At 44.5% G+C, this 50,998-nt stretch overlaps 3 protein-coding genes across 4 annotated transcripts; 1 reads left to right on the plus strand and 2 right to left on the minus strand.

The window, feature by feature from the left end:
• Positions 1 to 401: 401 nt before the first annotated feature.
• LSM11 (LSM11, U7 small nuclear RNA associated) lies at positions 402 to 18,080 on the minus strand. The gene is made up of 4 exons (XM_075900631.2): positions 17,611 to 18,080; positions 14,218 to 14,357; positions 12,225 to 12,308; positions 402 to 10,821 (listed from the first exon to the last, which is right to left on the minus strand). The coding sequence occupies exons 1-4, from the start codon at positions 17,957 to 17,959 to the stop codon at positions 10,417 to 10,419; spliced, it is 978 nt and encodes a 325-aa protein (XP_075756746.2). The 5' UTR covers positions 17,960 to 18,080; the 3' UTR covers positions 402 to 10,416.
• Positions 18,081 to 21,136: 3,056 nt separating this feature from the next.
• Positions 21,137 to 34,174, minus strand: THG1L (tRNA-histidine guanylyltransferase 1 like). 2 transcript variants are annotated; one of them, XM_075900629.2, is made up of 6 exons: positions 33,724 to 34,174; positions 31,558 to 31,734; positions 30,235 to 30,404; positions 28,747 to 28,835; positions 27,234 to 27,341; positions 21,137 to 22,825 (listed from the first exon to the last, which is right to left on the minus strand). In XM_075900629.2, the coding sequence occupies exons 1-6, from the start codon at positions 33,912 to 33,914 to the stop codon at positions 22,667 to 22,669; spliced, it is 894 nt and encodes a 297-aa protein (XP_075756744.1). In that variant the 5' UTR covers positions 33,915 to 34,174; the 3' UTR covers positions 21,137 to 22,666. The 2 variants fall into 2 exon arrangements, with proteins under 2 accessions (XP_075756744.1, XP_025034827.1); XM_025179042.3 differs by lacking the exon at positions 33,724 to 34,174 and having other exon boundaries at positions 30,235 to 30,400; positions 31,558 to 31,696.
• Positions 34,175 to 34,307: 133 nt separating this feature from the next.
• Positions 34,308 to 47,506, plus strand: SOX30 (SRY-box transcription factor 30). The gene is made up of 5 exons (XM_006138296.5): positions 34,308 to 35,333; positions 36,996 to 37,235; positions 39,161 to 39,340; positions 41,824 to 42,316; positions 46,095 to 47,506. Exons 1-5 carry the CDS (start codon positions 34,460 to 34,462, stop codon positions 46,468 to 46,470), a joined length of 2,163 nt encoding a protein of 720 aa, XP_006138358.3. The 5' UTR covers positions 34,308 to 34,459; the 3' UTR covers positions 46,471 to 47,506.
• Positions 47,507 to 50,998: the final 3,492 nt, after the last annotated feature.

The following is a 50,998-nucleotide window of genomic DNA, read 5'->3' on the forward strand; positions in this document are numbered from 1 at the left end:
TGCACGGATAGATAACAGGAACAGAGAGAGTAGACTTCTTGCCCAACAAGTCACCTACATTGCTGAGAATAGAATCGAGTGACCAGGGCATGGACTTTTTGATTTTGGGGGGCATGGGCTAGTATTAGATAATAAATAGCTGTTGAATATCATTGAGTACACCCTGTACAACTAAATTGGTCCACTTTTAATAAAGTGAAATAAACTGTTTCAAACCAGTTCCTTGATTTACTGATGCAATCCATGTTTTTATTACATTTCTCCCTTCCACTAAGCTGCCAGTTGTCTATGGGCGAGTGGTCTCCATTACCAGTCTTCGGCTCTAACCAGTAGGAGTAGGAGCCGCTTGGTACACAGATTAAGACAGCATTAAGAAAAAAAAGAAAAAACTTGAAACGATCAGCATTATACAGATATTTATTGCTTTGCAGTTTCAGCGCTCTTATACAAATATTTGTATATCTGGAGAGTAAATTCTTTGTTCAATTCATAGCAGCAATTCCTCCATAGAAAGTAAATGTTTAGGAAGACAATGATAATTATGAGCAAGTTTATCATACACACTTGTTTATACACGTTTTACCAGATCATAGTATTCCAGAAGTAAAATAAAAATGTGCAGTCACTCCAGGTGTAGCCTGGCAGACACAATTTCAGGACTGAGGTGCTACGGCTGATATGTGAACATCTGTAATGTGTCGTGACACAAAGCTAAAAGGGCAAGTGCTATAGAGGGCAGGCAACCTGAATCTCTGCTCCACCTGATGTATTATGGCTTTAAGAATACTTGGCATTTATACAGTGCATACCTGTGAGATAAGCAGATGTGGAAAGGGAGTCAGAGAGACAATAAACTTGCCATGCAGCAGGATTAAAACCCAGCAGCTCCTTACTCCCAGTCCTGAGCTCAATCCACTAGATCATGCGGTTCTCCTAGGATTCATGTAGCTTTCTACAGTGGTAACTGATTTGCAAGTTCCAACCCTTACAGCTACATTGGCTACAAGCAGCATCAGAACAACAGTCAGCCAGTCAACTCCCCTAATAATGCCCATTTTAGGTTTTAAATAAGTGAAACATTTCTCTCAGTTTCTCAGCTTCAAATGATATATCAAGTAGAAGACACAATGATCCAGCTTCACTTTGCTCTGAAGCGGTAAAAATCAGAAGCAATTGCTAAAGGAACAGGCACTATGTTCATTTCTTTCCTGAGGGACAGCCCGGATCTTTTGAGAGGAAAGGATGGATATGTTTTTATACAAATTGATCAAGCTACTTTTCATTCTCAACGAATACCAGGCTGACACAGTCTCAGGTGTACTAATTTTCGTCAGCTAAGTCACCCTACTGTATGCTATGAAGCTAGAAGCTAATAAAATAACTATCTGGGAACATCAGAAGCCGTTTCTCCCTTCCTTGACAAGCTTTCACTTTTGTCAGCAGAGAGCAAGAGCACTTATGATACATAAAGGGCTTGTAAACATGAGACAAGCCACCTCTTATATTCCCCCATTAAAGTACTCCCTTCTCCTCTCTTCCTAGGAAATGAACAAACATCACCAAGACTCCAGTCTATCTCCAGTGCAAAAAAGAAATTTGCTTGCCTGGTTTTTCTTTCCCCAATGGGTTTCTTCTGAAAATTTTGGAGGTAGGATAAAACACGTCAGTAAGCAGAGTAGGGTGGGGTGGGTGGGTCCTCTCCACTGCCAATGTGTGTGTTGTTTCATGTGCGGTAAAATTTGCAGAGAACTGATGTCATGGAAGTCTTGAAGCTGTGAACGCTTTCTCTTAACACTTTCCATGTTGTCTACAGAGCACAAGCCACCCAATGCTGGCCAATTTCTGAGGAGGTTAGAGAAGAAAAGCTGGTGCCAGATAAGGAAATACCTTTCTCCTCTGTGTTCATACCCAGCTTCACCATTTCTTAGCATGGGATTTTGATGGTGGTGAAATCCAAAGGATGGGCTGAGGCAGTGATGGGCAACATAGGTTCATGAGCAGGCTACATGAGCATCTCTATCCCAGTGGAGGTGGCAAGATGGTTGTAACCAAGATAGTAAAATTACCCTATCCCAAGAGACCAACTGCACTTGCATTCCTAGAATTGTTCAACATCCATACAGATGGAGAATAAGTTGCCTCCCTTGTCAATCTCTTTATGGTTGGCCTGAGATTTTCCTGCAAGAATGCCAATGTGGATCTGGTCTGATGGGCAATAATATAGTCTAGAAAGAACAGGAGCTTAGATTGGTAAACTTCACCATATAATTTTAACCATAAGACGCCTAAAGACAAAGGCCCCTTCTCTCCTTAATCATACATGGCACGGACAGCTGTGGACTGCGAACTTGCTGAAGGCACCTGTCCATTCCATGTAAAGCTCAAGTGCTTTCCTTACATCCAGGTGAAGCTACTCTCCTCTTGAGGTAGAGTTCGGACAGAAGGAAGGAAATTCAATCTCGTGACCTCTGAAGAAGTGTAGCATATCCTTGAAATAAAATCTTAGGACCACTTTGTAGGCATGCAACACACAGCACTGCCTTCATAGACAGAATGTGTCACTGATATTACTTTGATGGCAAGACAAAGATATTGGCAGAAGCGGTGTCATTACAGCATTGCCACAGTTCTGAACAGAGCGCACACATTCTCTCCGGACTTACCCCCTCAGTTTTGGTAACAGAAAGGAATGTGGACTTCATCTTAAATGCTGTCCTAGAGTTCGGCAGCTTGAAGATTTCCCTGAAGTGCCTGTCTGCCCCCCGCTTCCCTCTGCCTTCAAGGGAGGCACTCGACCACATGCTCCCACACTGGAGTTAATTGGACACACCTGATCATACCTCAGAGTGACTCCACAATAATTACATTGCCCTGCTCTGCAGCACCTGATACCAGGATGATGGCTGGATGGGTCTTAGAATCTGCCAAGCTTCTGCAGAAATTGAAACATGAAGATAAGCATCCACAGTGCTGCTGAATGGATCTCTGAAGATTAAGCAGCTGTGCTCCCCGCTCAGGAATCATCTTCTGATGCAAGGTGAGTCCCCCCTACAATGCTGGCAAGAGGCAGGTGTACACTGGGCTTTGTCTAGAACTCCTCTCTTGGACGTGAAGGTGTAGGTGTCCGCAAACTGAATGAGTCTATCCCCCTAGAGCTCTGGTTCATAGGCATGTGGCCAAAGGAGGGTTAGACATGATATTTGTTTACTTGTGAAACTAGCCCTCTCTCCAGTAGCTGCCATCAAGCCTAGAAAGAACTGAAGCCTTGAAAGGAGTATTTTCCCTTTGGTTGGATGGTCTGAAATCTCTTTTCTCCCAACTACGGAAGGGGAATCTTATTTGTTACAGTTCTCTGGTAGTTTCCCAAAGAATTTTCCACCTGCACATTTTGAAAATGTGATGACATGCGTGGATTAGACATGCCCTTCTCAGGAACAGAACCATAGCTGTCTCTCGGGATTTAGGCATGAATGGAAGTTCACTTTCAAAGACACTTTGTGCACCACTGACTTCAGGTCTTGCATGTATTTGGGTTTATTTCTGGACAGTCATTCCACAGTAGGCTCTCTCTTGGAAAGTAGGCTGAAGAGAGGATGCAGATCTCTTTTGTAACGAACTAGGAAACCTCTCTCCATGGGAGGAGGAAAGAACAAAAATAAAATTAAAAAACCCTGCAGTCACACCAGATTAAAGAAGAATCCCAATTAAGGACTCTGCTTGAAGATGGAGTCTAGAAGGTCTGCCCAGTTGCTCTGTACCAAGCAATAGCCCATGTCTCTGTCTAGAGACCTATGCCAGCTGACAGTCTACATCTATCTCCAAAATTTGCACAAAGGAAATCCATACCTGGAATAACAATCCTGGTCATGAGGGAGAATCACTAGATTAGACACTCAGTAAAAGTACCTGGCAGGAGATAATGAAAATCTTCTATCAGTTACCCAAAGACAGGTGAATCGGTTTAGAAGAGGAACAAACATTTTATACTTTGTTAAGGCTGGTTCCACTTCTTTGGGCTCATTTATGATGATGCAAGACTCACATTTAAGAGACAACTAATATCACGGCAGGAAAACTCTGCAAACCACTCTTGCCTTGCCCACAAAAAGAATCAAGACCACAGCATCTTCACCTGTATTTGAACACCCAAGCTGAACTATGCAGTAACTCTCCTTAGCAGCTTCCATGAAGACATACAACTGCAACTAACACAGTTCTGATCCAATGGGGATAGAGCTCTGGTTTAAAGATCTCTTTACAAAAAAGTAAAGCAATATTAGGTTTTTTCCCATTATATTGTGTCCATAGCACATTGTGACAGCTGTTTGATTCAAGAACCTTTCATCATTACAATAGCTGACAAGAAAATGATTCCACAGATTCTATATTTTCTTAGTACTTTAGAATCATTTCTAATATTTAACAGGTTTTCATGACCCTTCTTCAAAGGTAGTTTAGAGGACTTTGTTTCATGTGATAAAATTTGGCACATCTAAAACATACATCTTGTGAATCACTGTTGTCCTATCATCTTGAAAAGTGATAAAAAAAACCTAGACTGAAAGTAACTGGTATGTCCAATTCTTACCAGTGTACCAGTTATTCTGTCTAAAGTCTCAACAGTTTCACTTAGTTCTTTGTTTCCCCATCCATTTCTACTGTTTGTTCTTCACCTAAAGTTCTGTCATTTGTGATACCACATTTAGTTGCTGTGGTAAATGACGAATTGGAGCAAACAGTATATGTATGTAACAAAGACCCCAATTTTAGGTAAAAATAACCTAGGAGGAAAAGAATCAAGAACAAATATAAATTAGGAAATCTATTTAATTATTGTTTTGTAAAGTTTAACATGAAGATTTAGTCTCAGAGGGGTAGCAATGTCAGTCTAACTTTAAAAACAATGAGTAATCCTGTGGCACCTTAGAGACTAACCAAAATATACAATACCATGAGTTTTTGTGAGTCTCTAAGGTGCCACAGGAGTGACAGGCATATGAAGATTTAGACGATGTAGAAAAATTGATTCCACAAGATCAAATATTTTATTTAGGGCTTATTAACATATGGTTAATCTAGAATAAGGTTGAGTGTGAATTTTAAAGCATATTATCTGGTCTAGTTAGCACTCAATAACTGGCTACGTCTACACTGGCCCCTTTTTCGGACGGGGCATGCTAATTTTCAACTTCGGAATAGGGAAATCCGCGGGGGATTTAAATATCCCCCGCGGGATTTAAATAAAGATGTCTTTGAAGTAGGAATAAGAGATCCTCCGGAATAGGGCTTTATTCCGGAGGATCGGGCCAGTCTAGACGCTTTTTTCCGGCTTTTCCCCAAACCGGAAAAAAAGCGGCGGACATCTTTATTTAAATCCCGCAGGGGATATTTAAATCCCCTGCGGATTTCCCTATTCCGAAGTTGAAAATTAGCATGCCCCTTCCGAAAAAGGGGCCAGTGTAGACGTAGCCACTATGTCCACACATGGAGTTTATTAAGAATAGCTATTCCAGAATGACTGCTAATAGAAATAAGCCCTTGATAGTAACTTTTATCCAAAGAGCATGATATGCATAAAAGAAACACAAGACCATTACTGACTTGTTTGTGGCTGAGTGAGAATATATTACACTTACCAGAGATAATTTTGAAGAAGGGTTTAAAAAAAAAAAATCACATCAGAAGGAGGTGAGGGAGGGAAAGAAAGCACCAGATCTGTGGCTATTGAAAGAGGAGGACAATATTTAGAAACATAGAGATATGAACGGGAATGGAGAGGAGCAATAAAAGGAAGAAGGACCAGATCAAGTGCTGAAGTACAAGAAAAAAATTTAAAACTGGTAGCACAGAGAGACAGCAAGACAGTGAAATTACAGAAGAAGCAACATGAATGGAGAGAAGCAACAAGGTACATGTTGAATGGTTAATCAACCAAGGTAGCTGATGAGATGCTTTTGGAAAAGCATATCAACAGCAATGCAGACATCAAGGCACAAAACAAGCAGCTCAAGGATGAAGATTTTTACTGAAATGTGAAAAAGAAACTTACAGATATAGTATGTTGATAAGATGACCAGGGCTGTCCCTAGAAGGGTGCAGGGCCTGGGGCAACCCCCAGCCAGTGTCCTAGGCCCAGGACAACCTTCCAATTGCAGGCACTACCTTGCTCCATCCTTGCCGCACCCCTTCCTCCAAGTCCCACCCTTCTAGCCCCATTGCCAATGCCCACTCCCCCACAAGCAATGCAACTCAGGGAATTAAGGGGGACCTGGTGTGGGGCAGCAGGGGTCAGCATATCCTCCCACACTTACGACAGTAGCAGGAGCTGGAGCAACACAGAACCCCGCTCCTTCCATCCCACCACCCTATCCCAGCCTGTTGCGCCCCGCTTCACCAAGGCAGCATCAAGCAGACAACCTTGGGCACTCGGTTACCTGCTGCTGCCACGGTGAAGCAGGGTGCAGCAGTCTGGGAGAGAACAGCAGGATTAGGTAGAGCAGGCTGCTGGGCCGCTCCACATCCCACCACTGTGGTGAGTGAAGAGGTCAAGGAGTGACTCACAACCACCCTGCCCCAGGACCCATAGTAATCCTCTGGGCCTAGAACCCATCCACAGGATGGTAGAGGCATCTGCTGCGGGGGCCCCCAAAGCGCAGCATGTGTGTCAGCGGCCCTAAACCATCCTATGGATGGGACAGTTCTGAAGGCAATATCTACAAGGTTTAAAAAGAGAAGGGGGGGAGGGAGTTGTTGGTCCAAGTTAGCATCAAGACTAGATTGTTGTTGATACTCCCATCAAATAAAAAAAGCAAGCAGTGGAGATAACGAACATTCATCTTGGTCATATCTAATTTAAGGCCAGTGGCATTAGTCTAGGTGGAAATGGAATTAAGCAAAGTAGAAAGAATTATAGATACATGAAAAAAAAGAAAGGAAGAACACAAATGAATGTTACTGGATGACTGGGTCCGAGCAGAGTTAATCACACCTAGCAAATGAATTGGAAAACGTAGAATAGAGGACCCAGAACAGAGCCCTTTGGTCTGAGAATGGATGAGAGACAGAGAAATGATTGTCACAGGATACTCTAAGAAACAAAACTAGACAAAAAATATTGCAGTGCAGAGTCAAAAAAACAGCTGAGGAAATGAAAAAAAGAACTGTCACCCATAGTGACAGAAGATACTGAGAGGTCAAGAACAGAGGTAAAATCTTTGGCTGTGACCTCAAGCAAGGATTTAATAACTCTTACAAGAGCTCTCTCAATAAAGTGACCTAATAGAAAGCCAAACTGGAAAATCTGAGTGAATTAAGGGCAAAGATGAAAATAAGATTTTAGAAAGGAATGCAAGGAGAGGGAAGAATCAATAGGCATTTAAAAATGGTGCGAGGGAGAAGAGGGGGGGGGGCGCTTAAAAGGACGAACAGAGCCTGAAATCAGAGAAGCCTTTTCAGTGGCCAAAGTCTGAGCTCAGAGAGTATGTGGTGGTTCTGGTAACAAAGCTCTGTTCATTACAAGTAGTTACAGTAATTCGCTCATTTCCATAGCAAGTTTTCAGAATCTTATTGCATTTGTTTTATTCCCACTATAGTATTCAGTGTTTAGATCCCATTTGAATCTTTACTATCACAGCCTGGATTTTAACTGGAAACTCAGCATCTTCTCCCATCAGATATTCAAGCCCTAATAGGTGCTTTATTTGAAATGTCTAGATAAGTTTCAAACAGCCCACCGGACAAAAGGCTGCTTTGAACATCCAGAAACTCCTGTTAAATGATGTGTGTATCAGATGTATTCCTAATTATAAAAAAGCATACATAATTTACTGGTTTTGCATAACCAGTAAATTCTAGGACTGACTCTTCAGTGCATTACGCTCAAGTTATAAAGCATTAAGAAAGTTGTTCTCCCATCTCCTACTCCTCGTTTTAGCAGGGAGTTGCTGTGCACCATCAAATAAGTGAAATCAATACAAGAGTACATGAGTGAAATGTATAGGCCTGGAATATAGATTCCAACCAAAAGGGTGATAATCTAGTCTGGCCTCCTGTAAGAAATGGGCCAGAGACCAGTCCCAAAATAATTGCAAGAGCAGATTTTTAGAAAAACAGCTATTCTTGATTTAAAATAATTAACAATGGGGAATCCGCCACAAACCTTGGTAAATTTTTCTATTGGTTAATTATATTTACTGCTAAAAATGTGTACGATTTATTTCCAGTCTAGTTTCAAGTTCCAGCCATTGAATCATGTTTTACCTTTCTCTGATAAGCTGAAGAGCCCATTATTAAATATTTGTTACTCAGACTGTAATTAAGTCACTCAACTTTCTCTTTGTTAAAAATAAATAGATTAAGTTATTGGAGTCTACCACTAAGGTTCCCATTCATATCCTTAAAATGTAACTCGTTAACGGGTAAGCACCACCCTAATCGTGTATGGTGCAGGAGCCCCACGGGGGTTGGGAGCTATCCCCCCACGGGGGAGGGGGAAGGAGGAAAGAGGAGGCGGGAGCAGGAGCTGCACACTTGGGGAGCCGGGAGCAGAAGCTAAACTCCCTGCATATGTGGGGAGGGGGATCCTACTTAATCGGTTTACTGGTTAAACCCAAGTGATTTAAAGATTAGAAAACGTACTGGGGCTGTGAAATCATTTTGGAGCCTCCTCTCTGAACCCTCTCCAATTTATCACCATCTTTCTATGATTGTTGGCACCAGGAGTAGACATAATTCCAGCAGATGTCACACCGATGCCAAATAGAAAGGTAAAAATTACATCTCTACTCCCACTCAAGATACCCATTTATGCATCCCAGGACTGCATTAGCTCCTTTGGTCACTGCAACACTTTGGGAGCTCATGTTCTGGTGATTATCCATCATGACACCCAAACCTTTTTCAAAGTCACTGTTTCCATGGATAGTCGCCTCATCCTGCATGACTGACATTCTTAGTTCCTAGATGTATACCTTTACAATCCGCCATATTCAAATGCTTGTTTGCTTGGACCCAGCTTACCATGATCCAGATCACTCTGAATCAGTGACTGGTCCTTTTCACTATTTGCCCCTCCCCCAATTTTGGGGTCAGACACCAGGAGATCAGATTAGATGATATAATGGTCATCATGTCTACCGTTTGACTCAAGGAATTTGCCCATAGTTTCTGGTTAACAGTTTATATACTGCACAGGTTTGAGGCTATTCTTCAATGATTTAGATATGAGGAAAGGAACACAGTTTGCTGGGACTTAGCATTAATTTTATGTTTATAATAATGTTAAGTACATCTCTGAGATTCAATTCAACTGGAATTAGAGGGAGTACCATTCATATACTACCCAGAAAGAATCACTAAGATCTGTGGTCCCATCAGAACTGCCAGAGAGGGAGCATCTCAGGTTTCAAGAGAGAAAACTTCAAAGGCGCTTAGACACAGTACAACTGTGCTAGGTACAAATTATTTTTCAAATCTGACAAGAAAAGTACAGCCTCACATTTCACTGTTCTACTATGTGGCAAATGGGTGGAATGAAATATAAAAGACTGAAGTATTGTGTTTCATAAAGCAATGACAAGTCAGAAAGTTATTGGCTAGACTACATTAACTGCTGATTGGCAGGTTAGGGAGTTCAAACCCTGACTTAAAAAGGGTGTTTTTTTTTTCTTTTTTGAAAGGGAGAGAAGAGAGAGAGAGAGAGATCTTAAAGTGCTTATTTAGACATATCAGACCACCCCAACCTTTTAGTCTTTGTTCAAGAAACAGGTTTAGACAACATAGGTACTGCAGCTCGGGACTGGAGTGCATTTACAGAGCTGTGCCTGCCACAGCAGGGAACAAATGATTTAACGCCACTGCTGTTGTCCCTCTTTTGCATGGGCTCTTGATTCTCTTACACATTAAGATACAAGAGTTTTTATTCTTTGCCAGACTTTAAATTATTATAAACTAATTATGTAATTTGTTGGTTTTGCTAGAAACGGATTTCTCTTGCAATTGAGACATTTAGCATTGGTCATTCGATTTAGATTGCATGCTGAGTTGCATACTCTTTAAACGTGAGGTGACTGTTTTAATCCACAACCAAGCACACTGATTTTGCCCCTCAACCTAATTAATTTATCCTGTTACGAAGCCTCCTGTCCTGCTTTGGGATTCTTCTCATTTCCTTCATTTTTCAAAGGCAAACTCTTGCTGAATTTGCCTTCAGTGTCGCTAGCCCGTCTCCATTAAAGGGGTTGGTCTGGCAGCTGGCTCAAGATGCAACAACCTGACAAACTTGCATCTATTCCCTTCTCTTGTTATGGTCAAAGGAAGGGAAACTGCTACAAAACCACGGTACTTCACAACGATGCTAAGTAGCAAGAGCTGTAGCTGCAATTCATGCTGCGTTAAATATACTAAGGCTCAGCCAAGTCAATGTGCTAAATGAACAAGCAAGACATTCTCGCCTCGGATAAATATCTGATTTATATGACGCGTAAACACCTGCTGATAATCCACTTTGGGCCTCCGCTTTTTCCGTGGTTGGCCTTTTGCATTAGCACCCCCTGCACTAGTGCCCTGCATCTGAGCAGTCCCACTCAGTAGGTCAGCCTTACTCCTGACTGTCAGATGCAAGTCGTCATTCGTTGTCTTCGTTTCTCCAGCTCCACCCAAAAATGTCTGCACCCCACACTCGTCCTCTCCTTTGCCCCGTCCTGACCCAGCTTTCCGTCCAAGGGTCTTTGATTCATTTGTCAGGGCTGGCTCCTCTGTTGCAGTCCTAGAGTCAGCTCCCTTCTTTATCAAGGATTCCTGCAGTTTGAGTCTGTCAAACAGCTGCAAGGGAACATTCAGGCAAACTATGACATTCATAAACGTAGGCGTCTCATTCTCCTCTTAAATGAAGCACTGAGTACTTGGCTCAGAATCGGCAACCAGCGCACGTCATTGATGGAGAATTTTATCATCAACCAATATTAGTCTTTTTCCAGGGGCAAACGAAGAACTAAGGTGAACGGGGGTGTCAAACATGCAGATGTGCCAGAGGTAGTATACCAGAGTGCCTGTGGCATCTCATGATTAGTAGGGAGTTTAGTTTTTAGGGGCGATACTGTTGTGGAGGCAATATTCAACATTAGGGCAGGGAAGACAAGAGTCAGCATGTCTTTCAGTGACTTCCAATCCATCCTCTACCCCCAAAACAACCAGATTGTTCTAAAGTAATCCCAAAGCTCTCCTCCTTAGCAAGGAGACAAACAGCTGTGATGCAGAGCCTCAATATTCCAGGACTTCATGCAGGGAGAAAAATTGATCCTGGGTGCCCCATAGACTTATTATAGGCACACCAGAAGAGAGCTGTTTTGGGAGGTGAGTGGCCACAACCAATAGTAACTATTCATAAAAATGGTTAGGATAACTCTTTAAATATTAATTCTAACTAATCTGAAAATGAAAAGGTGCTGAAGTTGGAAGAGAAATGATTATGCTGGCATTATGTCAGCATTACACATAATTCACACGTGAAACAGACACTGGGTTGCTTGGCAGGTCCAATTTCTAGTCAAGGGGTTTCTTAATGGAAAACCCAGCCCTGTACGGATGGGCTTAAAAGGAACATGGGCAACTTAAAACATTTTTTTAACTGACAGATTTAAAAGAGAGAGAGAAAACAGTGTGTGTGTGTGGGGGGGGGGAAATCTATGCAAAAACCCAATTTAAATAATATGTCCTGAATTTAAAAACAAATAGCCTATAATAAGTTTGTTCAAGGATTTCTCTACTCCTCTGACAATGTTTAGAAAGGTCTTCTAAGCAGGCCCAAAGCAACATTAAACATTCATGGAGCTCTGCTGTCCCTCCCTTGCTATTCATATGTCTGTCTGCTGCCTCTTCAGTTGCAACTAAGCTACAACAAACGCCATCTGGTGGAGCTTGGGAAAATAGCAAGTAGCTGATCTGGGGAACAGGATATGAGGGGGCAGTTTCCATAGTATTGCAATTGACTGAAATTCAAATGACTACCAAATGACCAGTGAAACTGACTATAAACAGTGCTGTCAAATGCACGAAATAAACAAACTGAAAAAATAGTTTCTCCTCTGAACTCTTTCCGTTCTAATAATCTTTGAGGTTACCTGTAAAAATAACTACTGCAGTTTCAGATGGAAATGCTACCTTTTTAACTGCCACAAAAATAAGGCAAAGAAAGTCTGCTGTTAAGCTGTTAGAAAGCTATTTACCCGCGTAAGAGTCAGCTGAGGTTCATTGTAGAATGCTTTGCCCAGTACAGGTTTTCTGTATGTCTCATCTACATCTGTCAGGGCCTGAAAGAAGACAGAAAGGGAAAAGTTCAACAAAGTTCTAAATACTCTGACCTTCACAACAGTTTTGTACCATAGATTATAAAGCAATCAAAGAGTAAACTGTCTGAAGGACAATTTAAGAACAAGCACTGCATAGGAGTTTGTTTCTTTATATCCAAGACACTGTTATACAGATTGTGACAGACCCAAACCAGCAGCCTGCTGCACTCTAGTGAAGAAAGGGCATACAGGGCACAGGATAAGTAATTTTCCTCTTTCCAGAGTAAATTCCTAGAGGAGCTGTGGCCAACTCGAGACTCACAAGCCACATGCAGCTCTTCCGCCTCCGCCCCGGGTGCAGCTCACAAAGCCCCCTCTCCCCCCATGGATCATAAGCCGCCCTCACGCCCCCAAAAACAGCCCTCTCCTCCCGGCTCCCTGTGCTGACCTGGGCAGGAGAGCTGTCCAGCGCAGCCATGAAAGATGTAGAATTAAAGATGGCGTCAGGAGCCCGCTGTGGGCAAAAAGCCTGAAAATACGTTTAAATCTGTTTTCTTAAAGGGGCAGAGCTGCTTTTTTTTTGCTTGACAACTTTGCCCTGGCTCTTCGCACTGGATCCACTGCTATCTTGGCTCTTTGCCCAGAATGGGTTGGACACCCGTCCTAGAGTCTGTTGCCACAAAAAGACTACAGGCAAACACCTGGAACTAGTTAATTAGCTCGTTCCCTCAAGCAAGTCATTAAGCACCTGCAGCCAATTAAGGAGGGGCTGCTTTAAAAACCTTTCCTCCAAATAAGGAGAGGGGCAAGACAAAGAGTGATGGACTGGAAGGAGGAAGGGCAGAACAAGAAGCAGCAGCTGTGTGAGAGCTGTGGACTGGCTAGCAAGTACCAAAGGGAGACACTTGGAGAGGTAATTTGGGGAAGTGGCTCAGGGAAAAAGCTGCCCAGTTCAGAAATGAAAATAATCCTGACTGTTGCTGCTACCTTAGGCTATGTCTACACAGAAGTGTTATTTCAGAATAACTAATGTTATTCCAAAATTGCAAAGACTGTGTCTATGCTACAAGCAGTTATTGCGAGAGTGTCAAAATAATGTTGAGCTGCAGGACTTACTCCGACTCCTGTAACCCTCATTGTCAGGGCTTGACAAACAGCGGCAAAAACTGCTCGCCAGCCCCGTACTGTGCATGCGCAAGAGCCTCATTGCGAATGCCGTGAGTGAATGGGGCACGTAGCTGAAATCTATCGTATAGTTTGTCGAGCCCTGCTCATTGTACAAGGAGTAAGGGAAGTCGGAGGAAGAGTGTTCTCTCTCAGATTTCCTGCTGTGTAGGCAGTGCCAAAAGCCGAAATAAGCTATTTCAACTTAAGCTACTCAATTAACATAGCTCAAGTTGAGTAGCTTATTTTGGCTTTTGCCTTGCTGTGTAGATGTGCCCTTAGGGTCCCTAGACTGGAACCTGGAGTAGTAGGTGAGCCTGGGTTCCCTCCAAACTTCCCCCATGTCAACACAGAGACTGCCCTGAGAGGGGAGACCAGGACTAGTGAGAGGTTTTCACCCCTAAACCATGAAATAGCCCATGGTGAGTATGACTAAATAAGCTGTGGACTCTGCCTCTTGTAAAGAGAAAGGGGTTGTGTGAAGGGCCACAGAAAATCTGAGGCTAATATTATCCACCAGAGCTTTGCTATTTGATGTATAAAAACAAAGGACGTGTAGGGCCTAGCAGCTGTTCCTACATTACTTCCAAATCTTTCCCATCATCCTCACACAAATCCTTTTGATTTCTCTCTCAATATAACAGTGAGTTACATTGGGTTCATGATCTGCAACACCACACTCCTGCTTCCTCCAAATTCGCCAGTTTAATCCTTCTCCCAGTTAGGATGCTTCCTGTGCAGAGGCTGTAAGTAATACAATAATTACCATATTCCAGAATTTGTCAAATGCAACCAAAAATCCTGTGCAGACTCCACGCAGTCCCTTGAACGTTCGGATATGTACATTGACTTTTATACCATCTCTGACACAACGATGTAGCTCGCCAAGAGGGCTGCCTTCATGAACTAGAGCAAATATAAAACACCATCAGTGAAATACATACATTTCATACACAACAACAAAACAGAGGGCTTGATTCTTTCTAGAAGAACAAGAACACCTGCATGGAGGTTTATTTGATAGAAAAATGAAATGGAAAGTCACAAATTGTTACACTATACTACATTAAGATAAAGTGAGATAACAGCTTGTGGTTTATGATTGTTTCAGTGCATGTAACAGATAGACAAAACAGCCTGACCAAGTGAGGACAGGAAAAAATTTTGCTGTGTCTGAAAAACAGGCACTTAATCTGAGGCTATGTCTACACTACAGGGTTTTTGCGCAAAAACCCATGGAGCATCCACATCTCAAGCACGTTTTTGTGCAAGAAAATCTACAATCGACAGAACACAAGGCTTTTTGCGGTGTAGGTATACCGCCTTCTACAAGACATAACTCCTAAGAACATAAGAGTTCTTGCGCAAAAAGGTGTGTGTGGACGCTCAACAGGGATTTCTTGTACAAAAAGAGCCTATCACAAAAAACACAGAACTTTCCTGTGCAAGAGTGTCCATGCAGTGTGGACACTTTTTTGCGCAAAAGCATATCACTTTTGAGATGTAGACACACTTTTGCTTAAGAAGATTTTTGCGGAAGATCTCTTCCACAAAAAGCTTCTTGTGCAAAAACCCTGCAGTGTAAACAAAGCCTGAATGTTCAAATAAAAGGAGTTTACAAGGAATAATGTATAGGCCAAAAAACCTATCCCTGCCTAGAATGGTCAGGGTACACATTCCATGTAGAAACAAGTAACGATTAAGTCCCAAGAAGTTATCTAACTTGTGTTGGTGAAAATTAGCCCTCTTGCAGAAACACTGGATCACTGGAAGATCTTTAACCAACTAAGTTGAATCATTGTGTAATTTACCTACAGCTTCTTGTTTCAGCTGAGCCTTAGTGGCTAGCAACCACTAATGCAGTACTCTTCCCAGCAACATAGATCATCATAGTCACCTGCACTATCACTGGTGAAGCTATATCAATGGTGAAATACAGCAGTCAAGCTTGCTAGCACAGATGTAGTCGTAAATTAGCCCAGCAATTTCCATTAACACTCATAGGGAAACTGCACAACTCAAAACCGCAAAAGACTGCATATTTATTAATAAGAATATTACTTGTAGCTTCTTATAAACCCTGACCCCAATACTGTGAACATTTTAGTCTTTATTTTAAAAAAATAGCCCAGTTCTGTATTTATGCCCCTAGAACGTACAGTTACTGATCAAGACATAACAGTGTGTAACAGACACATGCTGTGATTATAATGTAACAGCTAGCTGCAGAATGAAATCTGATGCCTGGCATAAAAGTAGTAATTTTCAAATGCACAGTAGCTGCTTTTCCTAGATTAGTCACCTTAACAAAATCAAAGGGGATAAAGTAATGAACAAAGGAATGGGGGCTAAAGTCACGACAGATCAGAGACCTACTTTCAGTCAGCAATGTATTTGAATTATGCCATTTCCCACATCAAGCAAGTTGTCCAAGTTTACTCCACAGCATCCAATCACCCACCAGTTCTCCCCAAACTTCACCAGCTCCCTCTTCCTAGCCAACTCCACATTTTAATCTTACCTAATAAGTTCCACTACCTCATTCTCCCCCCAGTTGTTGCCCCACTCAGTACTCTTAAGCGCTCCAGTACCCCAGCAACCTCCTTTGCTCCCCCCAAAAAATTTCCCCCACAGAATGCCACTAACTCACTCCCTGTCTCTGCAACCTACTTTCTAACTCCCTACCCCTGCCAGTAGGGCCACAGATGTTCTTTCCTTCTCAGCCATCCAATCCCCCACAGCTCCTTCTCAGCCATCCAATCCCCCATCCAATCCATCCCAGCCTCTATTCCCACAGGTTGTCTATCCCACCAACTGCCCTACCTCACCCCAGCTAGAATCACTCCACAGCTCCCTACCCCATCCAAAACCTCATAGCTTCAGCTCACCCCAGCCCTCCATTCCCACAGCCCCCTCACTACCCACCCCAGCTATTATCTCTATACTTCAACCCACATCCCCTTTTTCCCTCCACACCCCATCCACCACCACTCCAATGCCACCTCACAAGTCCTGCCGCCCCCAGCCAATATCCACCTCACCCCTTGCAAGCCAGTATCTGCCCAGCACTCCCAAGCTACAACCCCCAGCCCTCATCCGGGCCGACACCCACAGACCCCTTCTCTTCACGCCATCCAACATTCCCCAAATTCCTCTTCACCCCCCTGCACTGTCATTCCCACATAACTCACCTGCTACTGCCACCATCCCTATTCCCCCTACCCTACTGCTCCCTTACCCCATTGTCCCACAGCCAGGACCTCAATTCTCCTTCCCTCATCCCCCCACAGTAAGCATCCCATAACCTTTCCCCCATCTCCATCCACCCGCAATTCCCCTTTACTCTCTCCACTACCAGCACCCCATAGCCTTCCCCCATCCTACTGCTCACTACACCCCCCCACACCATCAAACCCCCCACACACCAAGAGCCCCTTACCCTACTCCCCCTTCCCCTGCAGCCAGACCCCCATTCCCCTACTCCATCCAACGCCCCCACAGCCAGACCCCTTTAGCCCCTCCCCCTATGTCCCCTTCTCCTGCAGCCAGACCCCCATTCCCCTACCCCATCCAACGCCCCCACAGCCAGACCCCTTTAGCCCCTCCCCCTATGTCCCCTTCTCCCACAGCCAGCCCCCCATTCCCCTACCCCATCCAATGCCCCCATTCCCACACCTCCTACAGACAACCCCCATTTCCCCCAAACACTCCTCAGCCCCCCACAACCAGCCCCCCTTAGCCTCTTCCCCTCCCCCACCCGCAGCCAGCCCCCCATTCCCCTCAGCCCCCCGCCAGCCCCCTTTAGCCCCTCCCCCTACTCCCCCCGCCAGCCCCCCATTCCCCTCAGCCCCCCGCCAGCCCCCTTTAGCCCCTCCCCCTACTCCCCCCGCCAGCCCCCCATTCCCCTCAGCCCCCCGCCAGCCCCCTTTAGCCCCTCCCCCTTCTCCCCCCGCCAGCCCCCCATTCCCCTCAGCCGCCTTTAGCCCCTCCCCCCCCCCTTCCCCCCTCCCCCCGCCCCCGCCAGCCCCCCCCCCCATTCCCCTCAGCCCCCTTTAGCCCCTCCCCCCTTTAGCTCCCCCCTCCCCCCCGCCAACCCCCCCCATTCCCCCCCCCCCCCGCCCCCATTCCCCTCAGCCCCCCCCCCTTCCCCCCCCCTTACGCGGCATCCTGGTGAGGACGTTGCGCGGGGCCCGGCGGCGGGCGGGCTCGCGCTCGGGCTCGCGGCGCACCACGAGGCTGCGGAGGCGCTGCAGGCGCTCGGGGTCGGGCGGCGGGCGGCGGGCGCTGCGGCGGGCGGCGGGGGCGGCGCGGCGGGCGGCCGGGCGGCGCAGGCCGCGCTGGAAGCTCTCGTACTCGGCCAGGTTGTTGAAGCAGGGCGCGGCGGGGCAGGGCAGCGGCGTGCGGGCCGAGTAGAGCGCCAGCAGCGGGTCGAAGCGCGGCGAGCGCACGTCCAGGCGGCCGGGGCTGGGCGAGCGCTCGGGCCGCCGCCGCGCGCCGCCCGCCTCCATGCTGCGCTCGCGCCGGGCCGTTGGGCGCGCGCGCCGCCGCGAGGGGCCGCCGCAAGCTAAGCAGGGGCCGGCCCGCACCGCGCGCGGATGGGAGACCGCGCTGCGACGGGCGGGGAGGGGCGGGGCCCTAAGCCGCACGCGCCGGCCGTCAGCTGTTCCTTCCTCGAGCCCTGCGCAGCCAGGGGGCGCTGCTGTGCATCTGCGCACGTGCCCTTGTATCTACGACCCAGCCAGGCCGCCGGGATCCGCCTTGCAGTCGCGGGTCAGATACACGCCTGGCTGTGTCTGCATTGGCGGGATTTTGTGCAAAAACACTGGCAGGGAGTTAGAGCGCAAGAACACTGACTTCTAGGCTGTGTCTAGACTGGCCAGTTTTTCCAGAAAATCAGCACTTTTTGCGGAAAAGCGTCCTTGCCTATCTAGATGCGCTTTTGCGCAAAAAAGCCCCGACCGCCATTTTCGCAATTGGGGCTTTTTTACGGAAAACAAATCTGAGCTGTCTACACTGGCCCTTTTGCGCAAAATATTTTTTTTTGCGATGGCTCTGCAAAAAGCACTGATTTCTTACAGTAGGAAGTCAGTGCTTTTGCGGAAATTCAGGCGGCCAGTGTAGACAGCTGGCAAGTTTTTCCGGAAAGGCAGCTGATTTTCCAGAAAAACTGGCCAGTCTAGACACAGCCATTTTGTATCCAGAGCCCTACAAGTCAGTAGATAGCCACGGGTCTCTGCATCCACGGATGTTAATGTGGACATCCATCTGTGGCTCATTTTTGCGGATACAGATGTGGACAAGGCTCTCTCTATTTGCCCGACACAGTGGTTTTCAGCCAGAGGTACATGCACTGCTGGGGGTTATACGGAGGTCTTAGATTTACAGCAGGCTGGGTAAATGTCCTTTATGTCAATACAAATTAAAATGGTTTAGCAGCACCTTAGAGACTAACAAAACATGTAGAGGGTATCATGAGCTTTCATGGGTACAACCCACTTCTTTGGATGAATGGAGTATTAAAAGTCCCGATCCAAAAATAAAAAGCGGGGGAGGAAGGAAAAGAATAGTGATTGTTCAAAAAGTTACAAGAAAGGTGCAAATTGTTCTCAAGTACCCATTGTTTAGTTGATTAAGTGATTAGGACATAGGTAGTGGTGTACTAGCCAGATAACATCTTTATTCATACCTTTGTGATGGCTCCCAAACTTGTAAAGGAAGTTAAGTTCCAAGGTTTATACCATCTACATGTTTTGTTAGTCTTTAAGGTGCTGCCAGACTATTCCTTGTTTTTTCAGTTACAGACTAACTAGCTCCCCCTCTGAAGCTTTTGAACAAATTAAAATTATCTCGCTGACTTGTTTCTACAGCTCTAGAATCCATACATTGGAATGTAAGCACAATAGTTATAAGCCAAGTATGTGGTGAAAATGAGAAAGTGGGTGATTGTTCAGTAATTGTTTGCTGGGAGGTTTTTATTGTTTTTGTCTGATTTTGTGAGCAAGTAGTTTAAGTGAGGTGAAACTTGGGGGTACCATATGGAAAACAAATCAGCTTCCTGAAAGGGGTACAGTAGTTGGGAAAGATGGAGAGCTACTGCCCTAATTACTTCCGTACAGATGAGCTTCGCTGGGTCCTCTCTCTGGATTTCAGGTCCACCAGCACTCAGATTAAAGATGCTCTGGTTTTAATAGGGCTTCTCTAAGTGCTGCACCTTTAATTTGTCATACCAAAATCTCTCTCTGCATTACAGCACCTATGGCTCTGCCTGTGTAAAACACCAAACCCTCCCCCAGGACCTTTCAATCTAAGGCAACACAAGTAACGCACTGGCTCTTCATGTAGGTGAATTATTTTTCCTTTGAAGAGAACATATTGCATGTGTCTTCTCAAAGGAAAGTGACAAACTTTCAGGCTCTGGAGCCTATTCTAGTCACTGTTCAGAGACTGCACCACCTGCTATTAAACTCCATACCTAGTTCCCAAAGGTCAAACACTTCATTTGATGGCAGTACAACAAAACTGAAGTCAGTCCCCTGAACAACTTCAAGAGGAAGTGTCCATTTCTTAACTGGGTCACAACCAAACTTTACCTCCACTCAAGAGGCACGGTACAGTCCTGAGCCATGGCCCATACCAGTTCTAAGTCCATTCACTTGTTTTATTTCCTCTTCTTCTGACTATTACATTTAGTGAGATAGGATCTGGTATTCAGAGGTGCTCAGCACCATTAACTCCCACTGGAAGTAATCTGTTCAGATTACTCTCAAAACAATGTGACCCCAAATTAAATACAACCCTTAGCTAAAGCCAGCAGTTTCCAACCATCTGTGAAAGGGGAATATGTACTTATTCTGATGATTTGGTTAATGACTGTCAGGGCTGGCAACAGATTTTGCTGGGCCCAGGGCAATGTGTGTGTGTGGGAGGGGTGGAGGGGGGATGAGGCAGTTGGCTCTGGGGCCTCAGAAGGGGCGGGGCTACAGGCAGCCAACCCTCAGCACCACCCCTCTGTATCCACCAGACCACATCACATAAGGCTTCACCAGCAATTTAAGGACTTGGGACTCAAGCCATGACTGCTGTCACCCTAGCTGGGGCAGCAGCCCACAGCCATGGGCCTTTTTAAGTTGCCAGGCCACAGCACAGCTGCCCTCTTTCCCTGCATTGGCAGCCTTGAGTATAAAGTGCTCTGAAGCTACATGTGGATGATAAGCATTATCGACTAGAACCACATTCTCAACAAATTATCTTTCCCCTTTATTCCAGAGTGAAAAATCTAAATGGTACTATCTTTTGTTCAAGATCAAACCATCATATGAAAAGAGCCCTCCAGCACCTCCTTGCTGGATACTGACATGAGAGACACTGGAATGCAACAGAGTTTATATCAAAGACCAAAAAAAGGTGCAGGGGAGCTCACAGATGCTAGAAGTCTCTAAATAATGTTGATATAATGATTCAGAATAAAAGATGTGCTGCCTACCCCACAATCCCCACGTCTCCCATTTCCTATTAGTTGCTTGATGATCATGTATCCATACTACACATTAAGAAAATGAGATCATATACACTATCTTTTAAGTGCTTATTACCGTATCCAGCTGGCTTGACTGTATAATTTTCTTTAGGCCTAGACCTATCACATTAAAAGCTGTGGGGACAGAGGGAAATGGCCACAGTAGTAAGACATTTTGACTCTAAACTTTTATTAGAGCTTTCCAAACAAGTATTTGAATAAATAGTTTTAAAAAAACATTGTACTGGGGTAAATTAGCTCCCATCTTGGGGAAAGGAGAAGAGAAGTGGCTTGAATGTTAATTATGAGTCACAATGATGAGTGTCAACCTTCGTTAGTTACTGGAGTTGCTCCTTGCTTTCATTGTCTGGGCCCAGCCCCAGCCTGGGAAGCATGAACAATCCCTTACCAAGCACTAGTCAACACAGTTTTACCAGATCTAAAGGGTTGTGTGTAAGCTTAAAAGCTTGTCTCTTTCACCAATGGCAGTTGGTTCAATACAAGATACAATGTCCCTATCTTGTCTCTGACCGGTTAAACCAGTAGAGGTAAAATCATCTTGAAACCAGTAGAGGTAAAATGGGACTGTTTCTAGTGTGGATTCTTGTACATCAGCACTCTGATATAAGCACATGTATAGCTTATTCCCCTAAGTATACTGGTATAATTGTGTCCACACTAGGGACTATACTGATTTCTACTTAAATATTCCTCTAACCAAAACAGTTAAATCAGCACAAATCCTGTGTGTAGGTCAGGACACCAACTTCCTTCAGGTACACATACACCCTGGTAATTTCCCACTAGCCACTCCATGACTCATCTCTGCCTCTTCCTGTAGCGGAAACAGTCATCGATCAAATACGAGTAACATAAGCCGACTGTAAGCAATAAAATCTTTTCTCTTTCTGTGCTGCTGGTTTCCCTAATCCTGGCCAACAGGATCCAGAGGGTTTCCCAGCTAGCATAACAATGAGAGCATGACCTACTACACATACCTCCTACTGTGATAGGGAGCTTTATTACAACATTTGGCCATTTGACCTTCACTAAAACTCACAGTGATAATAAAGTCTGAAGAATAAACATGGGAGTAGAAGGGGAGAATTACATTTCTGCAGCTTTAAAAAAAGTACAAAAGTAATTTACACATGAGAAAAATCCATTAAAATTTGTTAAAGAAAATAGCTCAGCAATTTGTTGTATGTTCAGTATAAGCCTGAGATGTCGACTTCTAGAGAATTTTGTTAACTAAGCTTCCTCATCTGGAGCTTAATTCAAAGCACTATTCCAACTTTCCTTGTCTGTTTCAGAGACTAAAGCAAAGCTAAAGAAATAATCTTCCTGCTGTTTTGAATTGGTCCAAACAGTAGATAGATTTAGGTAACCCTATAAAGCACCCTGTGACTTTAATGTGAAAGATGCTACATAAATGCATGATGCTCTTTTAATCAACGCAAATATGCATTTACAAAGGTTAATTCTGTCATTTTTATAAAAGTTCTTGCCCTTACATGATTTTAGCTTCTGCAGGCAGACACAGCTGCATGACAGGCAAGGACACCATTTCTAAGATATTATGGCTCAATGTGGATGCTGAATTACAAAATAAAATTAGCTCAGCCGCACCTCACTTCCCAGCAGCTCATGCAGATTAAGCTGTTCATTCTTATTTGCGCTAGAAGTCAAACTGGGAAGGTCAGCTATCAGCTAGGATTTCAGGATACTCCTCCCAGAACTGGTCCCCAATGATGTCACAGTGCAGTGGGACAGTTCTAGTCCTGGTTCGTGTCACTTCAACTTCCTTCTCTTCAGTTTCCTTTGGCAGTTTTATTCTCTTGGTAGTGACCTCGTTAACCTGCAAATATAACGAACACATGAGTATATTTATAAAAGGATTTTGAAGATTTCATAGATTGTTGGTTTTGTCTTGTTTACATATTAACAATAAGACCCACTTCTGCTTTTGTCCCTTCTGCTTCATTACAGGTTTTAGTTTTGTATCACAACCTGCAAATCTAGACATATGGGGTCACCCATGTACCAAAAATAAGTCATAGAAACAGAACAGTAGAAATGGAAGGAATCTCGAGAGGTCATCGAGTCCAGTCCCCTCCCCCCACGGCAGGACCCAGTACCATCTAGACTATCCCTGATAGATGTCTATCTAACCTGCTCTTAAATATCTCCAGAGATGGAGATTCCACAACCTCTCTAAGCAGTTTATTCCAGTGTTTAATCACCCTGACAGGAAGTTTTTCCTAATGTCCAGCCTAAACCTCCCTTACTGCAGTTTAAGCCCACGGCTTCTTGTCATATCCTCACTAGCCAGGAAGAACAATTTTTCTCGCTCCTCCTTGTGACACCCTTTTAGATACCTGAAAACGGCCATCATGTCCCCTTTCAGTCTTCCCTTTCTAAACTATACAAACCCAATTCTTTCAGCCTTCCTTCATAGGTAATCTTCTCCAGACCTTTAATCATTCTTGTTGCTCTTCTCTGGACCTTCTCCAATGTCTCCACATCTTTCTTGAAATGTGGTGCCCAGAACTGGACACAATACTCAGCTGAGGCCTAATCAGAGCAGAGTAGAGCGGAAGAATGACTTCTCGTGTCTTGCTTACAACATACATGTTAATGTATCCCAGAATCATGTTTGCTTTTTTTGCAATAGCATCACACTGTTGGCTCATATTTAGCTTGTGGTCCACTATGACCTCCTAGATCCTTTCCTGCAGTGCTCCTCCCTAGACAGTTGCTGCCCATTCTGTATGTGTGAAACTGATTGTTCCTTCCTAAGTGGAGCACTTTGTATTTATCCTTATTAAACTTCATCCTATTTACCTCAGGCCATTTCTCCAATTTGTCCAGATCATTTTGAATCTTGATCCTATCCCCCAAAACAGTTGCAATCCCTCCCAGCTTGGTATCATCTGCAAACTCAATAAGTGTACTCTCTATGCCGATATCTAAATAGTTGATGAAGATATTGAACAAAACTGGTCCCAAAACAGACCCCTGTAGAACTCCACTTGTTATGCCTTTCCAGCAGGATTGTGAACCGTTAATAACTACTCTCTGAGAATGGTTATCCAGCCAGTTATGCACCCACCTTATAGTAGCCCCATCTAAGTTGTATTTGCCTAGTTTATAGATAAGAAGATCATGCGAGACCGTATCGAATGCCTTACTAAAGTCTAGGTATACCACGTTCACCGCTTCTCCCTTATCCACAAGACTTGTTATCTTATCAAAGAAAGCTATCAGATTGGTTTGACATGATTTGTTCTTTACAAATCCATACTGGCTGTTCCCTATCACCTTATTATCTTCCAGGTGTTTGCAGATTAATTCCTTAATTACTTGCTCCATTATCTTTCCTGGCACAGAAGTTAACTGACTGGTCTGTAGTTTCCTGGGTTGTTTATTTCCATTTTTATAGATAGGCACTATATTTGCCCTTTTCCAGTCTTCTGGAATCTCTCCGGTCTTCCATGATTTTTCAAATATGATAGCTAAAGACTCAGATACCTCCTCTATCAGCTCCTTGAGTATTCTAGGATGCATTTTATCTAGGGTTCCCAGACAGTTTCACAAAAAATACCGAACATGGCGGGGAAAAAACTGGGTGAGAAAAAAAACAAACAAACCAGGAACCAAAGTTGTTGAGCAATACCAATACTGGACACCTGGCAACCCTAATTTCATCAGGCCCTGGTGACCTGCACACATCTAACTGTTTTAAGTGATTTTTAACTTGTATGTTTTTATTTTATCTTCTAAACCTACCCCATTCTCACTAACATTCGCTACATCAGGCATTCCTTCATCATCAGACTTCTTGGTGAAGACCGAAACAAAGAAGTCATTAAACACCTCTGCCATTTCAAAATTTCTGGGTACTGTGTCTCCTTCCTCACTGAGCAATGAGCCTACCCTGTCTTTGGTCTTCCTCTTGCTTCTAATATATTTATAGAAAGTCTTCTTGTTACCCTTTATGTCCATAGCTAGTTTGAGCTCGTTTTGTGCCTTTGCCTTTCCAATCTTGTCCCTGCATACCTGTATTGTTCTCTTATATTCATCCTTTGTAACTTGTCCTAGTTTCCACTTTTTATGACTCTTTTTTTATTTTTAGATCATGCAAGATCTCCTGGTTAAGCCAAGGTGGTCTTTTGCCATACTTTCTATCTTTCCTATGCAGCAGAATAGCTTGCTTTTGGACCCTTTATAACGTCCCTTTGAAAAACTTCCAACTCTCCAGTTGTTTTTCCCCTTAGTCTTGATTACCGATGGGATCTTACCTACCAGCTCTCTGAGCTTACCAAAATCTGCCTTCCTGAAATCCATTGTCTCTATTTCAAGTCATATTGAAACAATTTTTTCAACCTAAACTCATGCTATGCAGATTGTCCATTTACAGGGCTTTGATACTGAATGGATCAGCTTAGAAGAGTGCTACTAATTAATGCTATATTGATGATTTTCACTGTAATTGTTTCAGGATGCATTTTTCATTCAGTATCTAAACCTGACATTTTTTTAGCTTGTCACATGAGTAGTTTCAGCAAGATAAAAAACTCAGATGGCAAGATGTACATGAGCTGTTCACTCTAAACCAATCATTGAGATGACATTCTCTTAAAAAGACAAGCATCCCTAGATGTATATTACACTATATGATAAGGCATTCATTTAAATACACAAATTAAATTATTTTATCAAAGATAAAGTGTTCATGCATGTTAGCTCACTAGATAATAAAAGAAGAGAAAGAATTGGTCGTTATCTCTGGGTCTGAAGAAAACTCCTACAAATACTTGGAAGGAATAGATCAGTTTGTATGAAAAAGTGTCTATAAAGCCCCCCAAAAGGTCTAATATTATCCAGGAAAGATGTGCAAGAAACAAGGAGACAAATGGAACACTCTCAGATGAATTCAGTTCACTAGGTAAAGTGCCATAAAAATTGCCAGCCACAAAAGAAAATGGAGTTAGTTATTAGTCATTCTTTTTATAAGTAACAACAAATAAGAACAGTGAGCAAATAACTGTGCTGGACTTTCAACCAACATTAGCTAGGCCATTATAAGAAGAAACACACCTACTTCACATCTATGCTAATAGCTTTTAAGACTAGAAGACACTATCTGAGCTGATCCCCTGAATAATTTAGGCCACAGAATTTCAGTCCTGCATCAATCCTATAACCTTGTTGAGCCAGGGAAACTAATGATACTGGACTAGCTCGCAAATGAAGAGATTTGCAAGTTATAGTTAAAGACATTCCCCTGTCAACAATAACTCTGTGTATGCATCATGCAGCAACACCTCATCCAAATAAAGGGAAATGATGATTGAGTTCAATGAGCTCAACAATTCTAATTCATGACAGAAGCATTAAGGTTCCAAGCCTGCACTGAGCTTTACATAAGTCCAAGTATTTTCTTCTGGATCATACTATATCAAACTGGGGGAAATAGTAATTCAAGTTTACCAAGAAATCTATAAAACATATGCATATTCATAGCTGATAATCAGTCTATTTATGGATAAACAGTCATACAGATATTTTGAGTCAGAATTCAGACATGAGTTTTCATAGTATTCAATTAGACACAGATACACCATAACACCTCAAAAGAACTATTACTCATTTTAACACCCATCGTTCACACATCCTTTTCCTTAGAATCTAGAATATATAGACTGTCACAGCCACAAGAAATTGAGATCATGACATTTAACCATAAGAAACATTGCGGGTGGAGGTTTGTGACCTGCACAAAACTTTTTATGATGTATATAGTTGTAGCACCTAGGAGTGCCAGCCATAGACCAGGCTCCCCTGGGGCTAGGTGCTATATGAACAGCAAACAACCCCAAAGAACTTGCAATTTAAGAACAAGACAGGAGACAACAGATGCTTACAGACAGATGGGAGAGTACAAAAACAATGAGACAATATTGGCCAGCATCTAGGCAGTGGTCCCATAACAACAGCCAAATTGTTGTCAATATTTTTGGAGGCACCATAGCAAAGGAGAGTTTTAAGGAGGGAACTGAAGGAGAATGAGGCAGATTTGCAATATTTATGGGGAGCTCCTCCCAAACAGAAGGAAAACACAAAGATGCCTGTTTGAAAATGTAACACATGGACAATGGAGACTGACATCACAGGCCAACTGGAAGCAGGAGTCCACCTGTCTATATTGAATGAGAGATGGTAAGTAGTGTAGGGGAGTAGGCATGCAAACAAGATGCCTTTACCTTCTGCCATATTAGCACAGTTCCTTTCCTGTACATCAAGGGCTCATTGTTGTAGTTAATGTTGAATTCAGAAAATAAAATCTCATTCTTGTCCCCAGCCAAAGTTCCCTGAAATTGAGAGAAAGAAAACAATACGTGTACCTTAAAACCTACATTTATTTACAACTGTCCTTTCTATAGCTTAGAAACAAGAGGGGCAAATGCTGCATGTAAGTAATTAATAACAGCAACTAGGGATGTAAGCGACTAGTCAACTTATGATGTGACTAATCGCTCTCTCCTCCCTCCCCTCCCCTCCCCCCCGCTGCCTCTATTAGAGAGAGGTAGCAAGGTCGGAGAAAGGGGGGCAGCAAGAGCTGGTGCTGAGGGGAGCCAGTTTAAAAGCCGGTTCTTCACAGCACGGTCTCTGCAGGGGGCAGGGGAGGTAGAGGCACAGTGGGAAATGGTGCGAGCAGGGTCTGAAGTAGTCTCGGCACAACCGCGATTCTACTTTTGAAAGGTACAAGCCCAGTGGGGCTCTTGTACATTTCAAAAGCAGAAGCCTCACAGGGAGAGCTCCCTGCTCTCATGCTCCCTGCGAGACTTCAAAGGCAGAGGCGCCCTTATAGACTAATTGAATAGTCAATGGAAATCCCATTGACTATTCTATTAGTTAATTAATCTAAATTTAACATCCCTAACAACACCACCACGTATACAGGAGTTTTTAAATCTTCCAACAACTTTATTAACTTGTCATCCACACACTATCTCCACAAAGTAAGAAAGCACTATTCCCTATGGCAGAATGGGGACAGCTAAGCAAAGAGGTCTGTGTGTGCTTGATTTTTATATTTGTATACAATGAAAGAAGGGAGCACACCATTCTGTAAAGGCATGGAGAAGGAGAGAAAGTGATGTGCCTAAGACTACATATTGAATCACTGTTAGAGGTGGGATTAGACTTCAGGAATTGCTGTGTCTCAGTCTTACACCCATGCCACATCTCTTTTGAAGTCGGTAACATTTAATATATACATCAAGTATTTGAGCCCATTAATTATGAAAATAAAATGCTGTTTGGATTCTTATTAAAGTAAATTCTTTGCCAGTCAGGTTAAGGTCTTTACAACTCAGTAAAACAGAAATCCAAAACCAACACCATCTCCAGAAAAAAACAAGCATATACTGGGAAGAGAGGAACTGGCATACTGTGAACACATAAGCAAGACATGGCAGCATAGGGCTGCATAATTGGAACTACTTGGGAACTGAGTTCCGCATAGGGATGCAAAAAAGATTTTAAAATAGTAACAGCGTCAGTGATTAAAATTTCACTGGTTACACAGTTAAATGCTCCTGACTCTGCTGGCACCCGGCTCTGCCGTTTCCCAGTGTGAAGGAACATCAGCTTATTTCTTAACCAGATGAACTCTTACATCTCTGGTTCTGCATATGTTCTTTGTACTATTAGGAATAAAATCTCTCCTTCTAGTTGATGTTAAAAAGACAATTCTTTAGAAGAAGTTTCTACCTGTAATCTCTCTTGTGCTTGCATTGGTGTCAAGCCACTTCGCTGAACAAGCATCCAAAACACTGTATTATAGAGGTTATTAACGTGGCCTGTAGAAATAGAAAATGGTATCAAAGACATAGATAACTTTTCAGAGAATGCTTTTTCACTCCCACAAATTCCTGCAGCTAGATTTTAAAAATACAATTAGTATTAGTTGTAGTTATGTAAAATCATCGTAATCCGATCTCGTGCTTTCTAACATTGTGGATCACAGGAATGGCCAGAAGATGAATTCCTCACAGCTACATAATGCACTTTATTTACCATTTATAAAATGCTCTAAGGCAATGGAGCTCACCTTCCTCTGAAACAAGAGGTGCTGACTAATAGTTCTCAAACTTTTGTACCAGTCATCCCTTTCACATAGCAAGCCTCTGGCTAGGTCTACACTACAAAGATAAATTGGAAAAAGGAACGCAATTTGCGGCATGCAAATTATGTATCTTTTTCCAATTTACTTCTGAAAGAGGCTTTTCTGAAATTTGACCTGTCTACATTGGGCCACATTTTGGAAAAAACCCTCTTTCAGAACATCCCTTCTTCATCGTAAAATGAGGTTTACAGGGATGCTGAAAAAATGCAACCGCTTTTCTGAATTTTCTTCAAAAAAGCGGATGCGTTCCTTGGATGCAGCAGAGATTTTTCCGGGATACCAGAGGTATCCCGGAAAAGCTCTGCAATCTAGACATAGCCTCTGAGTGTGACCTCCTCCCATAAAAGACACTTTTAAATATATTTAAACACAATTATAAATACTGGAGGAAAAGTGGGGTTTGGATTGGAGGCTAGCAGCTTGCAACCCCCCCACGTAATAACCTCATGACCCCGAGTTTGGAACCCCTGGCACAGTCTTGAGATTAGCCTTGCAACAATGACCTGATCTAGCATGGAAAAATCATACACTTGTCATTTGACTACTGTAATTTTCCAACACGATATTGCTGAATCTGAATATTTACACTTCTCAGTTAAAAAAAAAAATTCAACTGAGGAGTCTAAAATTTCTGGTATTGAGCTTGTTTTCAGCATTTTAGTGATGATAATCTGATATCAACTATGGATCTCACATTATTAAAGGATGTGCTTGTAAAAACAATACAAATATTAACACATACAATGAGTAACTTCTCAGACAACATGTTGCTCTTTCTGAAAGTACCAGTGGAAGTTAAGAGGAATAAAAACACAAATAGGAATCTTTTTGGAAGAGTATTGTAGAATGTAAAATAATTTGCTTTCTAAGAATGTCAACCAACTTTTCTGCATCTTAACAGCTCTAAGGATATGTTATTAAACAAGTAAACTACAGTTCCTCTGCCATGCACCAGCAGCTTTTTCACTACGGAGTGTGCATATGTTCACAGGTAATAGGGGGTTAGAGATTGTTATAAGTTGTCATGCTAAAAATCAACAGTTCTCATTTTCCTGATATCTAAAGATACTTACAATCTGCTTGTCTCCAGCTGAGATAATCCTTTAAATTCTGGTTACTAGGGTATAACACAACTCGTCCATCAAATCCAGGTGGATACAGAAGTGGCTGGTCCTTAAAATAATCCTTCCAGTAGAAAACATAGCTGGAGGCAAACTGGGAGACGACGTGAGTCATGAACTTACTTGCAAACACAAAGCCAACAGAGACAGAAGAGAAACAGAGAATACATTAGACATTAAAACAACTATACCCAAATAATTACAGATAGAAAGGTATCAGTGGTAAGGCTTCTGGTGAACCACAGTGCTTCTAATACCATGGCTCTATGGACCACTAATGACAGGTAGCACTTTTTTGAGTGGTTGGTGGAATTAAATTAAGAACTCAACAATGGAGGTTGGAAAAGGAGATAGGTTACTAAAAAAAACTTCTTTTATAGAAGATGGCTTTTATTCCCCTTTTTGCTGTTTGCTTTTCTTTGTTTCAAAAACATCATACACAGAAACATAATATCAAATACACCTTAGCTAATTACAGGTGACCCCAACTTACGACTCCCCACATTTACGACTGCCCTGCTCCGGCTCAGCCTCTCAAGTCTACCTGCACAGTGAGCCACAGGGTCAGCCAGTTGCCCGCCGCCCCGGCCGGCTCTGGGCGCTTCCACCCGGCACAGCCCCGGCCGGCTCTGGGCGCTTCCACCCGGCACAGCCCCGGCCGGCTCTGGGAGCAGCTCATGCCTCACCACTTCACCTGGCACAACTGGGGACTACAACTCCCAGAAGGCAAAGTGGGCCAGGAACGGAACCCCATTTATATCACTGCACCTATGGGAAATAAGGGTTCGACTTACAATGGTTCTCCAGGAACCAATTAGGTGGTAAGTACAGCAGTCACCTGTACAATTTTAGAGATAGATGTAACTATATGGACACACGAGCGAATTATGTAGTTTCCACCTAAATGTACAGGTAGCATCTGTACATGTGTAAGGGGACAGATAAATAATAGGTGCAAATGTCAGCTCTCAAAGGGTGCATCTACACAGCAGGGCTTATCTCAAAATATGCTACACAAGTTGAGCTATGTCAATTGCGTAGCTTATTTCAAAATAGAGCACTCTTCCTCTGACTTCCCTTACTCCTCATACAATGAGGGTTACAAGAGTCGGAGTAAGATGTCCTCCAGTTTGACAATATTTCAACATTATTTCGAAATAACTGCCTGCTGTGTAGACACGGACTAAGTTATTTTGAAATAATGCTGTTGTATAGATGTACCCAAAAAGAACTGTTAAACATTGGGAAACTAGTAAGCTCAAAAGAAGCAATTACCTTGATCTTCTTTTAAACCAGTTACTTTTCTTTTTAAAAACAAAGCTGTATTCATCACTCTGTCCATAAGCCATGACAATATCCTCCAGCTCTTGCATTACTGTCTGGGCACACTTAGTCATCAGATGGAGGGCACGGTCATCGTTGGGCTTACTGAAGCCATGCTGATCAGCAAAACTTTAAAGAAAAGAGAGGTCCAGAAGGAAATTATCCCAATAAAAACTACTTTAGAAACATCTAAGTACTTGTTTTCATCATATTTATTTCCTCAGAACATTGTTGGCATGGATGGGATGTTTGAAGTCAATGAACTCCCTCTCCCTGTCAAAAGACTATGAGAAAATCTTCCTGCTTCTGAGCCACATACACCAAAATCTCCTGCTCATCAAGATCAGACATTAACTATGTAACTGTCTTTAAATCAGTGTCTCTGTGTTATACAGAATCAATGGAAGGTGAAGGGCTTTTCACTATTATGTCACCTTTTTACTAAAGCACATTCAGACTTTATCTAATGGAGGGGTCACATCAGCAAGTTGAGCACGTCACTGGATTTGTACAAAATAAGAGTCAGTTGTGTATTATCAGCTGAGTGGTGCAGCCTGCGGAGACCATAAGCCTTGGAAAAAAGTGCTTCATCTGACCCTGAGCCGCCTGGGGGAGCAGCCCACAGCCCAACCTTTCCATAAGTCCCCTTATGAAAATGACCATTACTCTCTCCCAAACCCACATACTACCAAAATAAGTCATTCCATTGCACACATTTCTGTGTTTGGGGACAGAACGAGGAAACAAACAACCCACGACACACATGGGGTCAGGCTGCTTATTACTCTACATCTGTACTACATATGCTAGAGCAGCACTACAACAAGGCAGATTTGCTGCTGCAGCACCATATTGCAGGCTTCCATTGAGCCATCCCTCTAAGGCAGGGCTACTCAACCCATTGCCCACAGCCCATTTGTTTGCAACCCTCATTGTACAGGGAGTAAGGGAAGTCAGAGGAGTGCACTCTCTCAGACTTCCTGCTGTGTAGGCAGTGTCCAAAGCCAAAATAACCTATTTTGATGAAGCAACACAATTGACGTAGCTCAACTTGCATAATTTATTTCTGCTTTAGCCCTACTCTACAGACGTGCCCTAAGACAACAGCTACATAGGTAAAAGAATCCTTCTGCCAACTTTGCCGCATCTGCACTGGCGACCAGGTCAACCAGTGCTTAGGGCATGAAATTGTCACAGTCCTGAACAACGTAGCTAAGCTGAGCTAAGGTTTAGCAGTAGACCAGGCCTCAGACCCGATGGTAATGAGCACAGTACAAACACCTGTCCAGGAAAAAAAAAAACCATCTGTCCAACCCAGGGAATAAATGTTCCCATCATGGCAGTCCCACTCCCTCCTCCCTTGCACCCAGGCAACTGTCATGGCATTTCCTCACCTCCTGCAGCGGCTCCCAGCTGCCCTGAGGCCTATGATGGGGACACAGATGCTCTAGCACACAGGGATGTTCAATAAGGAGACGCGTGGGCAAAACCTGGCCGGTTTAAATCTTTCTGTTTGCATCTGATCCACCTTGCTCTTCTTCTTGTATTTCCCCCCAGCATCTGGGCCTTGCCCCACAGCTGCCCCGTCCATAGAGCCCGAAGCAAGGGGCGCACCGTGAGGGGGGGCAGGGGGCGAGGGGTCCCCGAGAGGGAGGGAGAAGGGGGACGGGGAGCCCTGAGGTCCCCGCACGCGCCCCCTAACCAGCCAGGGAGGGAGGCCGCTCCCGCTGAGGAGAGCAGCCCCCTGCCTGCGCGGGGGCGGGGCCCCCCGTCCGGGGGGGGGGGGGGGGGGGGGGGCGCTGGCCGGTTAACCGATTGCAACGGAATCGTGTAACGGCTCCTTGCTCCCGCGCGCTGGCGGCCCAGCTCCCGTCGCGGGGCGTGGAGCAGGCTGGGGGGGGGAGGCACGGGAGTCCCCTGTCCCCATGGCAACGAGGGGCTGCGCGCGCCCCCGTCCCGCGAAGGGACCCTTCGAGCCCAGCGCGCGCTCGGGGCCCGGGGCCGGCCGGAGACCCGCCCCCTGCCACCGCCCGTCCCTGCCATTGGCTCACGCGTCGGCGCGGCGCTGCCATTGGCTGAGGGCGGCTGCCCCTCCCGCAAGCGCCCCGCCCCTCGCACCGGTGGAAGTTGCGGCCGTCCAGCCGGGTGACCACCCAGCAGTTGGGCAGGCAGGTGTCGTCCGCCTCGAAGTCCCGCACGTACTCGAACTTGCTCTTCGCCATGGCGGCCCGGCCGCCGCTCAGCCACGCCTTCCGCCCGGGCCCACGCACGGCGGCGGCCCAGGCAACTCCCCGCCCCCACCCGCGCATGCCCGGAACCCGGAACCGGAAGTGAGCTCTGCTAGCCCCAGGCGGGACATCTCTATGGTGCAAGTCTTCCACGCGGGAGGGCTGCGGCTCTGGTCCCTGCCAGCCTCAGGGTGGCCCGGGATCTGCTGTGGGGGAGGGGACAGACCCCTGTTAGCTCCACTAGGCTCCCTCTGCAGCCAGCCGGGGTAGACGTTCGCACGACGCCCGTCCGCCGAGCGGCCCCTCTGAAGCGAGCGGCGCGCCCCTGACCCCTTGCAGGGCGGCGCGCGCGCGCGTCCAGCCGGGCTGCCGGCGCCGCGCGCCTTCCTCCCGGGGGTCGCCATGGCGACGCCATTGTGGCGCGTCGCCATGGCGACCGCCGGGACGCGGGAGGCGGCACGTGGCGCCCCGCCGTTGCCAGTCGCGAGGCGCGGCGGAGGGCGGCGCGAGGCGCGGAAGGGGGCGGGGCCGCGGAGAACGTTTGCGAAGCAACCGCAGGAGACAAACGGCCGGCGACAGAGGGAGGCGGCTGAGCTCACAATCCCCGACAATCCCCCGCCCGCGCCATGGAGGGGGGGGCGCAGGAGGAGCCCCCCCGCCAGCCGCACCCCCCCGCCGCACAGGAGCCCCCCCGCTTGGAGCACCTTCTCCTGCACCCCTTGTCCAGGCAGGGGAGCAGGGAGACGCACCTCCTGCTCCTCCCCCCCCGCCAGGGGCCCCCCCACCAACTGCTGCCCCCCTGCCCCGGGCAGGGCCCCCCCTGCAAGGAGCTGCACCCCCTGGATGGGCAGAGTGCCCCCAGCAAGCCTGGGGAGCAGGAGGGGCAGAGCGGGGGCCCCCGGGGGCTGCAGCTGAAAACAGAGGAGCAGGAGCAAGGTGGCCAGCTGGGGTGCAGCGGCTGCAGCAAGAGAAAGAGGGGCGAGCTCAAGGCCGCCACCGCCCGACGAGCAGGGAAAGAGGGGGCCCAGCTCCTAGCTTGTGGCCCCCTCAAGGGAGGAGGGGATAAGAAGAGAGGCAGCCTAGAGGAGAGCCAGAAAGAGGAGCTGGTGAAAGAGACTGGGGGGGACAGCATGGCTTTGGGGACTGGGAAAGAAGGAATAATCAAGACAGAGCAGGCAGAGGCTGCTGGTGAGGACTGCAAGGGGCGGGAAGAAGCTGGATCTTTCAGCGGCCATGTTCATACCAGCAAAGATGCCCCAGCGGCTCAGCTGCCTGGTGGATTTGGAGCGCAGCATTCTCAAGACGTGAAGATCCCACTGACGCTCCATCCAGTACCCTCTGGGGCCAGGATCCAGTTTCAGGGACCTCCGCCTTCTGAGCTGATCCGAGTAACTAAAGTACCCCTTGCCCAAGTGCCCCTTAAAATGCAATCCTTACTGGAGCCTTCAGTCAAAATTGAAACTAAGGATGTGCCCCTCACAGTGCTGCCCTCTGATGCAGGTATTACTCGATGGCTGTGGAATTGGAACTTCCAAGGCTGCCACAAATGTTGCCCCATAAGTGGAATTGTAGCAATTAGAAAACACAAGTGGAATGCTGTTGAACTATGGGCCTTTCTATGTCAACTTGTATCAATATCATTTCCGCCTGCACTGAGAGTGTAAACATACAGGGTCACATTCAACCCAGGTTTTACAGGGTCTGTTGATGTCCGTTCTGACTTTAGACCCCTGTAGCTACTATCGGATTTTTAACTAGAAAACCTAAGATTTTCAAGAATAGGAGCCTGAAAGCAGTTTTTAAAGTCCATGTTTAGGCACTGGCCCGATTTTGAAAGTGCATGGGACCCCAACGCCTCTTGTAGACGTTAACACTTGAAAATGATGCTAATTCCGAAGCATGGCATTTAAAGACTGCTTTTAGGCTCCTATTCTTGAAACTCTTGGTCTTAATCTTTAAGAATGGTTTTAGGAGCTCAATTGTAGCCTTGAAAATTAATGATTTCTTTTTAAGTGATGTCCTACTGGCCAACAGACCTTTCTCCTTTCATTGATAATGCAGAGCTTAGATGATGTGTGTATTTAGTAATACCATTCATAGAGGGACTGCTTGCGAAGGGAATTGGTAGTACAGTGGAAATCATCCACTTTTTGGTCCTCGTTTCAAATCCAGCCCTGTTAATTGTGATTCGAAATAACTGGTAAACCTCATTGTCTGAGGAATAAGGGTTATTTCAGAAGAAGGGTGTTCTCCCAAAATAACCGCATCCACACCGCATTTTGTATTTCGAAATAGCGCCATAATGCGATTATGCAAATGAAGCGTGGGATATTTAAATCCCAGCTTCATTTGCAATTTCAAATGTCTTCATTTGTATCCCTCTCTCAAAAGAGGGTGCAAGTGTAGACGTACCCGGAGTCCTTCCAGCAAAGGTATCCAGATCACAAAAAACATTTAGCATCTTCTGGAAGACTTAGCAGAAAAGCTGAGAATTGAATGGCAATGGAACTGAACTACCTTATTACCCCTGAATGTGGTCCCTACAGGGTCAGGGCTTAGGTACATTACTGTTGCAGTATGCATAAACTTGCACTGATACTATGGCACCTTTATAAAAATATGCATTACATAACACAATAATTAGTTAAATGAAAACAAAACACCTACCATTTTTATTATGGTGAAATTAGTTCTGATCTTTGTGAAAGGATAGAGAGAGAGAGACTATGTAACACTAGCTGATGCTGTAATGTTAAATATTTCAGAGGGATAGCCGTGTTAGTCTGAATCTGCAAAAATGATGAGTCCTGTGACACCTTAAAGACTAACAAATATATTGGGCATAAGCTTTCATGGGTAAAAACCACTTCATTAAATGCATCATGCATCTGGCAAAGTAGTTTTTACCCACAAAAGCTTATGCTTAAATATATCTATCACTCTTAAAGGTGCCAAAGAATTTCTCAGATATTTAAATTATTCTTTATGTGGCATTTCACTTGTGGCTAGTCGTTACTCCATTATACTCTTAGTGGACATTTAAATGTTTTTTCCAGAAGCAATTCTCCAAATATATATGGATTCTTTCTTCAAATATAATCTATGGCAACATTGCATGTGCTGTCTGTCTAATAATTTTCTTTCCCAATTTGTGTTATATAGGGATACCAGATACTCCATTTAGCAAAGATAGAAATGGCCATGTAAAGCGCCCAATGAATGCATTTATGGTGTGGGCAAGAATTCACCGGCCAGCACTAGCCAAAGCTAACCCAGCTGCCAATAATGCAGAAATCAGCGTCCAGCTTGGATTAGAGTGGAACAAACTCACTGAAGAGCAAAAGAAGCCCTATTACGATGAAGCTCAAAAGATTAAAGAAAAGCACAGAGAAGAATTTCCTGGTAAAAAAAATGCATGTACTTCCTTAGACCTGCGTGCTTTAAAAGTTTAGGTGACCCCAAAAAAGTTGACTTTATAAAATACTCGTGGACAAGTGCAGTACTCTGCATGGACTCATACAGATAGATGCCATTAGAGGGGGAAATGGCAGACAGAGAGCTGTGTGATTGGCAATACATCCAGTACAGTAGGATTGGAAAAGGAAAGGCCATATAGGAAACAAGGGTCAATATGCTGAATGAGAAGTAATCCTGTGTGGAGGTGGAAAAGAGGAGGTTTCTCAACTTCTAACGTTTGGTTCTTGGAGCACTGTATTCTGAACTTTGAATTCCCTGTGGTTCTAGAGTTATTTATTCTTTCAATTTAATATTCATTTAAGGCATTTTCCTAAAAATTAATGTTATCAGATACTATGGTGACAAGAGCCATAGAAATGCTATAAATAGATTAAATACATGTTTCAGCCTCAGCTGTGGACTAACAGTTTCCAGTCTGGGAGTAATAATTCAAATATTAATAGCATCCAATATTCATATTAAAATAAATCTATACCTATAACACTAATTATAAGTTAGATTATTAAAGTTGAAAGAGTTTTTCAAATATAATTTACCATTCTCTGGTTATTCTGTTTCTTAGTATCTTTTCACTCAGATTGGGCAAAAAAAATTAAACTAGTGAGTTTCACTTTGTTTCTCATGTACAAATATAATTCTGCAACTTTTAGGTTGCAAAGCTGCAAGGGAATGTTAATGCCAAACATAAATCTGAACAAAAATATCTATTTTCATTGGAAACACATTCATTTTAAATTGAATTAGCACCATTAAATTGAATTGAAATAGCAGGAATACCAAATGGCTAATTCATCCCTTCTTCCTCTAGTTTTAAGATGTGTACATTACACTATTGTAAGTAATCCAGAAGTAAATCAAGACTCAAATCTGGTTTTCTGTGTTTGGTTGGAGGACTTGTTTGAGATCTGAAATGTGGAATGAGACTTTTTTCAGCCTTTAACTGAAGACGGCAAGGTAATGGGGTCCTTAACAAAGCATTTTTCTCCTGTGTAATTTAAACAGGTGAAAAAACAGAATAAAAATCACTGAAATATAAAGTGTTACACACTTTGTATCTGTGATGTCATAATCCTTGTTCTCCAGACTGTGACAGAGTATTCCAGAATAAACAAGATCTGAATTTCTTATGTCAAAAACAAATAGAAATCAGAACACTAATATTAAACAATTCGAAACATTAAGGCCTTCTTAATCATGAAACAAAAAAATCAAAGCTCCTTAATGAAACCTAACAAGTAGAAATGACCTACCATTATCTTTACAAGTTTGTTTCTATTTAATTGGTGTATGTATCAGAAACAAACCTAATTCTGCCTGCAATAATAAATGCACAGTTCTCACTGGGTCAGGTTCTTCCTTAACTATTACCTCTCTGCAGTTTCACTGGTGTAAATGAAATTTTCACAGGTGAGAATTAGGGAGCCAGTGAGATTATAAATCCAGAGCCATAAATTTAACCTTACCATATTTTTTCAAAATAAAGCTCAGGCTCCACTGCCATTTTCTCCTTTTCCCTCCCTTCATAATATGTTGTTAATTTATGCCACAGTGACCCCTCTGATTTTTTGATCCTGGATTTCCTTCAGCAGTCGCTTAATATCATATTTTAAGATCAAAAGAATGCAAGAATGTGCCAGTTTCATCATATTCTGATGTGCTCAGTCTGCCACTATTTTGAAGTGAATGGGAGTTTGCTGTTGGCTTAACTGGAAGAGGATTTGTTCTTGTGGAGCCATACAAACTTTTCAGAAATGTGGGTGTTGTAATTTTTCACGTCTTGTTACAGTGAAAGAAACCAGCCCACACGTATGTGAAACCTGCCTTAAGCTTTCTCATTTACTCTTCTGCAGGCTGGGTTTACCAACCACGACCAGGCAAAAGAAAGCGCTTCCCGTTGACTGTCTCCACTGTCTTTTCTGGCACCTCTCAGAACATCATCACTACAAACCCAACCACAATTTATCCTTTCCGATCACCCACTTACTCCGTTGTCATTCCAAGTGTGCAGAACAGTATTGGACATCCTGTCTGTGAGTTTGTTTCATTAGTTTTGGTGAATTCAAGAATAAGAAAACTGTATCCTGCGTAAGGTCAAGAATAAGCCAGCATAAGCGTGTTTAAAACAACAATCGAGTGGCAAAAATGCTTAAGTGGATAAGGTGAAGTTTGTCAGAAAAAGTGTCACAGGGAAAGATGTTAACAGTGTGAGTGGTACATTTAGCCATATCTAAACTTGCAGGTGCAGTTTTGCACACAATGTTCTAGATGTACGGTGTTTTCACAGCCACAATTTTGCATGTATAACAACTCATAGAATCATAGAACATTAGAACTGGAAGGCTATGTCTACACTGGCGGGTTCTTGTGCAAGAACATCTTGCACAAGGGTTCTTATGCAAGAACACGTCCACACTGCCATGTGCTTTTGTGCAAGAGCATCCATGGCAGTGTGGATGCTCTCTTGCACAAGAAAGCTCTGATGGCCATTTTAGCCATAGGGCTTTCTTGCGCAAGAAACCCCTGCTGCGCATCTACACTGCCTTCTTGTGCAGAACTCTTGCACAAGAGGGCTTACACTTGTTAGACAAGAGCATAGCTCTTGCGCAAGATTCCCTCTCTTACCATGATTTACTGTAAATCTTCTTGCACGAGTGTGGACGCTCTGCGGAAGAATGGCCATTCTTAAGCAAGAACCCACCAATGTACACATAGCTGAAGGGACTTCCAGAGGTCATCGAGTCCAGTCCCCTGCTCTCATGGTAGGACCAAGTAGCAACTGAGCATAACTCAGTTATGTACACAACTGGAGTAATTATGTATTTAACTAGCTAATTTGCATACTGTTGTAACCATGTTAGTCCCGGGATATTAGAGAGACAAGATGAATGAGGTAATAGCTTTTATTGGACCATCATCTGTTGGTGAGAAAGACAAGCTTTTGAGCTTACATAGAGTCCTTCATGTCGTGAACAATAAAACCTCCATATAAGCTCAAAAGATTGTCTCTCTCACAACAGAAGTTGGTCCAATAAAAAATATTACCTCACCTGCTTTATCTTTCTAATTTGCAAACACACATACAGTTTGAATACACATATCCATGTTTCTGCACACACCGAAAGCTGGCTCTGAGAAGCATGTCAGAAAAGTGGATGTGCAGCATTGTACTCCCCTTATTTAATCTGGGTTGAGGCGTCTTTTTTAAGTGGGGACCTATCTGATCAGTTAAAGAACATATTCCATGCAGGTTAACCCCTTGACCTATGGTCCCACATATCATCATTTAAGCAGTTTTAGCAGTGCTTGAACAGAAGATTTTTGGAGAAAGCCAAGCATGCCTCAAGAAGGAGTTAACAATTGTATAGGTAGCCCCCTTTCTTCTGCCTCGGTAGCGATCCGTTGTCCCAGTATGGATATGGAAGTGCTGGAGATGCTATCTTTCATGTAGGAAAACAAAGGCCATGAGCATTTATGGTCATTTATGTAATATTCAGACTATTACATGTAATAACACCACTGTGTTCTGATTAAATTCTACCTTGAATAACTTCATGTTACCTGCCTAAATTCCCTCTGTAGTCTTCATTGGATATTGTATTCTGCTTTTCCTGATCTAAACAATTGTACAGTGTTGTGATGCCATCTAGAATACCTACTCTGTTTTATCCCAGAGGTGGCTATACTTTAGTTGTAGTTGAAGTGATTCCTGTATATGTTGTTGTAAAGCACAACATTTTCCACTGACTTGGGATTTAGGCTCTGAAGTCACTTAGTCACGTTTGAAAATATCCCCCAAAATGCATTGGAATCAGTCTGTAGAAAGGGCACACTCTAAAATGATAACTTTGTCATAAAAATGTTACAGAAACATGTCTGTGGGTATCCTTTTACAAAACAAATGAAAAATTACAATTTGGAGGCAGTTTGTTGTTTCCATCTGATTCTGTTTCTGTGGTCACAGTAGAATTGAGCAGGTTTACATCAGCTGAGAGGGTCAGTACAGAATCTGCCTGGGGACTTTGCTTTGTCTGTCTTGTTCTCATTCTATGGCTATGTATAGACTACAGGTTTTTTTTTTTTAAATTGGCCTTTTTTTAATAAAACGTCACTTGCGTCTAGACTGCCGCCGCGTTCTTTCAAAATTAAATTGAAAGAACGTGGAGGTTTTTTCGACAGCAGTAAACCTCATTTCACGAGGAAGAACACCTTTTTTTCGAAAGAGCTCTTTCGAAAAAAAGCATTATTGAACACAAACAGGGCTTTTTCGAAGGAGAGCATCTAGATTGCCTGGGTGCTCTCTTTTGAGAAAGCGGTTTGCTTCTTCAAAAAAAGTGATGGCTGTCTAGATGATCTCTTTCTAAAGAAACTTTTTCAAAATGAAAAAGCTTCTTTCGAAAGAAGAGTGTAGTCTAGACGTTCCCTATGTGTAGTTAGCTAATGTGGTACTTATCAAAGGCTGTTATTGGACCCTTTCCATTCATAACTGATCAATAATCATTTCTGTTTCCAAAAGGTGAAGCCCCTTCTACTATCCAGCTTCCAGCTCCTTCCATTCAACATCCAGGTCCAATTACACTTTTCCAGCCGAGTGTTGGAAGCACCACCCCAATGGCTGTTCCAGCTCCAAATCTGCCTCTTCACCCTGTAATTCCACCACAGCGATTTGCTGGACCTGTGCAGACAGAAGCTCATCATGTACCTTCCGGATCAAATTGTTCTGTAAAGAGACCTACCCCAGTTTGCATTGAGAGCTCCAGCAGAAACCCAAGTAACGCCAACACCACTCACTCCAGATTTCCTGTCTCTACCAGTCAACCCCCTAAGGAGTACTCAGGTGTTTCTACTTGTCCTAGAAGTGCACCAATTCCCCAGGCTCCTCCCATTCCTCACTCACATCTCTATCAACCTCCTCCCATTGGTCATCCAGCCACTCTCTTTGGAGCTCCTCCTCGATTTTCGTTTCATCACCCTTACTTCTTACCCGGACCCCATTACTTCCCATCAAGGTAATGAAGCCATTCCTTTACATTCCAGTGAGAGCCTGTGTGTGTAAAGGGTCAATTAAACCTCCTGCTTATAGAAGGAGTGCAAGAAACAGCAGGCTGGATCAATGACTCTCTGCTCAGGAATGGGAGGCTGGGGGTGGGAGGGGAGTGGGCTTGGAGCTATTGGTAGTTGGGTACAACTCAGAGCAGCCTCAGGCTGACAGGTCTCAAAGCTGGGGATCTGTTAAGGTGGCATTACACTAACAGTAAATAGAAGTGCTTGCTTCCCCTCCCAACCATCCAAGTCCCAGCAGTTCAACTGAATTCAACAAAAATATATTGAGTAAAAGTCACGGAAATAAAAAAAAATCAGATAGAATTAGAACTGGGCAAGCATTTGAGCTAGTTACACAGCACGCCAAGTTCCTTGGTGGGTTTGGCTATGAAAAGAAATAGTGCTGAAGTCTGACCCAATGGAACGAGCCCTGGGGATGACATAGCAAATAAACCCTAGTACGGGCAGTCCCTGGGTTACATGGATCTGACTTACATCGGATCCCTACTTACAAACAGGGTGAGGCAACCCCGCACTAGCTGCTTCCCCCCAGCAGACCAGGGAGACGTGAAGCTAGCGCCCCCCCTAACAGACCAGGGAGACGCGGAGCGGCTTTTCTCAGCAGACACCTCAGCTTGAGAATAAAGGACTGAGGGAAGTGAGGTGTGGGAGAATAAAACTGAGCTCTGGAGAAATGTTTGGCTAGAGTTTCCCCTACAATATGTACCAGTTCCGACTTACATACAAATTCAACTTAAGAACAAACTTACAGTCCCTATCTTGTACGTAACCCGGGGACTGTCTGTATAGCATCTGCACTTTTGGATTAGTCAGCTGGTGAACAGCAACTTGAACCCAAAACTCTTGTGTCTGCACACCCCCATTACAGTATACGGTTCTGACTAAGCTGATCACATGCAGAGAGACTGTTATGAGTTCAACAGTGACTCTGTGCAGGCTCCAGTGTCTTGGAAGAAGCCAGCTGAGCAACATCCAATGTGCTGTTCAGATACAAAGGACCTGGAAGCCAGCTAGTGTGCAGAGATCCATGAAAAGAATACACAGGGCACAAAGTCTGTGTCACTTGGAACAGGGATAAGCGAGCTCAGTGTTCATTTTTACAGCTTACGTTTTATGAGTGAGTTCAGTGTTCATTTTCCTGGCTTACATTTTGTAGGTAGCCAGTTTCCTAGATTTGATTTTAGAGAAATTTCAGGGTCACAAATTATTGTAAAAATTACTCTCCAACAGGAGATGTGTAAAGATTTGGGGCCACATTCTGCCCTGACTTACCACACTCTCCTATTGATTTCAGCAGAATATGCCTTCACAAAGAAGAAGTCAGGGCAGTATATGACCCAAGAACGTGGGAATACTTTATTGACAGATTGTATCTGGAATACAAGTCTGTTTGTGGGAATTTGTTACTTTCAAAAGCCTTAAACAACAGCCTTGGGTTACCATCATTTGGAGAACACACATTGGTGCCTTCATGTTGGCCACTACAGACGATCTAGGCTTTGGCCTTTTGTGACCATCATTAGACATGAGCAGTTTGGGTTGTTTTGTTGTTTGCTTATATCATAGCAGTCTGTTGTGTGTTCTAACAAAAACTGGGCTTTGAAAAATTACATACCCCACCATGGGAATGTTAAATTTAGATTAATCAACTAATCGATGGAATTTCCATTGACTAGTCGATAAGTGGGGGAGCCACAGCGGGGCTAGCTCCCGGCCCTGGGAGCTCATCCCATTGCAGCTCTGCCTTTTAAATGTATTAAGAGCTGTCAGGCTCTTAATACATTTAAAAGACTGAAGCGCAGCGTAGGGGACCCATCGCGAGCCAGGACAGCTGATTCCCCCAGCACCGGCACCCGGCTCCCGCTCCCCCTACTTTCCCCCCCACCTCTCTCTGATAGAGGCAGCAACAGTCGGGGGGAAACAACTATTTGAGGGACTAGTCAACTATCCGATAAGCTTATGCTTATTATGTTTATTGAATAGTTGACTAGTCGACTAGTCACTGCATCCTCACACACATCTCTGACACAAACTCATCTGCAAGTTCAGTTCTGTGGGATTTTTGTTTTCCTGGAAACAGTTCATCTTTTTTATGTAGCACTGTTTGTGCAATGTATGTGTGCAAAATTGTATGCTTAAAAATTAGTGGGGGTTGAAGAAATGTATGGAAAGACGTCTTGACTGTGTTTGTACAAGCTGCTTTTGGGACCATATCCATGTGCTCACTTAAGACATAACTAGTACCATGAAAGCCTGGATCTGCATTGTACCAATACATATCTTTATAGTATCATTAGAGAAGGGGTCTGTTGTTCCGTATACTTCAATTAATCTACAGCACTGTACATGTCTATTACATTGTATGCATTGTAAAACGCTTGGACATTCAGTCAAGATAAAAATGCAGTCGGTAAGCAGTTGTTTGGGGAGATATTTCTTATCATCTTGTATGGAATTTCTCACTTTCAGCTGCCAGTCACACAATGCCTACTCATATATCCTGATGGGGCACATATGCAGCTCTCAGTGTGTTATGTGAGTGGCAGCCACTCAATGTATACTCTCAGTCTGGCGCTGAGGATGTTCCATGGGTCGCAGCCATGTGCCGATTGGACTGCAGGTTGATATCCCATCCTCCATGAACTTACCCAATTCTTTTTTTAACCCAGTTATGCTTGCGGCCTTCACAGCCTCTCCTGGCAACATAGTAAACATGAGGGCAGGATTCCCGGACAGCCTTCCTTTCTACTAATAATCTAGCAGCTGCAAGACGTGTTCTAACGAAATAAAAGGAATTGTTTTTAGTCTGTTTCCCACTCTGCTATGAATGGTGGCCTCAGAGATCTCATATACTGGCTTAGAACGTAAGAATGGCCACACTGGCTCAGACCAAAGGTCCATCTAGCCCAGCATTCTGTCTGCCGGCAGTGGCCAATGCCAGGTGCCCCAGAGGGAGTGAACAGAACAGGGAACCATCACGTGATCCCTCCCCTGTCGCCCATTCCCAGCACCTGGCACTCCAGAGGCTTGGGGACACCCCGGAGCCTGGGGTTGCACCCAGGACCATCTTAGCTACATCCTCCGTGAACTTAATTCTTTTTGAACCCAGTTATGCTTTTGGCCTTCGTAGCATCGCCTGGCAACAAGTCCCACTGCTTGGCTGTGCTATGTGATGAAGTATTTCCTTTGGTTTGTTTTAAACCTGCTGCCTGTTCATTTCATTGGATGACCCCGGTTCTTGTGTACTGTGACAGGGTAAATGACACTTTGCCGCCACACTGTTGGTGAGTTTATAGAGCTCTGTCAGATCCCGTGGTGATTATGATGGTTAGTTTTACTCTTTTCAGTGTTTGCGAACATGCTTGCTAGCTTGTAGGACGCTATTCTATCTGTGGCATGATTTATATTAAGAAATAAAAGTTGTGTTTTTTGAAGCAGCTTCTTGGGCGTATCCATCAGCTACAGAGCTGCATATGTAGGTTAGTGTCTCTGTCATAGACCTTGGGTGTGACTCTCCTTGTATAGAGGCGGGGTGCAGTTGGTAGAGGTTGGTGTGCATAAGTAGCTCACTACTGGATGAATTGGCTAATTCAGATCATTCAGGTAACTTTCATCCTCAGGCCTCAATAGAAATGCAGCCAGTCGTACGTAGTCCTTATGCTTTACAGCTTATCACCATAGCAAAAAGTTTGATTTTTCATCTTTTGATCTCTTTCTCTGCAGCACGTGTCCGTACAGCCGCCCTCCGTTTGGCTATGGGAATTTCCCGAGTTCCATGCCCGAATGCCTGGGCTTTTATGAAGACCAGTATCAAAAGCACGAGGCTATGTTTTCTGCCCTGAATAGAGACTATCCTTTCAGGGAGTACCCCGATGAGCGTGCACACAGTGAAGACTCCCGTAGCTGTGAGAGCCTAGAGGGAGTGTCTTATTACAACAGCCACAGTGAGGAAGAATATTTAACTCCCATGCCACAGTTAGATATTGGAGCCTTGGAGAACGTTTTCACGGCAACCCCATCCACCCCCTCCAGCATCCAGCAAGTCAATGTGACTGACAGTGATGAGGAAGAGGAGGGGAAAGTGTTGAGAGATTTGTAATTATTAACCCAGATGATAACCATCCCTAGGAGTATTTTAAAATATTAAATAAACGTTTCAGTCCAAGAATATCTTTTTAGTCAGTGTGTTCAAGGAGAAACCCAAATCACCTTGGTGATAACTGCAAATTGTTGGAAGAACTCAGATCATCCTGTAGCATTTCGGGAGGCCAGACATGGAACTGGGGCTGTTACTGAAGTCGCTGGGTTTTCACCTGCTCACACAAGGCCTGGATTTAGGTCTGGAGTCACAAGAGCATTCCTCTTCAGGAAAGCATTAAAACGTGCTTAGCTTTAGACCTGTGCTTAAGCGCTTTTCTGAATAGGAACATGCTTAAGTGCTGGCTGGAATCAGGACCTTAGCTGTCTTTGTTCCAGGACTTGTGTTCATTTTGGCAGCTTTACTTTAGGAATTTTAGCATGTGAAATAATTCTCTTCCCGTGTCACAGATTCATGAACAAAATGTAAGGCTGGATGCAATAAAATGCACTGACAGCTAAGGACTGGGGTCTGAAATAATTCCCCTATGCTTTCAGATTTGCCCTTTGGCTACCATGAGATGTTTATTTAGCAACATAATTTAGTTTGTTTTTCTATATAATCTGTATTTTTGCTGAAAATTGTTGTGTAATACATTGGCTATGTAGGCTCCAGTTCTACCACCCCTACTCACATTCAATTGTATCTTACTGTGCCAGAGTCGCATTGGTTTAAATGGGGACAGTTTGGACAGCAAGGTGCTATTAGTGGGAGTGGGGGTGACAGAATCTAGCCCCATGAAATAACTTATACTAGTGGACTATGAGTTGATCCCTGAGTATAGTTAATATTAATATTTATACAGTATATATTTTACATTTGTTAGCTCGAAAATGTGTCTCCACTGAACTGTAAGAGTAGATGAGATACAGATTTTGATTGCCAAAACTAGTAATTCATGTCACTAAACGATTTTTTTCCTTTTCTTCCCATTTCTTTCACGGGGTATCCCGTTGTTCTGCTTCTGTTCTGTTTCAATAAAGTCACATGAACTGCGTGGTGTTAGTGCTGTATGTTACAACGACAAGCTTTACGGTGTGCATAGTCATCAGCCTTACAAAGAGGACCTGAGACCCCTGTATGATCAGAACTCACATTTTAACCCTTTGCCCATGTTCCTTGTTTAGCAGATAAGGAAATCAGACCTATTGCAAACTGAAGGCCCAATGAAAACAAGGGGGACATTTATCATTGACCCGAGTTGGACCACCCAGGCTGGAGGTGCAGGAGCTGCTCTAGGAATCCTGTAGCAAGCAGGCCTAGAGGATGTGTGGCCAGGCGTGCTTTACGGTTATTCTGCAGCATTCCCTTTGAGGAGCCGGCTGCTCTCTTAGCCATCCCATTATGCCTCCGTGGCCGGGACTGGGTACTTCTGCATCTCTTTGTGCTCTCGAGTGTAGGGAAAGGATCCCAACCTGCTGCTTGGCGGGAGAGAAGAGGTGTCCTGTGCCCTCTGCCCTGCCCATCCCTGGGCACTAGTGGACCAGGGCTAGTCCTCAGAATGTGAGTTGCCCTGGAATTAATCATTTCTATTGCGGCAAGTGCAACTCTTCACTGAAAATTGTTAACACCATATCACAGCAGTAGCATTTCACTACGTGTCCAGTGAGTCAGTACTTAAACAGTACTAGAGGATTTACCTGGTGTTGGTTGGGACTTTGTGGGGGCTCAGTGCAGAAGTCAGGTGATGCTGCTCCAGTGATAGCTCCCTGGGACCCCCGGGGCCACACTGTTGAGCCGACAGCTCCTCCTGGAGGTGGCGTGAGTGGTGGCTCCTCCCAGGGAGGGAGCAGCGGCTGCTCTGACAGGCCCTGGCTTGCGTCTATGGTGGGGCTGCCCTGCCTGGCCCTGGCCCGTGTCTCCGAGGGCCAAGGGGAGGGATTTGAGGTGGGATGGCCACTTACCTGTGGCTGGTGGCCAGCAATACAAAGAGCCCTACCCCAAGCTAGCCATCTCTTCCTGGTGCTGCTGCCCCCTGTGGTCACTCGGCAGTATAGGTGCCCATGCACTTGCTGCCCTCGGTGGTCATTGCAGAGCATAACTGTCCCTGCTCTCCTACCTCTCCCTTTCCATATGATGGAAAACGGTCCCATTCCAGGCACTTCCTGTTTTCCTGGCACAACCAAACCCTGGCCTTGATTTACGTTAAGATAAGAGGAAGCTGCCTATCAAGTTCGGTGGTCCTAACTCTTACTGTTTAGGAAGAGTTCTTGAACAAATGGACTCACAGACTGACGGACGGACTCATGGGCGGACAGATGCACAAACTCTCTAAAATATATAGAGATATACAGGTAATACAGCTGCTTTTTTTGTTGGGGAAACAATAGAAAAGAAGGTAGAAAGGGTTATAATTGTACAATGGATATTTTCCAGATAGATAAATACCGTAGATACTCTTTAGATTTTCCATAGATGATAATGCCTGGTTTTAAGGTGTTTAAGGCTTTATGCAGTTAAAGAATATGGCTAGATTCTAGTACACTATACACTGTGATCATGCTGTAACCAACCCTGCTGCTTCCATTATAATCTGGAGTGTGAATGGGGCCCTGAGAGAAAAGTCTTATAAATAAATGAAAATGCCTGTTAGCTCCTAAATTGGCTCCTGAGGGAAAGCTGATAGGGCCCTAGTGCGTGTATGTGGGCAAATGTGCTCATTCCCGCACAAGTATGTCTCCAAAGTGTGAAGCAGCTGTTAGCAGGATTACTCCCTGAATCTGACCTCCCTCTCCCCACACTTCCCGTTTGTGGTAGATCCCAGGGCTGGTAAAAGGAGACCATTTCATTACAATGTGCAGGAAGCAGAGCTGCTGCTTTCCAGAAATAGTCTGAATGTGGGGTGCCCTACTGGGAGGTGGATTCCCTTTGCCTTGCTTTGGGGGAGCTGCCCCATGGGTTCTCCTTTGGCCATCTTTCTGCTTAGGACCCCGATCCAGCATGCTGCCAAGTGGCTTCGACTCCCAGGATCTGTGATGGGCATCTCACACTGGCCTTTTTAAGAGGGAGCAAGTGGGGGAGGAAGAGAAGGTCCAGTACACCTGGGAGTGATTATCTGCTGCCAAATTGGGCCTAAGGGAATTCACCTGGATCTTATAAGGAGGGAGACAGCAGCAGGGGATCTTTCTGGGCTGGAGAGTGTGTGGAAGAAGGCTGATTGCCAGCAGGGAGTGGCTGTTTGGTGACGAACAGACTCCACCAAAAGAAGAGCTCTAGGGCTATGCCTACGCTGCGCAATAAGATATGCAAATGAGGCACGGGGATGACTATCACCACACCTCATTTGCATACCTAATAAGCCACCATTTTTGCAGCACGGACTTTTGCACAAGAAGGAGCTGTCTACACTGCTAGGAGCTGTCTACACTGCTCCTTCTTGCGCAAAAAAGCCCTCTTGCACAGAGCTGTTCCACCGCTTATTTTGAGGAAGAACAGCTTTGCGCAGGAGGGTTTTTTTTGCGCAAGAAGGAGAAGTGTAGACAGCTTCTGGCACAAAAGCCCATGCCACAAAAATGGCATCTCATTAGGTATGCAAATGAGGCGAGGCAATATTCATCCCGTGCCTCATTTGCATATCTTATTGCGCAACAATGCACAGTGTAGACATAGCCTAGGAGTGGTAAAAGATGCTGAAGCTGAGTATGAAGGACTATGTTGTGGTGGTGGGGGGGGGGGGTGAACTTTCACAGAGATTTTTTTCTCCTCTCTGTATGTTGGTCATTTGGCTTCCTCACATTTTGGTCTGTTGTCCCTTACAGTGTTGCAATCCCAAAAAGTCTGCTCCTTCAGAAGGTTTTCTCTCTAGAACAGAGAGATCAGCAGATGGGCTGAGTTTTTCAAAGTTACCTTGGCATTTTGATCACCAATTCCCTTCTAATTTTCAGGACAACTGGGCCTCCAAATCCTTCAGGCAGCTTTAATTGTCTCTGGGTAAAAGCCCCATGACTATGGCTGTGTGTCACTTCACCTGTGGTAGGTGCATAAGGAGAGCTGGATTGAGGGAGAAAAGCTTACTGTGCGATCAATATCTCTATTATAGACAAGGGTCCCGCCATCATAAAAAGGTGATTTGTTTGCATTCTAGACCTCAACACGTAGTGGGCATTTCCTGTAACTTCCTCTGTGCTATGCACTAACCCAGTGAGTCAAGACCTAGTCTATTGACAGCTGTGGTAAGATGTAATGATTTTGATTACAGGTGTGATTTCTCCCTCTCCCATATCATTAGAACAGGACCACCCCTGTGGATACAGTCATAGCAATATGACGGTATCTTATGTCAGTATAGCTATTCCCATTATGGAAATAAGTTATATTTGTACTAGATTTACCTGGCATTGCTCTGGTTCTTCAGGGTTGGCGGAGTGGGGGGGGCGCAGGAGTGAGGGCAGAGGACTGGGGGTCTCAGAATCGGGTGGGGGCATCAGAGACCTCTCCCCTGGGCTGGCCCTGGGGCACTGGGGATGTGCTTGCTTGCTGCCCCCCTGTG

Source organism: Pelodiscus sinensis, chromosome 16 (assembly GCF_052426305.1).
Source record: "Pelodiscus sinensis isolate ZL-2025 chromosome 16, ASM5242630v1, whole genome shotgun sequence".
Lineage (NCBI taxonomy): Eukaryota > Metazoa > Chordata > Testudines > Trionychidae > Pelodiscus > Pelodiscus sinensis.

What these genes read in the sequence shown, in the direction of transcription:
- LSM11 (XM_075900631.2), bottom strand. Translation starts at nt 17,959, where the DNA reads ATGGAGGCGGGCGGCGCGCGGCGGCGGCCCGAGCGCTCGCCCAGCCCC. An exon ending in TTGACAAATTCTGGAATATG is followed by an intron (nt 12,309 to 14,217) that starts GTAATTATTGTA and finishes GTCTTCTTTCAG; the next exon opens with GCCCTGACAGATGTAGATGA. An exon ending in CTCAGCTGACTCTTACGCGG is followed by an intron (nt 10,822 to 12,224) that starts GTAAATAGCTTT and finishes GTTCCCTTGCAG; the next exon opens with CTGTTTGACAGACTCAAACT.
- THG1L (XM_075900629.2), bottom strand. Translation starts at nt 33,914, where the DNA reads ATGCGCGGGTGGGGGCGGGGAGTTGCCTGGGCCGCCGCCGTGCGTGGG. An exon ending in GACGGCCGCAACTTCCACCG is followed by an intron (nt 31,735 to 33,723) that starts GTGCGAGGGGCG and finishes TTTTCTTTAAAG; the next exon opens with TTTTGCTGATCAGCATGGCT. An exon ending in CTGTGCTAATATGGCAGAAG is followed by an intron (nt 22,826 to 27,233) that starts GTAAAGGCATCT and finishes TTATATTTGCAG; the next exon opens with GTTAACGAGGTCACTACCAA.
- SOX30 (XM_006138296.5), top strand. Translation starts at nt 34,460, where the DNA reads ATGGAGGGGGGGGCGCAGGAGGAGCCCCCCCGCCAGCCGCACCCCCCC. An exon ending in AGTGCTGCCCTCTGATGCAG is followed by an intron (nt 35,334 to 36,995) that starts GTATTACTCGAT and finishes TGTGTTATATAG; the next exon opens with GGATACCAGATACTCCATTT. An exon ending in CCCCATTACTTCCCATCAAG is followed by an intron (nt 42,317 to 46,094) that starts GTAATGAAGCCA and finishes CTTTCTCTGCAG; the next exon opens with CACGTGTCCGTACAGCCGCC.